The following is a 69502-nucleotide window of genomic DNA, read 5'->3' on the forward strand; positions in this document are numbered from 1 at the left end:
AAGGAGGTGAGAAAGATCCCACTCCTGTCTTTTTGCCTTGGCAAAGAAGTTCTTCGAAAAAAACATAAAGACTTCACATAAGAAGTGCACAGTGTTCAGTTACACTTACCACTGGTGGCTTGTTCTTGTCACAGTAGGCCGGGCTCCGAGCACAGGGGAGACGCCCACACCACAACACGCCACTCCCTCGCTCACAATCACCTACGTACTGACACGCCCATCGTTAGTGTTGTACAGCTGCCGCCCGTTATCCTTCTTCTGGAGTGGAGTAACACACATTTAAGTGCCAGCTGTGCAGTAGCGTCCTGGATCAGCTGCCAGAACTATTAGTCCAGCTCGAATGATTAAAAACCTGAGCTGTCTCTGAGTCTTAACTCACCTTTGCGTCTCACATCTAGTCAGTCACTAAAGCTGGATTCTATCACCTGCCCAACATCGCAGGTCTTCGCCACACTGATCCAAAACAAAGAACACGACAACAACAGGAACAACAACAACAACAGGAGGAGGTGAGACACACACACGCCACCAACTAAGAAGACTTAGGAACTAATATGAACTTGCAGCAAAACTTCACGAGATGAAATTGAAACCCGGGGCTCAAGTACACAGGGAGAGGTGAGTAGATTGAGAAGAGGTGCGATCGATAAGCAGGGTGGTTAGGTGCGGTGAAAGTGTGTGGAAGAGCGTGGGAGTCGTGTGGTTTCTGATGGGTGAAGCGGCTGAGATGGAAGGATCAGATGTGACACTGTTAATGCCACATTGCTTTCACACAAACACATCTCGCTGTGTTATGGTTCATTCTGAAGGTTTGACACCGTGATGTCGGAGACACTGGATCACCGGTAGAAGCTTCAAGCTCCTCTAGGAACATGCAGAAATACAGGAGGTGGTCATAGGTACTGCTAAAAGGAATAATATTAATATTTATTTGTAGACTTTTATAACAGTCCATATGCTGTTTGTACCCGCTGTACTAATCTCTTACATTCGTTTGTTTAGTTCATAAACAAATCATTACTGTGTTTGTCCATTTTTACAGAAATGAATCGATTATGGCAATGATTCCTTACTTTAGAATTAACGGAACATTTCTGACAATAAAAACAAACACAAAAAACATTATTGATTATTAACATGATTATTTCATATCAACAATAATAATGAAATATCCATTGATGATCGCATAGCATTAGAGCATGTCCTCATTCTGCACAGGTAGGAAGGTCACCTGCAGAGTCCATTTGAGCCTCTGGTAATCACACATCCTCATGCACTCAGTGGAGCAAACTTGCACATGCAAAGCATAGTGGTTAATTAGTTTAAGAAACATGCACCTTCTTGTGGGTGTGAGCACAGGGGTTTACCCGGTGGGCTGTGGAGTGCAAGGTGAAGATGACCATGGCTAATGATGAACCAGGGACCAGCTGGGAGGGTAGGAGTCCTGGCAGCGGGGCACAGTGCCCTTTATGGGCAGCATGCGGCCGATGTAACAACAAAAACCAGGGATACCTGAGCGAGGGCTAGGAAAGTGTGAGGGGCGGCGAAGGAAAATACAAAGCATAAATAGACAGAAGGAAAATGAAGAAAGACCCACACCAGATATCACCACGGGGAAAACAGTGTAGAAAAGACAACAATGCAAATGTTTTGTCACTATGAGTAAACTCAGTGTGTTTAAGCAAATGACATTACAGTAAATACCTATAGCAGGGGTACTCAACTGGCGGACCGCGGTCCGGATCCGGACCCGAACGCAGTCCTGTCCGGACCCAATCACATTCCTGATTAACTGGATACGGACCAAAACAAAACCGTAACATTTATTTCAGGGCTATTGAAAAAACACTCCGTCACGAGTGTTACGTTTGCCACCCCCGCTCAACAACTTACGTTCGCCACCCCCGGGCTACAAGCCTGGTTGACGCTTCGCGAGCGGCGCGAGGGTCCGCGCGGCGAAAATGACGTAATCGCTGTGGCTCCGCGTGTGCGCGAGTGCCTCGCGCGCTGTCGGTTCGCGAGGTCGTGCACCTCTCGAATTTTGTAACTTCGCGCGCGCCGCGCTTCAGCGCAATGAACAAAGTCACGTTTTCAGGGTTCATACACCTTTACAAGGTGGAATTCAAGCACTTGTACGTCACTTTCAAGGTCCATTTCAATATTTCCCAGCATGTTAAACATTAAATATTTATACATATATTTATATTTATACATATAATATTTCCCAGCATGTTAAGTTAAATATTTATACATATACTCGAAATAATTCGCTTTTTATCACATTATTTAATGGTTGTTTATTTTAAAAACGCCCAATCTTCACGTCTTCACATTCTCATGTTTCGTCCTGGAATTACAAGAGGCTCGTATTTGTTAACCTAATACAAGAGAACTATTCAGTCAGACAGATATTTGTTGTGAAACCAAGTAGTTACAATTTAAAGCATTTTAAAGTACTTTAACCTAAATTCCAGCACTTTTCAAACCTGAAACACATAGCAACATTAAAATTGGTCAGGTAAATGTTCATTCCCCTGTTTTGAGGGGTGTTTCTACCACATATCGTTTCGGACAAAACACCACAACCCCCCCCCCGGACCTCAGGTCACAGGTATCTGCCAAAATTGGACCGCGGACAAATTTAGTTGAGTACGCCTGACCTATAGTATAACTAGACTGAACAGAAACATGACAAAATGCTATGATATAGCAGGAACAAAGGAAGACCCTCGCAGTAGCAGCATAAATATAAACATTCCCTGAGTGATTAATGTGGACAATTCAGTATAAAGGAAGGATGGGAGAGTGTTCCCACCTGTGTCTAGTTAGTCCTTGTTCGTATTGTTCATTTATAGTCTCCGTGTGTCCCTAGTCTGGTGTCTGGTGTATTCCTGTTCTCTGGTGTTCATTGTGTTTCTTGTACTCTGCCGTGTCTGTGCTTCCTGTTTTGTAAGGACTCCTCGTTTCGCTGCCCTATCGTTTGTGTCCCGTGTCCTTGCAATCTAGTTTTGTTCTGCGTTCTACCCGCGTTTGTTTTATGAGTATGTAGTATGCGTTATGTCTCTGCGTGTTGATTCTGTTTCTTGTTCGGACTGCGTCAATGATTTGACCTATACCACCCCGATTTTGGTAGCTATTTGGTTGCATTTGTGTCCGCCTTCTCGCTCCACAGCGCATGCTGCATTACAACAAAATAGATAGTAAAGTCATCCAAATATACGTTATGGGGGAATGAGAGAAGATATGAGAAACACTGATAAATATGAAAAGAAAAATAAGTCACAGAGACACGGAGGGCACTACACAGCAAATCCCCAGTGTTGAATTAATTTGTTCATTGTTGAAAGACTTCTACCATACAGTTTCTGCTGTGGAAGTATTTTTACTACTGTACAGTTTCTGCTGTGGAAGTATTTTTACTGATATATGTTCATGTGCCTAAACTGAAATACTGCTGCTTAGAGTTGGGGTAACTTAAAAATTGCATTGGCATGCTGGACCAAATGTACTCCCACTGCCCTGTGGGGAGACACAGATGCTGGCGTGACTGAGACACAGGCATGGAGAGAGCACCTGCAGACCTCAATATAGAGATACATCTCATCTCTCTGTTCACCCAACACCCACCCTCAGTTTGACCCCATGCACAGCAGTCTGTGGTCTAACACGACACCATTAGACCTCATCAAGGCGATTGAATATGCCCTTACTCTGCCTCCTACACTTGTCTTGATTTACACATCTGTCATTATTGTGAATATTTCAGCAGCAGTCCACTGATGAAATGCTGATAGTTTCTAGAGCTAAGCAGAACTCCACGGGCAGACTGGTTTCCTGAATAGGACAATGAGTTCAATGTACTCAAATGACCTCCACAGTCACCAGATCTCAATTCAATAGAGCACCTTTGGGATGTGGTGGAACGGGAGAGTCACATCATAAATGTGCGGCTGACAAAACCTGCAGTAACTGCGTGATGCAATCATGTCAATATGGACCAGACTCTCTGAGGAATGTTTCCAGCACCTTGTTGAATCTATGCCACGAATGATTAAGGCAGTTCTGAAGGCAAAAGCAGGTCCAACACAGTACTAGCAAGGTGTACCTAATAAAGTGGCCGGTGAGTGTAGAATGTGATGTAGGGCTACAAGGACTCATGAAGACTAAATAGGAAACATGCAATTTTGCAATTATGCAAAAATGCATTTATCTTAATTATGACGTTGATTTTGGTATTCACTAGATAGAAAAGCATTCTCTCAGTTTTGCTAGATAGTGAACTTCTGAGAAACCACCCATGTGAGGACATAGTAAAAGTCAGCATGTATTTTCTATTGTTCCTCTGACATCTAATTCTTTACAAGCTGTCTTGGCTGCTGACGCTTGGGCAGCTTTAATGTGTCACTCTGAGACACACACTTCCCTCATTCATCCTGATCACAGTATGTCTGTATCGATCCCAACTGTAATAATACATTAAACTTATATAGCACGTTTCACAAACCCAAGAAGGTTTTACCTTAAGGACAAAAAAGGGAAGAATATTGAACAGTGAAGACGAAGGTTTTCGAAGTTTTTAAGGTAAAGAGAAGAAGAGTTATGGGGAGACTGGGGCACTTTAGGAGCAGGAGTGCTAAACAATCTTCAAAACCTCAAATCGGTAGGAGCAAGAACATGAAGAGCTTTGAAGGTTAGAAGACCTGTGTGATGTGTACGCCATGCTTGGGCAATGTAAGGACTCTAGCTTCTGAGATGTGGATATAGTGAAGACAGTTGATAAATTTAGCAGGAAGATTATAAAAATGAGTTACAGTAATCAATGCAGGAGAAAATGAAACTGTTTATCAATATGCTTGAATAATTATCAGTGTGCATACAGGCGAAGACCCGCAATGTTGGGCAGATGATAAAATGCAGCTTTAGTGACTGACTAGATATGAGATGCAAACGTGAGTTAAGACTCAGGCAGCTAAGGTTTTTAATCATTCGAGCTGGACTAATAGTAACAAACTCAACATCAGCTGTGAGGTTTGAGAAACAGAAAAGTAGCCATTTAGGCCCTAGAATTTGGCATTGCGGTACTAGAATTAAGTTTAAAGTAGTTATTGTGTAGCCAGAGTTGTAGGGCTGTGAACTCAAAGCCTGGTCGAAAGCTGTTGGGGCAGCAGTGCTAATGTAAACCTGAATGTTATTAGCATAGCAGTAAAATTTAAAGCCATTAATACGTATGATCTGGCCTAGAGGATAAATATATAAAATTAAACGATTTCCAAGGACAAACTATGTGAACTTGAATTGAATTGTCAAAATGTATTGTCTATTAGTAAGATATTACAGCAACCAATGAAGAGCTAAGCCAATAATATCAGTAGATGACCATCAACGCTGCTGCAAGAACCTAAGGAACCAGAAGAGTGTTGAGAAAACCAACATCAGCTGAAAACAATAGATCACTGGTAACATTTCAGCTGCCAGTCTCAGTACTGTGCGACGTATGAAACCTAACGCTGTCAAGCGATTTAAAAAATGGATTTAATTACATGCTCTGTGATTAATTAATCTAAACTAATCACATTCATCACTTTGTGCTATGAATATAATTAAAAAATTACAGTTCAAATGAATTTCCGCAGTTGTGTAACGGTGAGCGATAGCGAGGTGGACACAAAGAGAGGAACGAGATGATCGGGGACATTTAGAAAGTTCTGAGTGAGGGTACAGAGACGAGCAGATCCAGGAGACATAATAAACAGAAAGCCAACCACAAAATGTAAAAAAATAAATGAACAAGCTAGCACAAAACAGAACAGACTATAAACATGAAATCAACAAACACGGCAGAATGGCTAAAAGCCGACAGTGGCATAATGACCGGGGGCACAAGGAATAGGTGAAACCAACAATGAAAGTCAGAGAACTAAATGTGGGGCGTGACTACCAAAATATAAACAGTAAGCACATGGAGAAAACCAGGAAGAAAATAAAGTCAGGAAAGGAAATAAAGGAGACAGAGAAGCCGGGGGTGGTACTGACTGTGACAAGATGAGTCAGTCCAAGAATGAATAACTGTCATAGTTACATATCCCTTTATTTCAGATGCATAACATGACAGTCGGAGGCAGATAAGCTGTGTCCCAAGATGCTGTCTGTAAAACCTCGGATAGACCTCTGTCCTCTTCTACCAACGAAAATGGTCTACAGGCCACAGCTATCCATACAGTCCATATTCTAAGTTGGTCACTGGTAGACTTGTTAGTGTGCATTTGAATGCTTGATCCACTGTAGCTGTGGAGATATCTCAAGCTTGAAGTACTCTGGTGGTATGAACATTCCTTGTTGCAGAGCACAGTGCTTCTTTTCACAGTTCCGTCTGGATTTTTTTAAAAGGTTAATCTGCCATTAAGTGGACAAGGAGTGCAGTTTCATTTGTCTTCGTCATGTTACAGGGACCACAACTGTCAATGATGCACCGGTCAAAGGACACAGAAGAAGGCCAATAATTAATGTTGAATTTTTCCTGTGATCAAATCATCGTAACACGTTAATTTGACAGTCCTTGAGAAAACCAGACTAAGAGGACTTGTACAAATTATATCTCGATAGAAATGTTGAAGCTGTGATGCTGCAACCCCTTCAATTACTTTGACGTTTTAGGTAAGAAAGATTGGAGATGGGTCTGATCATTTAATCCATGTTTCTTTAATATATCTGCAGCGGTCCTGAGAGAGGGAGGGACAGTACTTAATGAAAAACACATTAATCAGATGAGCAATATGAATGGAAACAAAAGAAGAAAAGGACGTAAGAAGAGCAGCTGGAGCTTGGTCAAGCTGACACGAACAGGGAGATGATTTAGTAATGTGAGACACGGTGGAATAATTGGCAGTGGGAAAGACACAAAGACAACTATCAGGATTCTGAGGGAGAGTATCTATGAAAAAGAAGAATGAGTTACCACACAACAGTGCTTGAACTTTTTGATCACTTTATCATGAAATTTAAAACCAAAAAGCCCTGACAAGGAACAAGATTAATTGGGAATGAATGGGGAATGAGGTCAAATAAGTTTTTTTATGGTATTAAAGAGAATTTGGGGCCCGCGACGACCACCATTTATGATGTTAGGATATTAGGAGTGGGCAGTATTTAGAGCAACCTTGTATTTGGAGACTCGCTCAGTGAAGATGAACACTCAGGCTGGTTTCTTTGTACAGGCACTCGAGACACCTAGCTTTGGTTTTCATAGCTCTGAGCTCTGTGGTGAACCATGCAGAACAGTGATTTATGGGACTAGTCTATTCCTGACAGGAGTGAGAGTACTGAGTGTTTCAGAAAGTGTGGCTGTAGAGTGTGTCCAAGTCATCGGGTGAGGACAGCGTGGAACTATCTGACTGAGAAGAACTCTGAAGAGAGCTAGAAAAAGTATGTGCTCACATTTTCACAGCCTCTTAGCATTCAGACAGCCTCCATGTTCCATAGTAAGGACATATTTTGGGAGCCATGAAGTAAACCAAGATTCCATTTACCTGCCACAGGCTTTGCTGGTTAACCGTTTCTAAGAAGACGGCAACATGCAAATCCTCAGATTAAAATGAAAGATAACGATGTTTGTGAGGACTTAAGCCACAACTGTTTTAAGTGACAGCACCTTCTGTGCACAATAAAGACATGCACGTGTGAGAGTGTGAGCACATACTGAGCACGATAACATCAGCACGCCGTCTTCTAAAGGAAGGCCAACATGGTCCGGGGTGACGGGGACTTAATGTGAATACAGAGTGCCAGGAGTGTGAGGCAGGCAGGGAACGCGGTGTCTTAGGAGAACACAGGCAGCGGGTTGACTGTAATGCAGACCCAGTCATCAGTCAGCTAGCACAGCGTGGCCGTACCGATGCACTCAAAGGTTTTAGCGGTGCATTGTGTGGCTGTAGAGCAGCCAGAGCAGCACCTTGCTAAGGACACTCTAATTCTGTCTGTCACACAGGGCCAGCGGGCATATGGAGACTCTTCATGATGAGCCGCAAATAGATTTCTGATTTGAAGGTGCCGAGGGCTGTGTGTGGATAGGATAGAGGTGTGAATTTGGATGCCTGCAAGAATGTTCTCTGTGTATGGCATGTAGTATGTGGAGGGGTGGGTGGCCGATGTGAGGTGGAAATCAGGAAGGTAATAAAATACAAGCAAAACATTGTTGAGTAGTGACTCACAATGTGTGTGATCCCAGAACCTGCCCCGTCTCTTTAATCTGGGCTTTAATGCCCTTCTGTAGTGTAAGAGGCAGGACACCTGCCACACCTGTTCTCCCAGGCCAAAGCACAGGGCACTTTAGCAGAACCCTGGCACTGATCAGTGGACATGATTGGAAAACGTGCTAATTGAAGTACGAACTCAGAAAAAGATACCCGAGATTGACAAGTCCATTTGAAATGATAAGACCATGTCAGCTCACTTAAGAGAGAGAGGGGGGGATATGTACATCTAATTCAGGGCATTTAGGAAACTACTCCTATATGATAATTCTCACTTCTTAGCTTAAGCTTTAGGGGTCCAAGCAGGGTTGCTCTGGTTTCCACAATGCACCTATAAAGCCACTGCTGGGAATAATTTGGTTTTCACATTTCAGTCTTTGATTCATTCGAAAAGGGAACCATAACATATTGCCTGATTCATTACAGCATTTTAGAGTCAAACACTAGATCTGCTTACTAGATATAGTGACATGCATAGCAACACATAGCAACACATTATACTTCTGGCATTGCGATACGTAAACATGTGTTTCTCACACTCACAGATGAAATTCAGATAATTTTTTACTTCCAAAGGCCCTAACTATTTACACTCTTTTCACATTACTACAAATTTTGCACTACTTAAGTCTTTCTTTGGTGGTTTCTGTTGAGAAATTATAACTTTATTGGGTAGGGTTAGTTTCTGATAACTGACAACTTGAACATTAAGTTAAATATCATGTTGCAAATGTTCAGTTAATTATTACAACCACTTGGCTTGTTTGTGCCTATTTGATCAAAGAATAAGAGGTTAGGTCACACGACAAATGGATCTTTTATTTTTAAGGTCATATGAGTTACATGACAGTTTCAATCTATGTTGCTGCAAATAAGGCTACAGGCAAGTGTAGAAATTGTGGATTCTGAATTTGTTTTGAACAGGGTGATGATAATGGAGGATAATTAATTTAGCGTTAATTTAGTGTTGAAAACCATTGTACATCCATGCAGTCACACAATTATTACACAATAATTTTCTGAAGTAGAGAAGCAGGCTTGAAATTTCCCATATTCTTTACACCAATTAAAACACAATTGAGCTGTGTTTGCAGGCACTGCCTGAGTAACATCTACAGGAGAGTAATCCTTGTAGCTACAGGCCACTTAGAAGAAGAGGGACCGCTTCAAGGGTCTTATACAAAATCAATAACAAGGCATTCAATTAGCATCAAGCATGCTTAATTAATTAAGATTCTGAAACTATAAGTGCTACTTAAAGAGTATATCTGATTGCTTAAAATAGCAGATATTTGTGTCCCAGAATAAATCTTTATGGAGAAAAAAGTGGCTAAGAAGAGTGAGAGCACAAACACTGTCAATGTGTGAAGTGTTAGAAGTTTTAAATGTCTATAAAAAATCCTAGATGGATCACTTAGACTGACAAAATCAGCTTGTTGGAGGCACATTTATATTTCTATAAATAAATCAAAATTGTGGATTTTATCCTATTGTGACCTGTTCCATCTGTAATGCTGTTACCTAAATATCTCTACAGTAGAACATCAAGGGTGATTGTACATTCAAGCTCGAAAGCAGAGACATTAAAATACCTTTTTTAGACACTGTGTCTTGTCTTTTTGTAGCTTTTGCATGCCAGAAAACACAAGGGAATGGAGAGCTGGTGTGGGGAATTTGATTAAGATGTTTTGTGTGTAGTGACAAATCAGTGGAAACCAAAGGCAGCACTTAAACACGGGAAAGGAAAGCAGCCTGTCAACTTAAAAGCGGCAAAATGTTGTGCACCAAAATTGAAATTATTCACTGAAATAGTGAGGGCTGTGTGTGCCCACCTCAACCTGCCTGCATGCGTTCACATGGTAAGACAGCAAGCTCTGCCTATGTACTCTGTCTCATTTATTAGGAAGGAAGAACAGTCCTCTTACTGAAACACTCCGCTGGGAAATATAAGAAGCGTTTCATGTTCTGGATTGGAAGAATATTCGATTAGTTTTACCATTCTCAAGGTGCTCAGCATAAAGTAACAACAATAAAAATGACAGAAGTGCAGGCAGAAAGGGAAGAAAGGAGAGAGGGAGAGAGAGAGCAACGTAAAAGACTTCAGGGATGAAGGAAAATGCTTTCAGTCAGCAGTGCCTTGAAATGAGCTTCCAGCTCTGCCGTGTGTTGTTTTAGCTCTAAAAGGAAGTTCAGGCACAGGAGAGGACGCACACCAGAGCATGACGGTGAGACAGAGACACACATGGCTGTAATACTCAGATGAGCTTAGACTCATCTGCACCACAAGGGGAGGAAACCGAATCAAAGACATGTAATAGCACGTGGACGAGCTCAGTCCACAAGTGCCTCCACATACATCTGCTCACGTCACATTTGGTGGTGTAGCTGTTATTCTACAGGTCATTTTACAGGAATTCAGTTAACATAGTCTCAGTGGGAGAACTGAAAGAGTCTGACATGTCTGATGCAGGTTCGAATACACAGGGAGCAGCCAAGGCATAAATCACAGAATGGTGTTGAAACAATAGTCACGCACATTGTGCCCATGGACTCGTTCCTGAATGACCTGCTGGAGCAACATCTCTCAACATGTGGGAAAGTGTAGAAGAGACATTATATCATATGTGTTTACTGTTAATACTTAAACATGTAAGTTTTAGTATGCATGACAATCTAGCAGTAAACATATTTGTAAATATATTTTTGTATTATATATTCAGTACTATTTAAAAATTGCCTATTTGATAGGGAAATCAGGTCAGGCTCTGCTTCTGTGCTGCAGTACAATAATATGGACTTTTCCTCAAGGCAAAGGAGGACAACACATTTATGAAATTCTAATTAAAGTCTCCAGGAAAGCCTACAAAATAGGATCCATCTGCTTGCAGTGAATGTAATGCACACTGATACACTGGAATGATTATTACAAGCAGGCTATACTGTGATGGAGTCATTACAACAGCACCCACACACACACAAAACAAAGATGGCAAGTTCAATCTCCAGAGGGGTGATTTATTTAGTGCTAGGGAAAGATACTATCTGAAGGTACTCTGGGTTCTGCACAGGCAGGCAACCACACTTTTGATTAATATAACAGGCTGGAAAGCGAACATGAGTGAGAGATTCACTCTTTCTGTGTCCCATCAATCCTCACCTCAACCACTACTGCCGCCCCGCCCCGCCCCGCCCTGCCCCCAACCCAAATAAAAATATATGCGCAGCAGCCTGACTGTTGGATATAATTTTAGTAATATGATTTAACACTGCTCATATTCCCTTATCAATATTTTTATTTTATTTTATTTTATTTATTTTGGATTTTTCTGTTTTAGAAGTTTGGAGTTTACATCACATTATTCTGTCATATTACTGGCTGGTTTCAGAGTAGAAATTTGATTATTGTCTGACTCATGTAAACCCAGAGTTTTCCATTATCGGAATACTCAAGTGCATGTAAACGCACATTGGTCAGATTACTGACAAAATCAGATTTTCTGCAGTTATCGGATAATTTCATCACGGTCGCATGTCTTTTAGGAAACGTCGTTAAAGTTAACACTGTAAATGATCGTGATGTTGTGTTTTCTACTGTGTTGTTTCCCAGATGGTTTTTATTGGCCCATTTCCAAGAGACGTCGTGATCAAAGCTTTACAATCACGAACCCGGCAGCAAACATCAAGCCAAACCAATTACGTGATCGTTAAGAAGGAAGTACCACAACGGAGATAAGGCAGGAATAACAGCAATGAAACGTCTTTGTAGTGACATAGCAAACAGCTGTCTGGAGTTAAGTTTCATTTGAGTTTCAGGAGTATGGTCACAGTCATTGTCAACTATTCCTAAAATTTTTCTTGACATCATAAACTCATATTTACAGCCTATTCAAAATTAAAAATATATACAAATTTCCAGATTTTGTTTTAATTCTAGATGACAATTCAAGTATAAATAGATTTATATAGACTACATTATATAGCCTAGGTACATTTTACGTTGCTGTGGTAAAGAAATACCACGTTGTTAATCTTCATCAGTGAAAACATATAGCCTCATCTCTCATAGAAAATGTAACAGAAAACGAGGCTGGTGTGTATCCGTGATGAGTTACTTTATATCGTTAAGTACATGCCGCTCTGGGAGGACCAGAGGGCTGGACACACATTAACAGAGCGCGTTATCAGCAGCGTCTCAGCCTGCGTGCCAGATGAGTGAAGTGAGCTGCAGGCTGGTTCGTGTTTGTCAGCGGGCAACTCCGACTCACCCACTACACAGCGGTGACGAGCAGCCAATAACTCCACGTGACGAATGACGACTGAATCAATCATTTCTATGACACTCTGAACTAAAATCCCACCACCCTGTGCTCAATTGCCCTAATTTCCCCTATAGGCGCTCGCGTGTACAACAGGGATCGAGGAGAAGACGTAAATGGAAGAGCAGCGCGCGCCAAATACCCGCGCGCCGTCACCACGAACGAAGCCCCGGTCCGCGCGCCGTCCGCGCGCTCAGGCTCATCAGGATGCTGCAAGTTAAGCTCGCGCAATGAATTCTTTTAATGAAAGTCGGACGCAGACAAACGCGGAGCATTATATTTTCGCCACTGGGACGTACAAACTTCTCGCCTTTACCATCGGAACGATAGGGGTGTTGGGTTTTTGCAACAATGTTGTCGTGGTTATACTTTGCTATAAATTTAAGAGACTGCGCACGCCCACTAATTTGCTGCTTTTAAACATAAGCGCCAGTGACCTGCTCGTGTCCGTTATTGGGACCGGCTTCACCTTGGTCTCGTGCGTTAAGCAGGAATGGGTTTGGAACACCGCAACATGTGTTTGGGACGGATTCAGCAACAGTTTATTTGGTCAGTTCTCTGTTTTACTAACACGCGACTTAAGTGTTATCTAAAACTGTTAATGTGGGGTGTTTTGTGAAGTTAGTACATCATTCTCTGTCAAAAAATCGTGTTGTTTTATTTTATGTTTTCAGAATCATTGCGTGGCATGGTTGGGCGCAATGTTTAACGGCCCTAGTGTCATTTGGCTGATTGCTTAAACAGTAGCAGTGCAATGTATCTGTCTTTGGTTGCGCACTATATTTAATTGAAATTTAAAGCCGCATCAGATATTAGGTTAACACACATTGATGGAAGTGCGTGATACTTGGCTTCTTGCCTCTTGCTTCTTGTTGACGCTTCATCGGTGCGCACCGAACTTAATGCGCGCGTAACGCCATCCGCCACTGCCGAGTGCGCTTAGCAAGGCTCGCAATCGGCTTCTCTAGTCCAGATTGACACATTGTTTCTCAAAACGACATTATACAGCGTCCATTAAATGTAGGTCCATTCCTACGTTTGTAGAATTTGCAGTGACACTGTTCAGAATAACTGAAAGGTACTAAGAATATTAAATACAATAGGCTACTTTTAATTAAATGTTTCCGATAGATCTCGCTCTTGTTTTCTGGAATGATAAATCACCCCTAACAAAGACGTGCTTGTGTGTCTTTTGGAATTTAAACCAATTTTATTCTGTAGTAGGCCTAATACAATTTGGATATGAAACAAATATTCCAGAGTTTACAGAGAAGGGGCTTCTGATGATTGAAAGCGACAGTGACATACGCGCTCTGACCTTTGATAAGGTTACTGTGTGTCTTTCAGTGACAGCAATCCTCCCATTTTATCATTCCTTTGTGACTATGCCATACAACCAATAACAGTTCACGACTAACCAATAACTATCATCTCAGTTTCTCATTGTAATAAGGCTACAGAGAGGTTATTTTTTTTTGTCTGAGTAGTATATGAAACAGGTAGTATCAAAATTAGGCAGCGCTTGAAACAAACCCAGTGCTTGATTCCATAATGGAAACAATGACTTTCAGTACAGCCAACATGGCATTATAAAGCACAATCAATATAGTAAGGAGTATTAAAAGTTGCTCTGTTGTCAGCACAGACAGGTACGTTTATAAACATTCATTAATGCTGAGGACTGATGAAATATTCTGTACTGCTCAAACTCAACTTTAACATACATCTGTTCGATGTTAGAGTACTACAACAATAGCACGATTATGGTAAAACTGTTATATGAACACAGCAGTTATAATACAATAGTAAACAATTTTACTGTTATCCATCCATATACACTGAAAAAAATAAAGCATTGGCTCAATGTAATAAAATTGAATGAATCAATCACATGAATTTTTTTTCATTGAATCAATCCAAAAAACTAAATTCATTTAGTCATGAATTAAGTTTTTTGGATTGAGTCAATGAAAAAAAAATTGTGTGATTGATTAATTCAATTTTATTACATTGAGCCAATGCTTTATTTTTTTCAGTGTACGAAGATGTGGTGTTGTCATTTAATTTGTGTATTCTGGATACTGATACAAAAACAGAATGAAGTGTGTAGTGGTGTCCTCCATGGACTACAAGATGCATTCCCGTGCACAATAAACATTAGCTTCACACCTGTCCACACAAAATGGCACAACAGTCACTTGTGTGGAATAAGCCAACACTGGGGGGTGAGAGAACGGGGAAAGCAGCCACAGCAGGTCAAGGGTTAACGGGCCCGGGACGGCTCAGGTACTCGCGAGGAGGTTCTGTCTCTGCTCTTCAGGACAAATATCTGGCAACACCAGCAAGTGCTGGTTGTGCTTATTAGTTGGATTTTTTATTTTGTTTGACAGTGCAGCTGCATTGAAAACAACTGAGAAGACCATGGTGATAAGAACAGGGAGAACGTAAGAGACACAGAGACAGAGACACCCTTGTCTGCTCTAAATAAGGGTATCCATTATGTTAATGGGTGGCAGGTGTTTATTATCTCGGCAAGCAGTGGGACTAGTAAATATGGCATCACTTGATCCCAATCGAGAATTCTAGTCTTTTTAATTTACTTTCAGTATTATATGTCCCGGCATTGGGGACTGAAAACTTTATACATGCATCTTGTTAAACATGCAACACGTTTCTCAATGCCATCCACCTTGTCTTCTCTGTCATGCGTAGGTATTGTGTCCATCATGACACTTGCTTCCCTGGCATATGAGCGCTACATTCGAGTGGTGCACGCCAAGGTTGTGGACTTTCCCTGGGCTTGGCGTGCCATCACGCACATCTGGCTCTACTCGCTGGCCTGGGTTGGGGCTCCGCTGCTCGGCTGGAACAGGTACACCCTTGAGATCCACCAACTGGGCTGTTCCCTGGACTGGGCATCTAAAGACCCCAACGATGCCTCCTTCATCATCTTCTTCCTCCTTGGCTGCTTCTTTGTCCCTACAGGGATCATGGCTTACTGCTATGGGAATATTTTGTACGCAGTACACATGGTGAGATAAAGCTCAAGGGTTTTATTGCCCTACTTTTTGCCTGTTTCTATAGCTCATACCCCACACATTTAGCCCCATCAAAGTTATAATAAGATTATTTTGCCTTTGCCTGCACTTTTGCCTTTTCCAATGCTCAACCATTTACCCATTTTTGTAATGTCACGTTTAATCACACTGTACTGCCATTCTAATTCACTTTGCATCTTTATGAGGATTATCATTGGAACATTGTCCTGTAGCTAGAAGCATATTGCCTGGAAATGTCTGGTGTAAGCAATGATGATGTCTATGACTAATCTGCACTTCCTGTCATCGCAACCCCATAACTTTGTCTGATAACTGCTTTTATCGGTACTATCGGATTTCATTTATGAGTACTCAAAATAGCCCAGATAAGCATAAACAAGTGCACACCGGTAGGCTAAAGCAAGCTGTTTTGACCAGCTGTTTTGGTCAGCTGTTTGTAAATTATTCATGGCTCATAGGAAGCAAGTCATTACTTCTGCTAAGTCTGAACTCAGTACCAGCTTGTGTGAACTCAGTGGAGACCGCTTTCCTAAACACACCCACCCACCCACACAGACATGAACTGCCTTTAACCTACACATGCAACTGCACAGAACACTCCTGGACCACAGGTGTGCTCCTCTAATTCACCACTCTCTTCACTACTTCACTTGCTCTGATTTATGGCTCTCTTGCCCATAGTGTCAGAGTAGCATTTTTTAAAAAGTGCACTAACACTTTTGCTTTGAGTGCACTTTTAGAAAGTCTTGATAGTAATGGAACACGTCATGTGTGCACCACGGCCAGACGTGATGTTAGGAGGGAGTGGCAGCAGTGCTGTATTTCCATGAACGTCCTCCTGAACGGAAGGCAAAACTATGTGCATGCAACCCATGAACTCTTTACTGCATCACTAGAATTAAAACCACTTTGATTGTACACGCCTGTACTCCATGGCCAGTGCAAATAGGTGCAAGATCACCATTACACTTTGACCTATTCTTCACAGTAGTAGCACCATGCCCCCTACTGGTGACCTAGTTCATTGCCCACAACTGTCCCATCACATGGTATGTAGGTCTCTGTGGTGATTAGCTCCATGCATCTAATTTTCACCTGATGTGATGTTGACTGCAGTTCATGAAACAGAAAGACTTAATTGAAAAAGGTCTTCTCAGGTCTTCTCTTTTTCACACTTCTGTGCCCTTATTAGTGTGGACTTTACCATTACTTTATTCTTCAGGGTGAATATACAATTTATAACTAAATTTTAAAACAGATTTAAATATAGACTTAGGAAACCTATAGCAGTGTTAGATGTACAAGGAAATGTTGCTTCATTTAATGTGCAAATCTGGCAGTGTAATTTCAAAACCTTTACTTGCTTTGCTAACTCCACTGTTGAAGCTGCGCTCCATTGAAGACCTCCAGACAATGCAGATCATTAAAGCCCTGCGCTATGAGAAGAAGGTGGCGGCCATGTTCCTGCTAATGATCCTCTGCTACCTGCTGTGCTGGACACCTTACACAGTGGTCTCCATGCTGGAGGCTTTCGGAAAGCGGAAAGTGGTCTCCCCTGCTGCGGCCATCATCTCATCCTTCTTCGCCAAGTCCAGCATGATGTACAACCCGGTTATATATGCCCTCATGAGCAGGAAGGTGAGTGCTACCCTCCAGGTTCCCATCACGTGGGGGATGGGTTTAACAACACAGCACTCTACACTAACTTTATTAGAACCACCTACCATGCATCTATTACATTCGTGAGTTATTAGGTACACACCCCGTTTTATGACACATCTGTGAATCTGTTGTCATGCACGGCGCATCAGCCAACCATTCATCCCATTCATTATTGGTCAGGTTCTGATCATCTTCAACACCTGCATGCTGACCGTACTGGATACAGCAGAGTTGCTGGAGTTTTCAGATGTGGGTGTCACTGACACACCAGCCTTGTGATCAATGATGAGCCATGATGAAGAGTTTGGAGGATGAATAACACAAATTGTGGAAGGCAACAAGTGTGCTCTAGTGTCTTACTGTGGACCTATGAGCTGTTTCTAATAAAAGTGGATTGTGGACATTTATAATTGTGCCTCAAAAACTACAAATCAAAATGTGAAGACTGCAATGCCTACACAAAACCCACTCGTGGCAGGTCAAAACAAACATCAAACAGAAATGGAAAGGCCAGATTTTCAAGGTGTCAGGTACCCATGAAACTTCCCAGGGAGCCTTCAAACAGCAGATCAAAACAAAGTGTTATCTTGTGTTGTGACTCATAAAGAAAAGGTTATTTTTTTTCTTTCCTATCTGAGATGTGCAGAGCAACCTTTAGCAGTTACTCTTTCCAACAGCCCCAGTTGCAAACACCAATTGAGAAATTCAGAAAGTATTGGCAAAGAAGGGGTTTAAGAATGGTTGATTAAACAACCCTGTCCATGGTTAGCTTGATGAAGGTGCATAGGACAGTGTGTCTTCCTTTGCTTAATTGGCGCTTCTGTCTGCACGTGTGTGTGTGTGTGTGTGTGTGTGTGTGTGTGTGTGTGTGTGTGTGTGTGTGTGTGTGTGTGTGTGTGTATGTGGTGTGTGCACTGGTTAGTTTCGACGTTGCATGATGCAGCTGTTGTGTTCTCGTCCGGGCCACCTGCAGCGTAGCATTAAGGACCGCCCTCTGACCTGCAGCGACCAGCCCATACGCCCCATTGTGATGTCACAGAGCCGCGACAACCGGCCCAAGAAGAGGGTGACCTTCAGCTCTTCCTCTATCGTCTTCATCATCACCAGCAATGACACAGACAATCAGGATGTCAGTAAATGTAACCCCACACCAGAAATCAACATCATCCAGGTCCGACCCCTCTGACAGTGGCATGGTTGGTGACACCCAAGGGCGTCCGCTGCCATGCAGAAGAAACATCTTCTCTGAAGTTCTTCTCTGCTGTGGAGATCTTTTTGTGAAGTCAAACACATCAGTTTGAACTGAATGGTCTTGAACTACTGCAAAAGCCCACTGGTCACACCCAATGATTGTGTTTTTATTCAAAACCATTTGTACAGCAGCATTTTTTGTTTGATTTTTACAAATTTTGTGTGGAAACTGCATTACTTATTGATTTAAATAAAGTAATTATATATGGTCCTTTTTTATTTCTTTATTTATAAAACTACAATACTAATTTTATTATTTATTTGGTGAAAACAAAGCAGCATAAAGATAATACACTAAAGCCCTTCCTATATAAGATAATACACTAAAGCCCTTCCTATATAAGATAATACACTAAAGCCCTTCCTATATAAGATAATACACTAAAGCCCTTCCTATATAAGATAATACACTAAAGCCCTTCCTATATAAGGACCCTTTTGATGTGCAGAACTTCAGAAGAGTCCATTGACAAATGTTAAGTGTTATATAATACAATAGCTTATATATATATACTATTTCCCTAAAATGATTATCTTTATAAAAGCCTCAATCATTCACACGTATCATATTGGTAAATAATAGGAAATTAGGAAATATAAGTTAGCATGCAACTCACAACCGTGCCTATCCCTGCTAAACTGCATGAGTGGCCTAAGTGTTCAAAACAATCGAAAGTACGAGTAGCTTCTAGCACTCCTTATCCAGTGTGTCCCATAGATGATGCAAATAGATGGTTGCTAGGCTTACGAACATGAAAGTCAATAGCTCCTTCACTGCAATCAAAATGAGTCTGGAATGGTGAGAAGGGCTTTGTAAATAGCACATGTGCATTTGTAATGGGATGCATTCTCAGTCACAAACAGAACCAATAAGTAGACCTTTTATTTAGATACATAAGGTTTCCTCCATTTAACTGGACCGCTCTCATCACTAGGTTCAGAAGATGTGCAGTCACTGTGAAATGACCTTCTACTTGGCTTTCAATAAATAACAGCAGAAAGTGGTGGTGAGCTCAGAGGTAAATAAGCTGTATATTGAGAATAAGCAAGACAGGCTCACTGCGTCTGGCCGCCCGTATGGCCCTGTTATGAATGGTGCTGATTACAGCTGGAGTTGGAGCAGGGGGCTTCAACACTGCTGCCACACAAGCACGTGTGCAGAGGGTGCTGGGGTTATGCAGGTCTGTTATTTAAAACATTAGTGTAATGGGAGTTGCCTGGCTCCAACCCAGAAGGTCCCTTTAACACTGCCCGATTTGACAGCACAGACAGCAGGAGCAACCATGGGTACGGTGGCCTGCAGTTGGAGAATAACAACCTGTGGAGACTAGTCAGGTGTAATGTTGGTGGAAGATGTTCTAACTGCAACATGTTCTAAACACCATTTTCCTCAAACTCACACACGATTTTATTCTGGAAAGGTTTATCACAAACATGGAAAATGATCGTGTTTTATAATGACAAAAGCTTGATATTAAAAAGCATAAAAGCCGGGCCACTCCTTGTCCAAATTATAATGATCTAAATAACTTGTAATGAATGGCAATTGTAATGAACTAGAATATCTCATTACTGCCAATACCTAATGCTATTGCTTAGAGTTACGGCTGCAAAGTACTGCCCAATACAGCTAGAGTCTTATCTAGCCTTCCGGCCACTGTTTAATCAAAAGCTTATTAAACAACATCATTTCCCTGAATACAATTACCCTCACTGACCTCATTATCTGCCCAAAGTGATTTGCTGTAATTCAAGTTCAAGAAGAGTTATTAATGTCTCCAAATTTGAAATCACAGACTGAACCTAGGTGAAGGAAACATCAAGGGAGCTCACACTGTGACCAAAGAAAGCTGTAGAATCAATCAACGACCACCACTTCCTGTAGAGTGTCAGAGCTTTTCCCCACAACCGCTGCGGCGCTCCTGGTTTCAGAAGACCTTCAGGGCAAGAGCCCGGTGCCACAGTTGCTGCACGGCAATGCTGGGATTTTTGGGACCGATTCTGAGGAACAGGTAGACCCCGCCCATTACTGACACGATCCCGAAGAGCCACAGCCCCCGAGTGATCACCTGCAGAGCACAAGGGTGAGGGTTAGCCCACAGGCAAAGAACATGAAGAAAATGTGCTTTTAAAATTTTACCTACTGCAGCTGTGGACCACCCAGAAAAGAAAACGTTTATGCAGACTGTAACTGGGCTTACATTGGTGAGAGTAGTTGTGGGATATTACAATGGGTAATAGCCAAGGTAGATATCATCCAATCTGAGTAAAATGGCACACTGACCTTTTGTGCTACCCCCATCCCCCTTCAAGCTTAGCGACTGCCTCTCCACTTACTGAGAAACCCCTGTAAGCTTCACATCAGCTTGTGCTCAGGAAGGGCATTAAAGAATTCCACAGCAGTAAATGAAAATGAGGCTTTGTGATGGCAACAAGGAAAATCAAGGGTGATGTCGTGCCTCTTAGCGTGCACGCATGCATGCACACACACACACACACACACACACACACACACGCACGGATATTTTTTGAGATCACCTTGTTCTGCCATCGCCAGCGGATCACTGCTTCGTGATAGCGTGTTCTGGTGAAGGTGACCTAAAAGAAAACCGAACAAAAAACCTCTATGGAACCCTGAACCTTTTCATTGAAGAGCAGATGGAAAGGGAAAAGAACCCAGACCATGACTTACCATGGTGTACAATGGGACAATCGTCCTTGGCATGATAAAGTGGAGAATGTTGTCCAAATATTTGCGGAATATGAAATATCTTGAATTAACGTGCGCTCTCATCTGACACATAAAAACAAAGTCAAATTGTTACCCGATCAAAGTGTTCACCCAAACATACTAAAAATCAGTAGGCAGTAATAATTCTGCAGTCATGTCTGTGAACTTTATTAGCACTTCTGGCCATATGTAAATGACATAATACAGTAACATATACAGTACCACAGACACCAGGCTCCCTTTGTACAGTGCACCATTAAGTTAAGAAGCGATATTACCTCAACATAGTTGTACATGGCCAGGTCAGCGATGGCGTGATCATCTGGTACACGGACTCTCGAGTATTCAGGGAGAACAGCAGCTGAAAGCCACACAGAAGTTAGACAAACATCACGATTCAGCCCAACACATGACTTTCCTGTAGGACCAGATTATTCAACAAATGACTCCAACAAATAAACGATTCCCCACTCCACCTCCTCTGGGTGGTTTCTGTTCCCCTTTCTAGAACATGTTCCCAGTTTGATTTCAGCACGTTCTCCCTTGGTTGCCATGGATTTCAGAGCACTAGGGACTGTGACCACCAAACTGGGAGAATGAACCCAGATGGCAGTAGAGTCCAGTCCTGGGAACAGCCCAGACGTATGTAATATGTAAGTCATATATGTAAATCCCCTTTTATATAGGCCTCAACCAGATTTGTTGTTTTAGCAATGGTAAAATGGCAATATATTATTTTTTTCTCTTTACAAAGATATAAACAGAACACATAGGAAGTATGTACACAAACCTTTACAAAACACAATTTCAAAACTTCTACAGGAAAAATTCAGTATTTAGTGTGACCTCTCTTAGAATATATCTTGCCATCTTGGGGACACTGTCCTGATGTTTTCTGAACCAGAAAACTCGCCCCTGTAGCCTTGTGTTAGGCTTTTTACACCAAATAAGGATTTTTCACAGAGTAAAGCCTTACACACTAAACTACAACGGGGAGTGTTAACGTGGGAATGTTAAAAGAGGGGAGGACGATTAAAAAATGCATATTAGCTTGTGTAGCGCTTACTGAAGCAGACTTACCGAAGTCTTCATTTAACTCATCCATGAGCTCATCGAACACCAGGCAGTCCTCGAAGCCCTGAGCAGAGGAGGACAGACACATCAAGGGTGGGGAGGCTGCAGGGTCTCAGGTCAGGCCTCAGGTCAGGCCTCAGGTCAGGCCTCAGGTCAGGCCTCAGTTAAGGCCTCAGGTCAGGCCTCAGGTCAGGCCTCAGGTCAGGCCTGCCTCGTCTGCCCTTTACTCACCGCGTTCATACCCTGGCCGTAAAACGGCACCACGGCGTGGGCCGCGTCCCCCATCAGCACGCACTTGTCCAGCAGGTGGTGAGGAGAGCACTTGACGGACACCATGGCCTGGGCAGGCAGACGGAAGAAGTCCCTCTTCAGAGCATCCCTGCATGGGAGCACACCACCATGATCAGGGCCTGAGAAGACAAGCCTTGCTCCTTGTGTCTGGGGCTTTTAGTTGTAGTGGAATAAGACCATGTTATACAAGGAAAGAATCATGGCAAATCAACCCTTCTTATGTGATGTTCTTCAAGGACATCATCTCTTTCCGATAGTATGCTCTATGAAAGGCAATGACTCAGCGCTAAGTCTTGTACGGTGTGTAATATTTATTAAGGGAAATGGAGTCTTATTAGTCTCAGAATTTCAAATGTGCCTTGAATAAAGAGAATAATAACTTTCACACTCAAAGCCTCTTTACTGAAATAATCTGATCAGTCCAGTCTTTCTGATGGTAATGCAGTGTGCTCTCTTGAACAATGAGCCAATAATTCACATCCTAAAATACGCCACTGATGTAGAAGCACAAATAAATTCTCCATTGCTGTGACTGTTCTAATGTCACCATTCACTGGAACAGCAAGAAAGGCGTATTATCACAATTTGCAAATACATGATTTTTGGACTGAAAATTGTAATACAAATAGTAAGAGTGCTTTCATCCAGGGCCAAATCAAATGAGAACAGATGTTTTTATTCCAGGTTTCAAAATTAAACAGATTACCTCATCAGTCATTTTAATGGATCTAGAAAAACATGCAGAGATGGCAACAAAGAGGATAATGAAAATTGTCTTACACAAAAAAAAACTGAACAACCTTCCCGGTGTTGTACAGACCTTCAAACACTGAACACTACACTCAGCTGTTTTCAGAGCCAAATGAACTTTAATTCCCAGGAATATTTAAATGACTTGCAGAGCTCTGGGGTTTGTGGAGGCTCTACTCCTCACCTGTGGCACCTGGGGTGCATCGCAATGAAAAACTCATATCTGAGGTCAGTGTATGTGCCGGCCTGCAATTTCACACTTCACAGACAGCAGGTTCAGAGGGCCCCACGGGACCCCCATGACCCAGCAACGCAACACACAGAGCAGGAGGTAGGTGGCGGGGACGGGACTCCTTACACTCCTATAAGAGGGATGGAATCAGGAAAGTATTTGTGAAAGAAGCTGATCAGTTCATCCCCCGTGGTGATCTTCTCGTAATTTTCAAAGGGCATGAAGAGTGTGCAGGTGAACGTCTTGTCCTTTAAAACACACAAAAAAGCACATTTTAAGACTGGAATGGGATGAAGAAGACCCTGCATTTAAGCCCTATGTACAAGAGTAGCCTCTTGTTTTCTCTGACTCTATTTCTGTCATAGTCTTTCTATGCCTGTATCTCCCTCACTCTTTCACACTTATGCTTTTTCTCTCTCACACTCTCACACACACACACTCTCTTTCACCATGTCTCTCACTTTTTCCTCTCACTTTTTCACTCACTCATTCTTTCTCTCTTCTACTCTCTCTCCTAATGCTCTACTTTATTAGAAACCTTGTACAGTCTTATAGACTGCAGTCTACCTGCTGCCATGCAGATTCTGTGTTAACTGATGTTCTTTGATCACATAACTGAACAAAGTGGATTTTTAGAGATTCACACTTACCAAGTTGGGCAGAGCAATCATCATGAATGTGTTCCTAGGCCAGATGTGGAGAAAATTGGGCTTCATTGCAAACTGATCACAAAGAAAGATGTGACTATGACCATCCGAGTAAGACGCATGAACATCAGAGAACACTCACCGGTTTGGCAAGCAACACTCTGACGAACACAGAAGAAATGCAAAATCATGTGTGTTTCCACTAACTGACTTACAGCCAGACAGCTGGATGCCAAATTTACAGAGGAAGATGAAGATGAAGAGGAGACGTGAGTGGGCGGCACTTACATCCCCGTTCCTCGGGGGCATGGTGAGCTCGAGGTAGCCATGAGGGATGTAGGTCTGGCTGTAATTGTAGCGACTGCGGCGTAAAAATTGCTTCCTGGTGGCAGAGAAGGCGCCATCACAGCCCACGATGAGATCAGCCTGTATGTCCCTCTCAGTGCCATCAGGTCTACAAAACAACCAGAACACAACTATGTCCAAGATCCTGTGGAACAATACTAAATACATTTATCATGGTGCATTTAGTGGACTATCTATTGTACATGGCATTTTATCTGATACAGACCATTTTAAATAATCGACTTTGAATAGTATATCCCATGGAATACCTTTAAACACTAAGATCCAGTGAAACCATTAGCAGTTGTTTAGATGTCATTGTGTATACTATGAGAACATTAAGAACATTTTTGCATGAGAGCAACATCGCTGAGTTATGTGTAGTATGTACACATTTTATAGTACAACAGCCTCAGTTCTGTTTGTAAATGATAAAAGTTGGAAGAAAAAGTAATGCCAAAAAAAAAAAACAAATCAAAAATTAAACAAGCCGAGACTGTTTACCCGAGAAAGGTCATGGTTCCTGTTTCTGGGCTCCAGTCGAGCAGTTTGTGACTGAAGTTCAGCTCTGTGTTTGGATAAGCCTCAGCCGCTACAGGGGGGTGACAGAAACAGCTGACCCCAAAAAACACTCAACACAGCTCAGACTAAACAGCTTCCAGGTTCAAATTCACAAGGAAGACACTCTCACTCACAGCATTGTGCATGTGCAGGACACAGAGTAATGTTTACAGAAGCTTAAAATAGCAGTAATGTAATACAGGGCTGTCTATAAGTCCATAAGTCAAGATTTTTGAGTGAATGTATCTGAACATGGTTATCTCCAGAAGTAACTATGGTTTTTAAGAGTAGAGTTTTGTTTTCAAAATGGACACATTTCAGATAATTCCCTAGTTATTAGCACTGTATATTTCAGCATAATTAAATGGGTTTGAGTGAGGAATATATTTGACTACCTGTCAGAAGCTCCTTGTTGAGATTGGCTCTGCCCACTGATAGGATATACTGGAAGGAAAAGATTTGACTTTCCTCATCAATTCTATCAGTCCATTTTAATATTACAGACAATCCACATTTCTTTCCAGAAATCAACATCGCTGATATGTTTGAAGGCCCGCTGTTCTGATGCAGACACCTGTCCATGTGTTAATGACAAACCAAGGTGAAACAGGTCTCCACTGGAATTATCCTGTTGTACACCTGTACCTTTTACATAGGGTAAATCCAGTGATTAAGCACCTGCATTTAGCAGCAACACAGGAGTGGCCCATCTCAGTGTTCGTTCCATTGCATTTCATAATCAGAGTGTGATTTCCAGTCACACTATGATTACAAATTAATTTAGTCTTTATATGCCAGTCTGTCTCTTTCTCTCTCATTCGCTCAGTCACTCCATCACACTCACTTTCTCACAGTCTCTCACACACTCCGCCTTATCACTCTTCCTCACGCTCTCTCACACACGCACACACACACACGCGCGCGTGCGCACACACACACACACACACACACACCCACACACACACACACTCAGTGAGACAATTAGTAAAGAGTCCCACTAAGGTGATTTAAATTCAACGTTGTGTGCTGGAGAAGGTCCAGGGTGCGGAGCAGCCCCATCTGTTGCATGCTTGTGTAATTATACTCACTACTAGCCAATTAACCACAAGTGAGCCTGCTCACCGCTGAACCCAAACCCAACCATGTGAAAGCCGTTTTATGAGCAAACTGGGCCTGGTTTTATACTGGCAATATAAATAAGCTGCAAATGTATACATAATGTATCTCAGTATATAACTATACAGTTCATGTGGAAAAATCTCTGGCTTCAGTGGAAATGTGAGTGCATTCAAACTCCAAATCCATGAATTTGGGTTGATTATTAAATTAGTAATAATGCCTAATGCTAAGTAGAATGTAATGCATTCAATAGGTATTTAAGATAATGTCGTGCACAAATTCGGGCTTCAAAGTCATAATCCTGAAGGCAACTATTTTGCTTTGACAATGATTAACACTTGAAATGATGAAATAAGGCAGTTGTATTGACTCAACGGGGTGAGCAGAGGTCAGTGATCATGGTTTTGCTGTCACTCAAGAGCGCTTAGTGGAGCATGTGCACATATGCATTTCATCTGTCACAGAACCTGTGTGTCATTCTGTAGAAATCATATCACAACAAACCAAACTTATATGAGGAATAAAGTGCATTAATTTAGCCAAAAGATGAATTCTTAAATAAGTTATATTTTTATAGATCCAAATTACGTACCAATGTAAAAAACACATTAGTTCATGCTATTATAGACCAATACCACAGTCTAATGATATCACATCTGCCCATTAAAAAATACTGTTAGAAACCAGAGTGTTCTGATGACCATCTGAACTGTATGGAAGAGGATTAATTACCTTGTTTATGTTTGGAATGAGACTTCTTTTCAGATTGTATTACTTTAAATTGTTTTATTTCAAATTAACGTGTTCACACTCTGATCTAAATCTTGCAGACTTAGAGAAAAGTGCAGAGAGTTACCTGGTTCTTCCTTCCATAAGGAATAGAGGAGCGTTTGCCGCTCAGACTGTGGATCATACGGCCATGCATTGGGATGCCATTGGAGATGATCTGTAATTGATAGACAAGATCAGTAAAGCACAGATTAAGGACAATTACTAATGCAACTAAATCAACTAAATAAAAAACTATACAATTCAATGGTGAATCTCTATTAATTAGGAATAACATGACCGTATGCAACAACAGTAACACAGGGCGAGTGTACCTTCAATGGTATCTGCTACGTTTCAGTTGCTGCCTTTCACACTAAGTGCATTTAAATAAAAAATAGATGTTTGAGTTGGACTTGTATAATATCATGTTACTAAATTGTTTATGTTTCGTGACGTAACCACTGTATTCTGGATTTCCATTGGCTAACTGTACTAACTGTCTGACAAACAGCATTTATAGATAGCGGCTTATGTTTCTACAGCATAGCTAAAATGAGAGTTCTAATAGGAACGTCGGCACAATGAAGACTTTCATAAATATAATAAGATCATTATAGAAAGAAAAAACAATAAATTATGATATCCTGTCTCAAGCCAATTGACATAGGAGAAAACTGAGCTTTGAAAACTGTAATTTGGGATAATTTCATTAATCTGAGTTTGTTATGGCTGGTGTTACGCACACAAATATGGAGTTCATGCATACCTTCTGTTCCATCCCAATGTGGTTCAAAGCTTGGCGCCCCCTATAGGAAAGGGCTAGATTAATGCTCCTGCCCTGCACTATCTTGGCATAGCGAATATCTGAAAAGAGAAAAAGGTTAGTCATAGACTACAACTATCAAATGTAAATGTACACGTCATTAAACCGAATCAGTCCTGACGAGGAAGCAACATGTCCTTACCTTCTCGAGATTCAAAAAGTGCAACATCAAAACCTCTTTTTGCAAAGAAGCATGCATTTAAGGCACCAACCTGAAGAGTGCAGGGAAAAACATGATAGAGGAAAGGGTTTAAGACCTGCTCGAAAGAACACTCTACTGTCATGTTTTAAAGCAAATAAATAAACCGCAGTCTAGTGTAGACTTTTATTAATATGATTTGACCATGACATCAAACATTTGCAAAGTATTATCATCTAAATGTATATTATTAATTACCTAGTCCATTGTATTTGACTCGAGATTCAAGATGCTATCGATTTGTTTATTATTTTCAAGAATATTAAATCCACATTTAAGTGTCCAAGTTGATCACAGTTTACAGTTGATCATCCTGATTCAATCCCCTTTTGAATGATCAGATTCAGATGTTTATTTTTAATGACAATGGCAGTCATATATTTTAACTGAGTAATGGCTGCAGAAAGCAGTGGTTGAGACTGGAGTGAAGGTGCAGCTGTCCAATATCAAGAGAAGTACAGGTGGATAGTGAAAAATACAGGGAGATACTGCAAGACAATCTGCTTTGGTCTGATAAAAAAGACTAAAACTTGGGAGAAATATCACCCGTCAGCAGGACAGTGAACCCAAGCACAAGGCCAAAGCTACACAGGAGAGGATGAACAACTAAAAGCTGAAAGTCCTAAAATGGGCAAGTTAACATCCAGATCTAAATTTAATTAGTAATCTAAATCATCATCTAACCAGGACAAATATCAGGAAGAAACATAAAGGTGTTTCTTTAGCACACTTCATAGACGAGACAATTCAAAATGTTATACAATGAATGAACGATACAAAAGACAACAAATGTAAAAGAAGAATTATTCACAAGAATAATTCTGAGTGCATAAAACTGGTAGAAACATGGCTGAACTGAGTTAAAGCTGTTACTGCAGCTAAGGGTGATAATACTCTGAAGGGGTTGAATACCCATGCAAGCAGAAATTTTCCCCAACATTAATTTTTTTGAAAATATTTAAAGATAATGTTTGTCTTTGAAATTTTACTTAAAAAACATTTTGGTTTCCAATTAAACCTACTGTCTGGAACAATCTAAGTGTTATTTGTATGCCTGATCAATCTAATTACTTTTATAGAATTTAAATACTTTTGCGAGGCATTACAATAATTCTCATATCTATTAATCATATAAAAGATATTAGACAACACCATCTTACCAAACCACCTCCAACTACAGCCACCTTTTTCTTGTTGTTTGATCTGTTCTTAGTGTGGATATCCATGGTAGCCTGTAAATAGCACAGAAATAAGGACCTGTAAGAGTAAATTAACGTGCATTAACATTAAATATTACAAATACAGACAAATTCACTAAAAGCTTTCACCATTCCTGTAGATCAGATAGGAAAAAATGGAATGTGAATGTTCTAAAACAACAAGTTCAAAGCCCACACCTGCAGCATGAGGGTCTCAAAGATTAGACTGTTTGGATGACCTTTAACACATGGAGATGAATACCTCTCTTCAAATGAAATCTCTCATAACGAGAGAAATATCTTTTAAATACAGGCCATTAATACTGTCTCTATTTTAATAAATTAAACAAAGTACTTTTAAATTAGACCTAACATCTCTGGGATCTTTTAAAAAAGAATACTTAAAAGATCAAAGAAGGATATAAATATTTCTAATAAATGCAAAGTGTGCAGTTCTACACAACCCAAATCTGAATGACAATTCAGTTGTCCCAAGTAGTATGTAGAGCAGAGTCAACAAATATCCCATGCTTTATGAACAGTATTTCACAAGTAAGGAGCAATCCAACCCTGTACCTACAACCAGTGGCGGAGCCAAACAAAGCCCTTGCCACCGCTAGTGCCACCCCACTGGAAATGGTAATTTTAAGAGAAAATATGTGTTTCCTTTCGTTCATCATCTGTATATGGACCCCTCTGATAAAGCCTTGGTCACCCTTTGGCCACCGCTTGAAAAAGTCTAGCTCCGCCACTGCCTACAACTAAATAAAGACTGGTGCCAGCCAGGAAACCAGGAGGTCAGTTGGGTTGCCAACATGGCTGACCTTTCAGGGGCGGAGCTTGGTGGCGTCAGCCATAGTCTCAGGCTGTAAACCAATGAGAGAATGGAGAGGAAAATGGCAAAGGACTACCAGGATACTGTACACATCTCCCACGACCTTATTTAGTTTTATTCAATCTTTAAATGTAAAATTTAAATCTGTTAAACATCAGTTAAAATGTTAAATTTGTGTAGTATATGTGCATTTAATTTGGTCTTTTCATTTTGTTATATTAGCATGTGCAGATGATTGTAAACCTTCCCCTTTCCTCACTCAGCCCCTTTCCTGCTGTTGATTACTTACGCAATAATACACGAGAGGGTCGTGCCTACGACCGCAGCACGGCAGTGCCAATATTACACGTTATAGCACTCCCTCTCGTGTATTATTACGTAAATAATTTTTTTTTTCACTGGAATTGAAGATACTGTTTCCTTTTTTTCCTCTGCTGACGTAGCACTAAGGTCACATTCGAGTGATTTTTTTTTTTACGAAACTTTAACATTTAAAAATGTTATTGATATAAGCTACAATTGTAAAGTTTTAATATAGATTTTTACAGACTTATCTGTTTCCATCACATAGGCATATATCGACTATTTTAAGTGTTAAAGCAAATTAAGTAAAAAAATAAAATAAAATTAGAAAAGTGAATAGCCAAGTTACAAATTGGATACCATTTCTTAAAATGTAGACTAATGATAGCACTTGGAAACAGTAAACCAACGGCCACTACATTGCCATCTACACCTCTTTCTATAAAAGCTGATGAAATGTTCACTAATATTCACTAATATCCAAATCATTCACTAATATCCACACATGATCAGTCCTGATGTGAGCAACACCGCACACAAACCAATACAAAATGAATACCACACTATAGATAAGGCACACATAAGGCAAAGTTCTGCCCACAATGCACCACCTCTCTACCTTGTTAGTTGCAACACGTGCCACAATTCACAAAAAAGCAACATGTAGGATGAAAAAAAAACAATGATTTGCTCCAATGTGTAGTACGCTCGATCCTGCAAAACACCACAATTAACAATCTAACAAGCAGGATTCAATTCCCTTGAAGCCTGGAGCAATAACCTACCTGTCCATGACTGTACCAACAGTACCTACCCCACTAGTCTGCCAATCGTCAGTCTCCTGAAGCTGCATAGACAGGCACATAAACTAAATAACATTCCAAAACCATGTACAAGTACAACAAACATGTACATGTACAACATGTCTGTGCATGCACTTACTCCATATTGTGTACTCAACAAAATCTTTTACACTTTTACACCTAAATCACCTACGATTTACATCTACCGTGGTACGGAGTTTGCTACTGAATGACAATGTCCATAGCTGTACTGACTGGATGTCAATACCACTTCTGAAGAAATAAAAACCTTCTTTGGAGTGTGCACACACATTGCTTACCTTGAATTCACCAGAATGTGAAAGTATGTGGCGGCAAAGACAAGGGTCCCTATCATTACGATCTATAACGAGAAAAACTCCTTAGGATTAGGAATGCACATAGACACAAATGATCTCAATGTGTCTGAGGAACACAAAAGGAACGATGGCCTGTGAAAAGTGAGACCTCTCCTGAATTTAGAGATGCAAAGCTGGGAACTGGAGGATATTGGGAGGATATTCGCACTAATAACCTTTAAAGTAGAATAGTCTTTAGGTAAAAACTGAGCCCTCCATAATTATTGGCACTCCTAGATAAAATGTGTTTTAAAATAAATTTTTATTGCAGAAGCATAATGTCACTCTGAAAAAATGTTAAAAGAAGAACCTTAAACTCAAGTGGGGAAAAAATCTGATTAAGAAATAATTATTTCCCATAAAATTACCTGTTCCACAATTATTGGCACCATTAACAATTTCTTGGAAATAGTCAATTCCAGGTGCCGCGAGTCCTCACCAGGATTTTGCTCAGGCTTCCTGGAATGTGTTGATTCCACTAATTTTACCTGGATTGCTAATTAGAAAATCTAGCAAGATTGAGCAAAATCCTGGTGAGGACTTTTAATCGTGGCACCTGGAATTAACAGCGCTGCTTGGAAATAAATGTATTTGAACCATTTATATAATTTCTAATGTAGTTTATAAATTGGATCAAAGAATCTAGGAACCTTTAGTAATTCATCACTTCCTGTTTTCCTGGGGTATAAATATGGCGTTACACAGAGGCCTATTTCTCTTACTCACTCTTAAACATGGGAAAGACAAGAGAACACACTACTCAAGTAAGGCAAGTGTGTGTGTCGACCTTCATAAATCAGGCAATGGCTACAAGAAAATAGCCACTCACCGGCAGATGCCCTTATTTACAGTCAGAGCAATCACCAAAAAGTTCAAAACTTTTTGCCAAGTGGTATTGTGTTTGGGATTTTAATTGGGCCTGTGTGCTTTGGTCAGATGAGACCAAGATAGGGTTTTTTGGCAACAAACACTCTAAGTGGGTCTGTCCAAACTGGCCAAAGGATGAGTACACAGAAAAGCAGAATCTCGTGGCCTCTGCCTGAAAGCTGAAGATGGGTCGTCACTGGGTATTTTAGCAGGATAATGATCCTAAACATGTGGACAAATCTACTCAAAAATGGTTCACAAGGCACAAAATCGAGCTCCTCTCATGGTCATCTTAGTCCCCAGACCTAAACCCAGTAGAAAACCTGTGGGGTGATCTGAAGAGGAGAGTGTCGTACTGCAACACAGTGATGTGTTCTTTTTTTTTTTTTTTTTTTACAAAACTTGCTTTAGCAATTAAAACTCTTTAAGCTACTTTTGTAACATTTAAGATTTTAGACATTTCTGTTTCCATTACATTGGCCTATGTTGACATTTTAAGTGCTACACATCAACAAAAGGTACTGATTAATAAACCCAAAGTGATCCACTTGATATTTTATCTCTATTACAATTAAATAAATTGATACATTTTCTAGCTAGCTTATTTTTCTAGCTAGCTTATTTGCCTAGCCTTGGTAGTCACATGGCCGTAAGGAAGTTACACCATAAGCACCATATGCTAATTTCATACTAAGCCTTAACTTATTCAATGTAGTATACTTATTTTCGCAGAAATGGAAATTTTAATCACATGAATATTTATACACCAGTTCACATGCCTCTGTTGCTACCACAATGGAAGGTTTCATCTGCCTTTTTTATTTTGAGGTGTCAACACCATATTCAAAAATTTCTTCCCCAGAATTTCTTCTCCTTGTGCAAATGATTTTTCACAACAAAAATGCAGTGTTGCCACCTAGTGATGACATCCTTCTTCCTTTAGCTCCATGCTGAAAAATGCACAGGGGAGGAATAAGGGATGAAAGAAGCGATTCATCAGCTCATTAAAAAGCAAGGTTCAGTTACTGTTATTAAAAGACTTTTTGTGACATCATAAATTTTCAAAATAAAAGTCTGCAGAGACAGATTGAAAGAGATGTAGAATAACTCAAGATAAAATGATCAAAAATGTGATTTGATGTAAGCTGCAGTGTATGTTTTCTGGTTTTACTGATTTTATGTTTCATTTATAGGGAAGCAATGTGGAAAATGAAATTATTGAAAATTCTCACTTTCCCTTTTAATCAGTAATATGTTATTCTTATGGTCCTTTCGATACAAGTTGTTGTCTTAATATTGTGCTTATACTTTTTATATATTTACCTTAAAGCTTAGCATGTAAAAAAAAAAGTTCTGATTTTCATATAGACAAACACTTTTTTTACATATGGGCAGATCAGGAACTCATAGCACAACTGTCCTAAATCATGTTGGTTTAGAGGCAAGAAAAAAAGAGGTATGAGGTAATCAGCAGCTAGCATGAGGTGTACTATCCACAAACACCAGTTAGGTGTTTAGAAGGAGATATGAATAGAAAAATGTTCTACCTTTAACAGTATTGGTTAAAGACAGTGTCCCTTTAAAATGGAACAGCTCTACTAGGTCAAAGTCTGAGTTGGCTGCAAGGACTTGTTACATGTGCAAAGTCTGCATTCTGCAGGACAGCAACACAGAACACAAATTTTTTATTGAACACAGAACCTGGCAAGGTCATTAATGGAGATTCCAGTATTTACAGTTGATGCCTTTACTAATGTACCCTTCAAAGGCAATCCTGCAGCCGTTTGTCTTATGGAGAATGTAAGTAATTTTCCTCAACATAATGAGCACGTTTCATTCTTTGCCTTGCAGGGTATATAACATTTAATGCATTGATGAATTAATGAATATATTATTTCTAAATGAAATTTACTATTTGTAACAAACTAGGAACTAGAAGATGAGCTTTATCAGAACATTGCAGCTGAAATGAACTTATCAGAGACTGCATTTGTCACAAAACTAAAATCAACAGATGACTTTTGCTCAGGTACTTTGCACAAGACCAATTTACTCTATTTTGTACATATTTATTACCTTTACAATGACTTCCATCTTCTGTTACTAAAAATCAACAAATCTCAAGATCACACAATCCACTGTTAAAGAAACCCTAGTGTCAAGAAGGCTCGTATATGCTCTTTTTGAAGGAGGAAGATTCAGCTTGCGCTGGTTCACCCCCACAAATGAGATTGCTCTCTGTGGCCACGCCACACTGGCTTCAGCAGCCGTGCTCTTTTACAAGAAAGGTGAGGAACATCACAGTAGCCAGCCCTGAACAACGTGGTAGCTCAAACGTGCTAGTTTCTTTTTTATAGAGAATACCAACCCCGTTGTGGTGTTTGAGACGCTGAGTGGAGAGTTGCAGGTCCGTCAGCGTGGTGAATCTTTAGTGATGGACTTTCCCCTCAACAAACCGCAGCTTCAGGTAGATTGCCTGACTACTAACATTTCCTTCTGAAAATCTTTATGTACAATCTGTAGGTCTGGGCTTGCAGCTCATAATCTGTATTTTATCTGCAGGACTACAGTGAATTCAAAGACCTCCTTAAGGTATGTTTACTAATTCATCATATTTAATACTGCCCCAGTCTTAGAGACCACACCCCTTTCCCCACCCCTTTTCTTTCCCTTTTGTTATAATCTCAAAGGAAAAAATGGTCTGCAGAATCACTAACCTGACCATACTTTACCCTAATCCTCTAGCCACATGCAAGTTTCCTAATATTTCACAGGCTGCCGTGGGGGACATGCCTGTTCAGGAGGTGTGCTACTGTAAGACCACCAAGAAGCTGTTGGTGCGTCTGGCTGACACGTGTGATAGGTACTGTTCCAGTACAGGTACTGTGATGTGCAGCTCATGGCTAATGTGCTTATGAATAGATGACTTTTTTTAAGCTTCATTTTTTAAAGCTCTGGCAATATGGCTCTAGGACTCTGCTCTGGAACATACTGTTTGATTGATCATGTTCAATTCGCCATTTGAAATGTTTGGAAAGTGCTTGTCCAGCTTTCAGAACAGAATTTTGAATGAAAGCGATAACTGCTTTTTGGTTTTAGGTCAGATCTTGCATCTTTGAATCCAGTGGCGGAGACCCTGCTGAAAAGTGAACACAGTGGGAAGGTAAAAAGCCTCGTCATCACAATCAAAGGGAGCCCCACTTCTCCCCAGGGGTACGACTTCTTCTCCCGCAACTTTGCCCCATGGAACGGAATCCCAGAAGATCCAGTCACAGGTAAACTCCAGACACAAATGTGGAATATAGGCCCTTGAGTTCAGTGTAACTGCTCCAGATTATATTGTACATAAATATAGCGCTGGCTCATTTTTACTTGAAGATAGATATAAAGTTCTTCTTTCTCAAAGGTTCTGCTCATACGGTCCTCGCTGCCTACTGGTCTGAGAAACTAGGGAAGAAGAAAATGTTGGGTAGGTAATGAGGGCTGATCTTAATCAAAATGGGGGGGGAGAGACTGAATAGCAGTGGATTATTTTCAATGCCAAAGTGAAGTGATTTATAATAATTTAAAACTACTAGTTATATAGTTTGAGAGTTGTAGATCAATTTGATGAATGACTAAATGAAGGCGAATGTCCCACTCTTCTCCATGTTCACATCTCCAGCATTCCAGTGCTCCAAACGTGGTGGAGAACTGGAGCTGGATCTGAGAGACAACCGTGTGGACATCGCTGGGCGAGCTGTGGTGGTCCTTCAGGGAACCCTCAACCTGTAGAGAACCAGCTTGTTTTGGCAGAGAAAGCTGGGTTTCTGTAAGGACCGTCACTTTAGCCAGGAACTAATTCCTAATTAGCCAGGAATGCATCATTTTGGGCCTCCAGTTAGTTTGTCTTTCTGGGAGCGGTCCAGCTATGCAAATCATAGAAACTTTTGTTGCATGCTTGACAGAGACTAATTATTCTTCACAAAGTGTAGTTTCTCATTACCTCTTCAGTGAGAAAACGTTGACTAGTAATCCTTTAAGCTTTATTACAAAAATCCATATTAAAATGTACAAAAATTATAACTAGATACACCATCTGTTAAAAAGCAAACAAACAAACAAAAAAACCTTCCTTTAAAAAGCTTCATGTCATTAATAAGGTAAAAACTACATACCACAAAATTCAGTCATTGGCTCAACTTTTCTGAAGCATTAAATCTTTCACTGGCACTGAGGAAATTTCTAGCCACGTATGAAGGAAAGATGAAAAACACACAGACACACACAGACAGACAGACAGACACAGACACACACACACACAGACACACACACACACAGACACACACACACACAGACACGGGAATGGTAGTTTTCACATGACTTGCAGGGTTTGAGAGTTTATACAGTGGGCAGTAGACATTTTGTTTGAGATGTTCCTCACTCTCCCAGGTAGAGTCTTGGCAGTGCCTCAGGGGCAGCAGGTGGCAGCTGGAAGATGTACCACAAGTTAAGGAGAACACATCCACAAAGCCCACCAGGCGGCTCAGTGAAACACACTATGGAGCATTTCACCCTCACACACCAACTATTTACAGTCCTCTACAGCCAACAGTTAACCTGTGCACTGAGGATTCCCAGCCTTCCTCTGTAGGTCCATCTCCCTGCTGACTATATTAACTCATTAACCAGGTGGGTTGCTCTGCAGGGGCAGGGCTAATGTTCTCTGGCCTCCAGGGACAGTGCAGTGTTGGTGGGCGTAAAGGATATCATGTTGTGCTGCTGCATGTGCGTGAGCAGCTTCTCCAGCGGGGCGTAGAGACGCAGCGTGGGGGCGGAGCCCAGCATCAGCAGCTTGTGTTTGGCTCTGGTGATGGCCACGTTCAGCCTGCGCCAGTCCTTCAGCAGCTCACCTAGCTACACACACACACACGGAGTGTAAGATGGAGTGTCATTAAAGCCATAATTTGCATGCTATCCACCAAGCATGCCCGGCCGCTCTCAGTGAACGCCACTTGCACAATGACATTTGCAAAATTATTTCCTCTGCCACATTCACTTACGTTGCCCTCCGAGTGGCTCCGGACAAAAGAGACGATGACGACGCTCTTGTCCCGGCCCTGGTACCGGTCCACCGTGTTGACCTCCACGGCCCTGAAGGCCTCTCCCTCCAGGAGAGCCCAGATGGCCTTCAGCTGCTGCCGGTAGGGAGCGATGATGCCAATGTCTCCCGCACTACAGCCCGCCTGAAAGACCAGCACAAAGCTCGTTTTTGGAACGCCAAAACAAATCAAAAGGCCACCTTCACAATTGCGTAATGTCGTGTGGATGTCGTGTTTTCTGGGCTAAAAGAACAAGTGTACAGGTAAAACAGAGCAGTGGTCATCCACTGTCTTGGTCACGTGCATTGCTGTATTTTAGACATACATTATGGTTCACACAAGTTCAAATTATACACCTATCAGCAAAACGAACAATCCACCTAATAGAAAGTCCCAACGTACTGATGGTGCCAAAAATAAACAAATTAGCATAAATAAATAAAAACAAATTCAACAATTCATCATTCAAGAGACAGCTGGGTAACTGTCAGGCCGTAAACCACGTGAACATCATGAAGTGTTTACTGCACATTAAAGCATGGCTTGACTGAACATGAACCCTGAACATGTCAACCTTGATCAGCAGGCTGACGACAGCGTGCACCAGCACGGCCTCCGTGTGGTTACTGATTCCACCCTTTTCCACCGTCTCCACCGCAGGAACCTGACGTGAACACCAGAAGAAACATTGGAAGCATTCAGTTCACTGAAGGGTGTGAAGGGTAAAAAAGTGAGTGAAAACGTAAAAAAATCTCAGCTGTTTAAATGATCATGGCAAACATACAGATTCTTACAGCATTCATAAATAAATAATTATCTAGATTTTTTGTTCTGAATAATAGAAAAGGTATACTACTTCAGGGCACACTATACATTAATAAGAAAAAAAAACATTTCAAATAGGAAGCCGCTGTCAGCTGGTCTGAGTCTAAACCTCGACAGAAACTTCAAAATACAGAATAAACGTTGTAGAGAGCGGAGCTCTAGGCTGAACGAGGCTGACCTGTGAAGTGTCCAGGAAACACACTGGCTTCTGGGGATCCAGCGCTGTGTGGACCCAAGTTCTGTACTGGGGCTGACACACATACTGCTCCAGCTCCCTCTCTACTGCCACCCGGTGGGGCAGCTGGAGCAATGCACTGGCCGTGCGCTGGGAGCCACACTCCAGCCTGCCCTCGTACATCAGGGCATTACTGAGGGACATGATGGCACTGCAGCAGAGCACACAGCAAAGTGTTTACAGCCAGTCACACACACACACACACACACACACACACACACCTACGAGACGCCCACCTGTTCATCCTGTACTGCACGGTCAGCTGGACCACAGCTTCACTGTGGTGCTCCAGACGCTTGAAGAGACTCTCGTCCATCCCCAGAGACCTGAGACACAGACCCATAACGTCCTCGTTACATCTGTGTACAGCTGTGACTACACGACGGAACATCTCACAGCAAAGCAGGGACCCCCAAGGCAAGGCGGCCGCCTACTTGTGGACAGGTCGACGTCTTAAATGATTTATAGATCTTTAATCCACAGCTGCCGTAGTGCCGTTCACTTACTGTGATTGGACACGTTCCACACTACATCATACATCATTGTTTCCAACCTTCCACAGTCATGTGACCAAATATGCAAATGAGAACTGAAGTGTAAACAACACGGAGGAACGTGGGGTTGAGCGGGGAGGGCGGGGCAGAGGGCGGGGCGCTGAGGCTCTGGCACCTGGCTTCAGCGTTCTGGACGATGGGGGGCAGCTGTTGATGGTCCCCCACGAGCACGAAGCGCTGGGCGTAGAAGAGGGGCCCCAGACACACGGGCTGGCTGATCTGAGACGCCTCGTCCACGATGCAGAAGTCAAAGCGGCGGCGGCTGAAAATCGGGTGCTTGACGCCCATGCACGTGGTCGCCACGACGAGCTGAGGGCACAATGGGACGAGCGTTTAGGTGATGAGCTGCCCCGTGTCACACTCCCTCCCCCTTTACTAGTGAGGCACAGGACCACACACACACTCACACACACGTTCACACACACGTTCACACACACACGTTCACACTACAAATTCACAACCATTTTACATCCCTGCTCAGTGAAAAAACAAGTTTCCATAGAGACAACAGTACTTGAGAATCTGACATTAGCTGTTTGGTGTAATATGGGACATAAAAGTGAATTTGGTACTGTGGAGTAAAGTGTGAGATCTCCCCCAGACGCCATGCCCACTAGCACAGACACAGGCCATCCCAGAATGCCGAGCAAGTTCACGTCTACCTCTTTGCTATAGAGGTCTTCTAGCTGCTGGAGGGTGTGTAGCCCTCGTGCCCGGGCGTGTTCCTCCGTGAACGGCAGGACGTCCCGGTGCACTTTGTGGGTGCGACCCAGCCGCAGGAAGCCGATCTTGAACTTCCTCAGCTTCAGCAGGATGTTGTCGACGGCAGAGTGGGTGTAGCTGGTGAGGAGCACGCTGAAGCCACACGCATGGAGAATACGCACCTGAGGACACAGAGGTGTGTGTGAGGAGGGGACACGCCTGAGGACACAGAGGTGTGTGAGGAGGAGGGGACACGCCTGAGGACACAGAGGTGTGTGAGGAGGAGGGGACACGCCTGAGGACACAGAGGTGTGTGAGGAGGAGGGGACACGCCTGAGGACACAGAGGTGTGTGAGGAGGAGGGGACACGCCTGAGGACACAGAGGTGTGTGAGGAGGAGGGGACACGCCTGAGGACACAGAAGTGTGTGAGGAGGAGGGGACACGCCTGAGGACACAGAAGTGTGTGAGGAGGAGCGGACATGCCTGAGGAGACAGAGGTGTGTGAGGAGGAGGGGACAAGCCTGAGGACACAGAGGTGTGTGAGGAGGAGGGGACACGACTGAGGACACAGAAGTGTGTGAGGAGGAGGGGACACGCCTGAGGACACAGAGGTGTGTAAGGAGGAGCGGACACGCCTGAGGAGACAGAGGTGTGTGAGGAGGAGGGGACACGCCTGAGGACACAGAAGTGTGTGAGGAGGAGGGGACACGCCTGAGGAGACAGAGGTGTGTGAGGAGGAGGAGGGGACACGCCTGAGGAGACAGAGGTGTGTGTGAGGAGGGGACACGTCTGAGGACACAGAAGTGTGTGAGGAGGAGCGGACACGCCTGAGGACACAGAAGTGTGTGAGGAGGAGCGGACATGCCTGAGGAGACAGAGGTGTGTGAGGAGGAGGGGACAAGCCTGAGGAGACAGAGGTGTGTGAGGAGGAGGGGACACGCCTGAGGACACAGAGGTGTGTGAGGAGGAGGGGACACGCCTGAGGACACAGAGGTGTGTGAGGAGGAGGGGACACGCCTGAGGACACAGAAGTGTGTGAGGAGGAGGGGACACGCCTGAGGACACAGAAGTGTGTGAGGAGGAGGGGACACGCCTGAGGACACAGAAGTGTGTGAGGAGGAGCGGACACGCCTGAGGACACAGAAGTGTGTGAGGAGGAGCGGACACGCCTGAGGACACAGAAGTGTGTGAGGAGGAGCGGACACGCCTGAGGAGACAGAGGTGTGTGAGGAGGAGGGGACACGCCTGAGGACACAGAGGTGTGTGTGAGGAGGAGGGGACACGCCTGAGGAGACAGAGGTGTGTGAGGAGGAGGGGACACGCCTGAGGAGACAGAGGTGTGTGAGGAGGAGGGGACAAGCCTGAGGAGACAGAGGTGTGTGAGGAGGAGGGGACAAGCCTGAGGAGACAGAGGTGTGTGAGGAGGAGGGGACACGCCTGAGGAGACAGAGGTGTGTGACGAAGAGCGGGGAGAAGACACACACCTGAGGTCATAGAGGAGAGGGGAAAGACCACTGCTCCCAGATATGTTCCTCAAATGAGGACCTCATCATCATCATCACCACCACCACCATCCAAACATACAGACCCAGACTACTGATGACAGTGGCAGCATGTGTTCTGTAGGTACTATTCACTTCTAAAGGAATGATTAACGGGCACTGAACCCACTCCATGGGCTACGACGCCCGTCCTCACCAGGGTACAGATGGTGGTGGTCTTCCCAGTACCAGGCATGCCCACAATCAGCGTGTAGTCTTTGGACAGCAGCACCCTCTTCATGGCCTGCTTCTGAGGCTTGTTGAGCCCTGAGGTCCAGAAAAACGATACCGTCACAAACCACTACAACATCATATCATAACTCAGCTTGGTTAGACGGTGCAGAGTAAATGTGAAGATCAAAACAGGCACTCAGAATCATTTTAAGGGACGTCTCTCACGACTACGCGAGCCATCATAAGGGGGCACTCTAGAGACCTTTGAGAATGTTGGCTACTGTGTCCTTGGCATCTCGAGGCAGGACACTGCTGAGACTGTCGATGAACTGGGGAGACCTGTAGTCAACGATCAGCTGCCTGAGCCGCTCACTGCCCCACACACACACACACACACACACACACACACACATCAGCACAGCTTAACGGGCCCTAAATAAGCACAAGAGCCCAGGCAGGGGACCACGACACAGACCTGGTTGGCGTGTTCTCCATCAGCATGGAGATGTTTCCCAGATGTGTGCTCAATCCTCCCGCACCCTCGTCCTGGTCCAGCCGGAACACCATGTCAGAGGAATACCTGGACAGGTCCCTAAAGCAGTGATCAATTAAACTGAGTTAGAGGTCACCGTGTAAATGATTCATTACACAATTATCCATTAGCCTCAGTAACAAACTAGAAAGTGACAAACAAAACACAACAAAAAGAAAAGAAAGATGAAGAGGGGAGACGACCTGTGATTGGCCGCCTCATTTCAGCCAGCACCAGTGGGAAAACAGCACGACTCGCAGCGCCACTTACTTGTCCAAAGAGCAGGTCACTGTTGTGTTGGTCACCTCTGTCACGTATCCTGTGGCTAGGCCAATGAAGCGAGAGCCCTGGTCGCTGACCAGCACTCTGTCCCCGACCAGCAGTGCGATGGGAGCGTGCTGTCCCAGCCGGCGCTGGAACCGGTGTGTGTACGCGTCATCCGACAGCGGCGCGGCCCGCTCCGCCAGCACCAGGCCCCCCACGCAGCCGCCGCTCCTCTCCCTGTGGGACGGCAGCGACGTTTGGCCGTTTAAGCTCAAAAGATCTCAAAAGATCTCGGTTCGCAGCGGTGTAAAAGCAGGTCGGGGCTCGATCTGAACTCAGGAGAGCAAGGTCAGCGAGGACCCGCCCCCGTCTGAGGACCCGCCCCCGTCCAAACACCCACCTCTCCTCGGCCGACTGCAGCCAGATGTGACGTCGGCCGCTCTTGCGCTCCATGGTGAGGCTCTCCAGGCTACAGAGGAGCAGCCAGTGGCTGAAGTAGAGCAGGTGGGGCTGGCTCAGGTGCTCACTCTCCTGCTCCAGGAGGCCCTCAGGGGCCTCCGCTGGCCCCTCACCTGGGGCCCTCTCCACAGCCCTGAACACAGAGGAGGAGACGGCCATTCAGAAAGCGGCACAGAGGGAAAAGAAAAATGTCACGAGGGAATATCCCTCGTGGATAATGATCCGTAAATATGCATGATGTGTTTTAAGTCTGACAGGATGCTTCTATTTCTGTCCATGAAGTGATGCGAGTTACAGAGTTACAGAAGTCGTTTTGATTCAAAGGCACTTTGTGCTGTACAAGTGGCCGCGTGTGCAGTATGGGGAGGTAGAGGGAGATGGTACCTATTGTAAAGGGCACAGTTCCTCCTCTGTGGGCAGTACTTGCAGGCCTGCCGGTCAGAGATCATGGCAGGTATGGGTGCCATGTAGCTTCTGCCGTCCAGTCCGACGAGGTTCTTGGCAACGTGATGAGCCAGAACATTCCTCAGTTTGAGCAGTTCTACAATGAACAGCAGCACCAGGGAGTTGAGGAGACGTGCCAAGAAAATGATCACACCAATTTATAAACTAAACAAGACTGTACAAGAGTCCTTATGTACGGTTGGGGGGGGGGGGGGGGGGGGGGGGGTTAAATAACCAATCACTTGAATTCTAATTAAAATGCACCATCAGGAGGCATGCTGGTAGAGGCCATTTTGACTCATGCCACTTTCTCTGTCCAACTATTTCAACAATACTCTGTAAACTTTTAAAAGTGTTTTGTCCTTCTCCAGGAGGTCTGATTAATTTCGACTTCAAATAACATACATGAATGGAGACTATAGCTGCTAGTGAGATGTATTCAGTATGGCTGCTTTATGGTCTTCATATTGGAAGGACGAAGATGAATTTAAAATAACCTCTCTGTAGCCAAAATGTGCAGTAAATGTACCAAGTTTTAAGTGTAAAGTATTTGAGACTAACCTCTTTTGTCCATGCGGTTGGCCACTACAGGGTGCAGGCTGCCTGTCTTGAGGTAGATGAGAAAGCCAGCCTGAGAATCTTCCCGCCTCTCAGAGCTCATGAGAGTGTACAAAATAACCTGCAGAATAAAGAATGTGGAGGTCAGCCTATAGGACTAAACTGGAATGGAATAACCAGTTTAATCTACTGCACAACACAATCGCTCCTACAGCTAGACATGGTCTCGGAGCTCTGAGCGGAGGTGGCTGTCCGGCGAGGTCCCAATCACTCCTCACCTGGCTGCGATGCTCTATGGAGTTGCTCTCCTTGCCGGTCTTCAGCTCCAGGGGCACGACCCTGTCCAGATGCCTCCTGCCTCGCCGGTGGATCCTCACGCCCGCCGTCACGTCCACCTTCCCCTTCATGCCGAAGCGCGGACACCAGATGTTCTCCTCGATGTCCACGAAGTCGGTGACGGTCACGGTGCAGAGAGACTCGTTACTGCTCAGGGCTCCATCGCCAGGCCTGAGAGCAGAGGCAAACACAGGGAGAGAGCTGACCTCGTCTAGACGAGCACGATCAACAGCCACCGTGACAAACGGCCATCCTGCCCAAAACAATCTATGACCGGTCTTGAAAGTGAAAGTTTTGAAGAGTACTGAATACCAGTACTGAATACAGGACACACACAAGACACTGATGTGCGAGGTAAAGGAGTGAAAGGGGCTCACAGTGTAAGAGACAGCTGCTTCCGTCCCGCCTGTGGAGACGTGTGGAGGTAGTCCTTAGCCCACTCAGCCAGAGCAGGTAGGTATTCTTCAACCTCCTGCTTCATGTCTGCTTCAGTCAGTTTCAGACTGTACCTGGTCACATAAAACAAGAGAACACGCTCCCTCGCACTGACCGTCTCAAAGAACACAAAGTGGAGATGATTACAGTGGCACTTACATTTGTCCAAGGTAGTTAGGAGAGAGCAGTGCTTTACTGGCCAGTTCCTCTAGCTTCTCTGGAGAGAAGTCCAAAGACATGGCAGCTTTCTGGAAGACGTCGTGAACTATGGTCCCATTGAGCATTTGCTTGCTTCCACCATCAAATGTCTGTGGGAACAATGTACATTTTCAAAAGGTCCTGTGCAGTTAACCTCAAACTTTTTCACAATTTCCTTTATGGGAGTTTTATCATTCAGTCTCAACTCTTTCAATCTGTTCTGTTTATAGTCACAAACATATGGCATCACCTACATGTTTGACTCCTAATGTCTCATTTTCTTTGCAACACAGAACGTTGCCCTCTTGTTCATAATACCTTAAACATCTCTCCAAGTACAGCCCGCCTCATGCAGCGGATGCTGTTAGCGATACTGGTCCCAGATATCAGCAGGTCAGGCAGGAGCACCAGGTAGCCAGAGTCCCTGTCAATCACCCAGGAGCCAGAAACACACTCTCCTTCCAAATGAATGACGTCCCCCACAGCAACTGGAGTAGTCTCCCTAAGCAAGAGATGACACAAACGTCATATCCAATAGATAAAGAGTAGGAAGTATAGTCACTTGTATTTATAACTAAGAGAGAACATTCCTAACCAGTCATCCTTTAGGACACAGTTCTCAGTGGGCTGCATGGTCTTCGAACAAGTGATTGTTAAATGCTTTTCAGCATAGCCTCGAGATCCAAAGGTTTCTCGCACACCCAACACCCAGTACCGGTTATGGAGTCCAGCAGCCAATATAACGTGTTCTGGAATCTTCTTTCTGCAGGTGAAACAAAGGAAGGATCCATCAAACAAAGGATTCAAATTGTTCAGTGAAACTGTGTTTTTTTTTTTCAGAGCAAGCTAACCAGAACAGTGAGCACTGTTCAAATGTTCAAGCACAATCAAAAACAAAAATGGCAGACGTACTCAGAGTTGGTGTTCTGATGTTTCGGCTCTGCCACACTTTGTTCCATCTCGTCATCAAACCAGCTGTCCTCCAAATTAGCGACATTCTCCTCAGGGCCTGTGAAATCTTTTTCTTGGGCACCAAACACTTCAGGAAATTCCTTCAAAGATTTGTTCTTGTTTTCTGGACCATTTGGAACACACTCCTGTTTTTCATTATTACATATCCAAGAGTCGTACGACACTACAAGGTCAGACTGGTTGTCACTAGACATTTCTGCCATATTCGTCTTGGGCTCTGTAACGAGAGCAAATGTATTTTCTTTGTCACGTTCATTTGACCTACCGGTATGCTTTTTAAAATCATTAGCTTCTGAACGTTTAGAAACAGTAGCACCATATATATTCTCTGAAACGGGTTTTCCCGTTTTCACTTCTGACAAGGTTGAAAACAAGCCATTTTTCTCAGAAAGAATCTTGCCAACTCTGCCACAATTCCTGCCAGCACTCTTTGAGACACCTCTATGTGATGCTTCATGTTTCAAATCAGGAGAGTCACGAATTATCTGAAGAAAATTCTCTAGATCTTCTCCCGCTGAGCTTGATTCATTTTCAGCGCCTCCGTGAACCTGTCTGACTCTAGGGCGTTTGGCTCTGTGGAGGTTCTCAGGACCACGCATCAGCCTTTTCACAGAGCCAAAGCGACCAACGCCATCGGCCCCGTCCAGAGTGTCGCCTGCTGTGGGGCTCCTCTTGTCCTGCGGCAGCCGTGACCTGCTGCCCATCAGGTTGGTCTTACAGCTCAAGCTCCTGGAGCCCGGGCTACGGGAGACGGGCGAACAGGCGCGCCCGCCGCTGGGTGGATTCGACCGCCGTGGCTTTGTCTCGCTCTCCGGTGTCTCTGGGATGGTGCAGGGAGACACGGGGAGTCCTGGGCTTTCCTTGTCCAATGGTTCCAACTTATCAGAGACTTTTACATTTGCAAACGAACACATGGTCGTACCTCTTATGGGGGATTTTGCCACCTATAGAAACATTGTAGAAACAAGTAGAGTTTAAATGTTGTTTAAATGCTCCACCACCACCCCCCCCCAACTCAACGTTAGCGTTCATGTTTTATTAATACAATAAACTAGTTACCAGCATAGTCATCCACCCAATGATAAATTCAAAAAAGCGGCCGACTGATCACATATTTGTACACCACACAAATCTTGTATATATACCAGACGTCCTCTAGCGCTGTACTGACAGTGTCCTTTAACACCAAGGTTTTGGGTAACATCACGTACATTTTGTCAGTGTTTTCTAAGGTAATTAACCCAGTGTTTTATCTAACTGCTTGAAGGCCTCAGGTATCTGGGACACATTGCTAAGGTCCCACAACAACATGAGGCTGGGCTGACCTGCTCGGTCCAGTGACCGTGTCAACCCTGTACCAGTCAGACTAACTGGTAATGTATTCACCTAAACCTCCAACGTCTCTTAACGTTTCCACTCGCTTTTAAGAGTCCATTAACCGTGTTTATGCATTATTACAGATAACATAGTGATATCTACTTACCTTTGAGGGAAAGAACCTAGAAATGCTGGATTGCAGTCCACAGCTCGCCTGCAACATAAGAGTTTAATGTAAGAAACAACGGAATAACTAGTAGGATCTAATGCATTTCCCCTTCATAGTTAACGCCACGTAACTCCGTCTCGCAAAGAAATAAGGTTAACTTGGGATTAACCAACCAGTCAGTAATACTTACAGAGCTTTTCTTAGTCTTGATCTTTACCATCGCTGGCATTTTAATTAAAAACACCCTGCGATCCAATCAATTCCTTATGTGGTTTACAGGATGAGTAGGTTATCTAGTCAACATGGGACTGATGATCCAGTGGGTCAGTTATCCAGACCCAACTCTGTGTTCGCCTTCAAACTAAACCTCATCTCGGTCAGTTTGGGCTCAGTGTAACCTAACTAGCAGTATCATTATTAATATGCTGAAGCCGTTACTCAACAAAACAATCAATAATAACTCAATAAATCGATCTTTATTAAGGAGAAAAAATGTGTTTCTAGGTAGTAATCCTCAACCAGTAACTGTGCACGGCTCCGTTTACTCCGTTCACAAATTCGCGGGAACGGATGTTGTGTATCTGCAGCTTTCATGGTAGGCACAGAAGTCATCGCCACCTAGTGGTGACAGTGAAAGTTTCACTCGTGTTTATGTCATTAATTTCTGCACATTTTAACAAACTCAAGACCAATAAATACACCATAGCTGTTGTTCAAACAGGCGTGTTTATACATATTATATTTACCATATTATGGTAAATATGGAAAAGTGATACATAACAATAGCATTGAAACTAGAGCTCAAGTTGTAAATAATTTATGGAAATCCAGCACAGTCCAGTCAGCGGAGAGGGTCTCCTGCAGGAGCTGATATGGAGCCTGCAGAACTAGCACTAAAATGTCCTGTCTGCGGAGACCCCTTCATAGACCCTGTAACGCTTTCCTGCGGACACAACTTCTGCCACACCTGCATCCTTATCGTCTGGAACATGGACGGATCCAACGCAGGTTCAGGAGGACCTCTGTTCTGTCCAGAATGTCAGATCTTTATTTCATCTGATCTAAAACTTGAAATCAACACAGATCTTCAGCGAAAGGTGCAGCACGCAAGTTCTTATGAGCCCAGGAACGAAGACGCACCACCAGCATTGCCATCGTCTGTCATGTGTGATCACTGTATTGACAGATCGTCTTTGGCTGTGAAAAGCTGCTTAAGCTGTGATGCTTCCCTGTGTTCAGCTCACACTCTTCTTCATCAGCAGAGGGTGCTCTTGAGGGCTCATACACTAATTGAAGTAACTGAGGACCTCCTGTCCTACAAATGCCGAGATCACGGTGAAGAACTGAAGTTGTTTTGCCAGGAGGACCAGGCTGCGGTGTGCTCTCTCTGTGTGGTGATGGGGACCCATCATACCCACCAGGTTGTGCAGCTGCAAGACGCCTGCTCAGACTTCAAGGTAAGAGGTGGTTAACGATACTACCTCCATTGGTTCCGGCCTAGATATTGTTACCATGTTGTCAGTATATTCAGATGCTGTAATTAATGTGTTATTGAAATGATTTTTTGATCTTTGGTGGAATGTGGGTTCTTATAATATGGTATAGAAGAGACTGATTGCGTGTTGTCCTTCATTCTCCTCCTCCGCGAGTACGTTCAGAAAGTATTACTAGACAGAGAAGCCCAGCTTCTACAGAGGAGACACATGGCTGAAGGTGCAGTGGAGGATGTGGACATGCTCCGTGTTCAAGCTTCGGTGAATGTTCACTTATTTATCACTACAATAATGGCAACAGATGTGTAACTTTACACACTGGAATTCAACTTATAAATAGAAAAGACTGTCAGTACCTTCCAAAGTAAAGTTTTTTTTTTTCTTCAAACATACATTTTTTTTCCAGTGTTCTGCAGAGGCGTTCAAAGTCAGAATAACAGAAAAATATAATCAAATGAAAGCTGTGATTGATAAGGATCAGAAGCTAATGATGGACATTGTAGACATGGAAGTGCTTCATACCAACAAGTGGCTGAATTCTAAAAGAGAGTCTCTGAAGTGTCACATTGAAGACATTAACACCATCATGAGTGCAGAACAATCTCTCCTCCAAGAACGGAATCCCCTGAAGTTCTTGAAGGTGAAAAGCAGATGTGATCTGAATGTGTCCTTCATATGGATATGAATTTATCTGAGCTTTTCATTTTATGTACATAAAATAATTTCATCCACATGATCCTTTTTCAGCATTTCAGAATGCACAGACATGGGTGGGTATGGCATGTTTACCCAATATTCAACAAATATATAATATAACCAACCAAAAATATATATGATTTTACTGTCAAGATGACAGGGTTACTACAGAAGTGTTTAGGAGTTTAAGTGACTGATCTCAGAATTATATATAAAAAAATTGTCATCACAGGAAAAGACTGGAATTAGCAGCATTCTGGTCAGAGGAGTGGAACTGTTGCGCTACCCAAAGGATGGAGACAGAGGAACAACTGGCTGACGGCCTGTCTCAAGCCGTGCTCCAAAAGTGCTCCACCACGCAAGCATGGGCAAGTACGCACGACTTCCTAAATATGAAAATATAGCACAAAGAATATTCCTTAAAAGTACACAACACCGTGTGCTTCCTTATGGTGATGGGTGCTATTGTGGACGCCTTTCCAGACCTCAGGGCAATACATTTTGACGCAAAGACGGCGCACCCCAAGCTGGAGGTCTCATCAGACATGCTGGAGGTCTGGTGGAGCAAGCAGAGCAGCCAGGAGAAAAGAGACGGGGAGCGTGTCTCTGCTGAGTACAGTGTCCTGGCCAGGGAGTCCTTCTCCAGTGGCGCCCCCTACTGGGAGGTACTTGTCTGGGAAAAGCCATACTGGGTTATTGGACTCTCGTATGGGCCCGATGCCAAGTCATGCCAAGTCACGGCCAGCGCCAATGTCAACACGGCTTTCTGCTTTATCTATCATGGAAATGGAAAATATCTCGTAGGCAATGGCTCCGAGGAGACACTGTTGCCAGTGAGAAGGCTGATTAAAAAACTTGGGCTGTGGGTGGATTTCCAGAGGGGAACGGTGTCTTTCTATGATGCAGACACACTAACATTGCTGCACTTGTTCTCAGTAGAATTCCTCGGGCCCGTCTATCCCTTCTTCAGCCCCTGCATGGGTGTGGAAGATCAGAACACACAGCCTCTTGTCTTATTCAACCTCAGAGACCAAAAGCCACTCTAGCTCTGTGTCTCACAATGCTTCCTATCTTCCAGACAGCTGTGTTTTGCTGTATTTATTTTGCGGTAGTAAAGGGCAAAGGTTGTATGAAGTGGTGAAGTAGATCCTTCATTTACTGTCCTGTATTTTGTAATATTTGTTCCAATATGGCACATTTGCTTCCACAGAACAATGAAAGGAGATTTTTATGATTTTCAAAATAAACATCAGGGCAGCAATTTTATATTATGTTTATTGTATGCATGTATATGTACACAGCTTGGTGAGCTTAAAATAAATGATAATAAAAATAAAAGTGCTGTGCTTTACTGACCTTAACGTGTGTATAGCAGCGCTTTGATCCCAAAGAGAGTTTCCACAGGTGCTTAAGGTTTCTTTTATTTTAGTTCGTAGCAGCACCAACTTTAATCCATTTTGTTCCACCTTATAGCACAATGAAAACTGTATAAGGCACACACACATCTCACAATACAATCCCACAGATACAGGACTTCTCATATGAATAAATACCAAATAAGTCATTCATACATTTTATACAAATCATAATTTAAATAAATATACGTACCTCACTGCAATCACCAAAGAATGCAAAATGTATGCCACAGTAATACTTTCCTCTGTTAAAACAGGGGTCAAAGTTTACTTTAAGGTGTGTAAACGAAATGCAAAACCTGATTTAAAAATCTATGTATCTTAGCCTCATATATAGCAGCATTAATCATTCACACCTGTAGGCTACCTTTATAAAGACCTTTTCTCCGTTCGAAATGCCACACTTACCTCCTATTCAGTACGCCAAAGCAGTACGAGATAACAGGTAGTATGTACGAGGTTATGACATAGTCGCCTACTAAAACAACGCGCTGCTTTAACGGTCGAGCAGTACGTACTGCACTGAAATCTAGTGCCTACTGCGGCATTTCGGATTCAGCCCTTGTGCAAACTAGGGTGTCACCAACAGGACAAAATTCAGTAATACACACTATATTCAGTTACAAATTCACACACAAACGACATTAAAACACATACAAAAATATTTATGAATAAATTGGAAAATAAATTAGACATATTTATGTTTTATCCAGACAAACACACCCAAGGACAGTTGTGGTCCTTCACAGTGTGTGTACTTTTAGACTTTCAGTGCATACGAACAGTTGTCAGGCTTTAGTTGTTTGTGTTAGATGAGTGACAGATAATCTGGGTTTACATTAAACCTCAAGACATAAATAAAACCCCGCCGGTAAGGAGTGACATGATGCTGATGCGTGTCTTTATAAAGGGCGTTATGCAGTGCCCTAATTGTACACGATAACAGTTACCGCATCATTCAAAAGACGAGCATTCCGCGAGAGTCAGTCGCTCTATTTGGAATGGAGCCAACGCCGGGGTCACGCGAGAGCGCGCGAGAGCACGCTCACGTGTAAATACTACAGTTACAGAATCAGAACGGCAGGTGGCGGTAATTCACCTTAAATCCAAAGAGCGACTGTAAGGGGAATAAAAGAAGAAGATTCAAGTATAACAGCAAAGGACGTCAGCTACTTGTCAGTTCTCATGTCTTGTTAGCTATGTCGCTAGTTTATCAACATTCCTGTTTGTTGTGTTGCCCTAGAACATTATGATAACGGTAAAATCACATGTTCTTAGATGATGAACTGAACAAGCTCGTTGAACCCTAGTTGTTAGTGCGCGGTAAGGGCTTGAGCAGCTAAGATGAGGATCCCTCACACTTCACTTGGTGCGGCCACGTTCAGGACGGTGTTTGAGTTCGGAGAGAGGGAGGTCGCACACTGGTTCCCGGGACACATGGCCAAAGGTTTGTGTCCCATCTTCAACCACACTGGGGAGGCGTTTGTCACCTTCATGCCTGTACTTTGCTGGAATTCCAGCCAGTTGGACTTTACAACGTGGACCTAAGTTTCATGTTGCGATTGTTCAACTTGGGGTAAATAAACTAGCTACATAACATTTCCAAATCGTTAAATGTTTTTTAATGGTGGGTATTTTGATATTGTTTTGTCCTTCTGCCTTAGTGATTGGTCACTGAATGAATTATTGGCAAATTTGATACTTTAATATTTATGATAATGAAACACAATAGGTTTCCTAAACTCAGGACCTACTGCACTTGCTGTTTCTGGATGTCATTGTAAAACTAGTGGTTTTCATTAGGACTCAGGCAAATGCGGGCCAGTCTGAAGAACACTGACTGCATCGTTGAAATCCATGATGCAAGAATATCCTTTTTCTGCTTTCTCCTTTTTCATGACTCTTACATAACACAAGGCTCTGTTTTGTTGAGTTTTTCACCCATGTAGTTACTTAGCTTTTTTTTAACTGGAATACATACCATTTTCTGGAAGAAATCCTTTGTTTCAAGAAAATCTTGATGTCCGACCACATTTACTTGTGCTGAATAAGATGGACCTGGCAGACACATCAAAGAAATCGGTATTGTAATATTCGGACAAATTTGGAAAAACAAACATAAGATACAAAAAAGTTACCAAAAATGTAGTAACTAATGCTATTTTCCTCTTAGAGTATTCTAAAGCAGCTGGAGAGAGAGGGTGTTAAGAATGTCCTTTTCACAGACTGTCTGAAGCAGAGAGATGAAAGCGTTAAAAAGGTGAGCAGGGCGGCACGCGGAGGGGACACAGGGACGCAACCCAGTCTAGAGACAAACGTCCCATATTTGTGAAGGTTTGCTGTGTCCTGATGTCACTTTGTGTTGTTGCAGATTATCCCTTTTGTGACCAGGCTGATCGAGAGTGCACCCCGTTTCCACAGAGAAGAGGCAAGCTGTGCTAGATCACTGATCCTTAGACATGTCCTGCAGTAGTGCAAAATGTGTGTGCAATTCTTGTGTAAAACTATTCATTTGAGCAGGCTATTATTGTTTACATAATTTTGGGGGGGGGGGGGGGGTTGATTACTTTGAGATTCAATATTTCCAAGGCCCAGTTCTGGCATGAAGGCATGAATGTAGCTAAGCTAATTGGATTTGTTTATCCACTTGCAGACTAGAAGCTACTGCCTAATGGTCATTGGAGTCCCGAATGTGGGCAAATCTTCACTAATTAATGCGTTACGGAGAACATATCTGAAAAAGGGTAATTTTTATAAACATTGCTCTTTGACGGTGATATACTGTGGTTTCTTCTGCTATTTATTCATTAGGTTTTAAGTAACATAAAAAATATATTTTTTTGAATGAAGGAAAAGCGTCAAAGGTTGGTGGTGAACCAGGAATAACCAAAGCTGTATTGACCAAAATTCAGGTACAATGGCTGACTGATGGTTGCTTTGCTCTAGAGTCTAGAGCCTATAGAAAAGGCTACCCTGAGGCCTTTATGATACGCTAACTGTAGTCATAGTGGAAGCTATTTCAGTGCATGTCTGAGACCAACTGCACTGACTTTCACAAGCCTTACCCAGTCCTGCCCATGGAGAGGGTTGTGACTGTGGCCGACTCCCTCAGTCTGTGACCGCACTTTGTCTGTTAACAGGTTTGTGAAAGACCCATCATCCATTTGTTGGACACGCCAGGAGTGTTGCCTCCTAGAATTGAGAATGTAGAAACGGGGATGAAGCTTGCTTTATGCGGTAAGACTTTATTTAGTGGGTCATTAACAACAACAGGTCATTAACAACATCAGTATCAGAACATATCTGTATAGGTTCTGAACATATCAGAACATATCTGAATAGGTTCTTTATGCGGTAAGACTTTATTTAGTGGGTCATTAACAACAACAGGTCATTAACAACATCAGTATCAGAACATATCTGTATAGGTTCTGAACATATCAGAACATATCTGAATAGGTTCTTTATGCGGTAAGACTTTATTTAGTGGGTCATTAACAACAACAGGTCATTAACAACATCAGTATCAGAACATATCTGAATAGGTTCTGAACATATCAGAACATATCTGAATAGGTTCTTTATGCGGTAAGACTTTATTTAGTGGGTCATTAACAACAACAGGTCATTAACAACATCAGTATCAGAACATATCTGTATAGGTTCTGAACATATCAGAACATATCTGTATAGGTTCTGAACATATCAGAACATATCTGTATAGGTTCTGAACATATCAGAACATATCTGTATAGGTTCTGCTGCTTTGTTGTCACCAAGAGTCAGTATGAAGTTATTCTGAAGGTCATTTTTCCACCAACAGGCACCATCTTGGATCATTTAGTTGGTGAGGATATCATGGCCGATTATCTGCTGTTTTCACTGAACAGGCTCCAGCAGTTCGGGTTAGTTAAGTGGTGATACTTAACAGTTATTTGCATGAGCAGACACCTGGAAAATCACTGTTTTGCACAAGAATAAAGAAAATTTGACTCCTAATATCCAGTATCAGATCAGTCCGTGCACTTCGTTCACCACAAGTTGATAGTCATGACCTTTTTAATATTAATAATTAATTACTTATTAATGTATTAAACATTATTTCTTATGTGACAATAATGTTGTGCCTTCAGGTATGTGGAGAAGTATAGCCTGGAAGCACCTTGTGATGATATTCAGCACGTACTGAAGCATATCGCCGTGAACTTGGGCAAGACGCAGCGTGTGAAAGCACTGACTGGAGTAGGTGAGTGGGTGTGTCTAGTAACATCATTACTGTAACATAACTATTTCTTACATATTTCTGATAAATATATGCATACAGCACTTGAATAAAAGCTCATAACTTATTCCAAACAGTAAGTCCATATTTTGTGGTACACCATCATGAAATGTATCTTGAGCAAAAACGTCAGCATCTGAAGGTCCTTTTCAGCATTCAATTGAGGAAAACTGTGTGGCTATAGGCTGCTAAGTTAATTCTGCTCTGACCTCCGTAGGTGACATCACCATAAAAATTCCGAACTACACTGCAGCAGCGTATGACTTCATCAGAGCCTTCCGCAAAGGGGAGCTGGGTAAGGTCATGATGGACCTGTAAACCAAGACCGTGGTCTCTTCTCAAAACAAGCAGTTCAGCTCCTCTCAAGGTTTTCTGTGTTCTTGTATGACCTTAATTCTATTGCAAAAAGAGTTACTTTGGTGCTGTTTTGTCAATTGTACAGTCGATTTACAAAACTGTCATATTTAAAACCATTCAAATACATTTAAAATATATATGTATTTACACAAAATGGGTTGATCTATAAAGTACTAAAACTAAAACAGCACCTTTTAAAAGGGCAAAAAAGTTATAGAATAAACATTTTCATTTAAACAGATTTACTTATCTCTATCTTCTTTTACATAATGATCTTGTTCTGTTATAACCAGACTGTTAATTTCAATCATCAATACTCATGCTATCTAAATATTCTAGGCAGTCACACTGAAAGGCAGTGCTATAGAACATGATCCAGTAGTCCCAATGTGAGTATTAATTTTCAAGAATAATAAAATAAAATAAAACTGTCAATGCCTATAAACAAAGCTGCTGGCAACATTTACAGCTGGCATACATATCATTCAGCCTTGATTCTTATTGGTAAGATGATACTACAGAGGATTATCAACAGTCATGTATTGTCCAAAGTGTTTGGTGTGAACTGTAATGACCATTGGAAGGATGGTCTGATGAACACGTGTATCATCTAGCAGCTGGGTTGCATGTTCCTATTACTGTTTACCTTCAGTCATAAAACATCATTAACTAAATGTTATATATGTGATTTTAAATGTTACTAAAAGTCTTAATATAAATTTTCAATTAAAATGTAAAAAATATTACAAACTACTGAGATTTCAACTCTATACAATGTACAAAACACACACACCAAACCCAAATACAAGTTTTCTCATTGAATGTGCTATCTGTCGATCTAAAGGAATTGTGTGTGTGTGTGTGTGTGTGTGTGTGTGTGTGGGTCATAGAACTGAATCTGTTATCATCTATTACATAGTCAAAGTGGTGTTCTCGCATCCTGTGCACACTGTACACAAACATCACTATACCAAAACATTACACACACTTTTAACAGCTTTGTTTTGGGAATGTGGTGTGCATGTGTCTGTGATGATTGAGTTTTTTGCTACTGCTTCTATTGAAGCATAATATGCACAAAATTAGTTTGGTTTATTGACTGATACTATATGCCTGTTTGGAGCTGGAGTTGTGATCCTGTGGCTGCTGTCACCACGTATAAGTGCAGTTGCAGTGGTGGAGTGCACCAGGGTATATTGTATTAAACATGTTACGAAGACACGTTGCACAGTTGTACACAGGACGAACCTCATCAAGCTTCTACAACAGTGTATCATACTTTCTTAAGGAATCAGAAGGTTTATTGGCAGTAGTAGTGAGAACAGTTCACTATAAGTGAAGTCACGGGTCACCGCGGCGGACGTCCTGGCAAAGTAAAGCTCCCATCCTGTTCTGTTGCTGTAGTAATCGTCCCCGCGCTCCGAGCTGTCGTCCGGGCGCCGCTGGGCCGACGCGTACCAGCCCCCGGTGCCCAGCGCTACGGCGGCGCCGGCCGCGGCTGCACCGGCCACGCGCACCGAAGAGGAGCCGCGGACGCGGGACGTGCGGCCGCCTCGCGCGCTCCCCCGTGCCGAACCCCTGGCACCTCCCCTGCCCCCTTTGGACATCACCTGGTCACACAGGAAGGCCGAGAGGAGAAGGAATATCCAGCAGGTGGCCACGGTGCGGTTCATTCTGGAACGTCCTGTTAATGGAAGGCAGGAGATCGGTTATCCAGATGTGTGGCCCGTAATTGCTAATGTAAAAGGTTTTAATGCCTAAGCATGTTTCCTGCAGCACTGAGATTCCAACCAGAACATCTGTGTGTTCTTGCCTTCTTTCCGTATTCTCGGATTCTCTGCACATTCTGAGGACTAGACACAAAATGTCAAACTCAACAAACAAAAGGAATTCCAGCCAAAAACTATGAACAAATGGCTTGGGGGGGGGGTGCCCCTTTAAAAAGTGAGGAGGTTATTTGTGGTTTTTCTATCCAGAACCAATCAAACATTAATCCATGCAAGGTGTAGTTTTACACTGTCACTTGTATGCGTGTACGTCTTGCGTCTTAAATCTGTACGGACAGGCTCTTGGCTTCTAAAAGTAGAATAAGGTCAAGACAACCTGGGACCCAGTTTCCCAGGAGTGTCATGTTAAAATTGTAAATGATGGAAAGAGTGAATGCACAACTGTATTTAACTGCAGCTATTCCTAATTTAATCATCCATTGGTGCAATTACATGTAAGTAGGCTAGACTTTTGCTCAATATTGTTGCAGTTGGTATAGCTCAAATATGACATTCAGTAGCTACTGCAATTCTGAATAATGTTCAGTATTAATAGTAGAAAAAACTATAGATGGTTTTGTTAATAACCACCTTGACAATACCAGATTTACAATGGGGACGCACCCGTATATCCTCCAGCCCGTCGGTCCTCGGTTAGGTTACATGAGACTATTTCAAATAATGCCCATTATGCCTTCATTAATCATGGTTTCCTTTCATGGCGGTAATGACAACGGCGATGATTACGCTGATGAACATTAATCATAAAGCATTCAGATGCTGCTCTTTGTCGGGTTTGCCTCCGTGCGTGACTCCGAGCACACAATTCGTAAAAATAGGTCAAAGCCCAATGCAGAGCTTTTTTTATTCTTGCACGAAGTATCAGAAAATATAATACAGGTAGTTGATTTTTACTGCACGAGTAAGGCCAACACCAGCGCGACTGGGTATCTAGGGTGTAAAAACAAACACAACATCCCAATAGGTTTTCACGTCGTGGATCTGAATAAGGGAATTTTTATCTATAATCTAACCATTACAGATACATGCAAAAACGAACGTTAAAAGTAACGTTTCTCTTCGCCTAATGAGGTAGTGTAACAGAAGTGCCATCGATACCCTCCAGCGTCCAAACCGTTTAGATGATGGTTAGAGGCGCGCGCCTGTCTCCCGTTTATTAGCTCGGGAGACACGAGCCCACGCGCCACGTCTTCTACATCCTTGGCGCAAACCGCAGCCTATATACCAAACCTCATGATAAGGTTTACGTACTTACCTCAGCTTTTTTTTGCTGGTCTCCAGGATCGGAAGACTTAATCTCTCGATGTGTCGTTGTCATATAATAGATGTACTCTGCTGAAGAAAACAGAATGTCTTCTGTAAAGGAAATGCCACTACAGGCAGTGCGGTAGTAAAATAAACCGTGGTGTGGTTGTGATGGCGGTACAGTTAAGCGGTCTCGGTCTTACGCGAACAAATACATAAATAAATAAATAAATAAATAAATTATTCTTCCTGGTTTAGTATGCAAAAGCAAATTAATTACGTAATTACCACTTTGATTGAATTTTTAATAAGGGAGTATAAGAGCAGGGCTCAATAGGGTGATACCTACTAATATGATCTAACAAGGTTAACTTTAGGACTCCATGTACAAAAATATTGCATGCATAAGGGCTTCTGTTAGTGATGTGCTGAAATGTGTTTTGTTTGTATCAGTGTATTCTAGCTTCTCAATGATGAAATTATTTTTTTTTTCATTTACTGGCCCAATTACCTACAGTCATGGCCAAACGTTTTGAGAATGACACAAATATTATATTTTCACATGATCTGCTGCCCTCTGGTTTTTATGTGTGTTTGTCAGATGTTTTTATCACATACAGAAATATAATTGCAATCATATGAGTAACAAAAGCTTTTATTGACAGTTAGAATGAGTTAATGCAGCAAGTCAATATTTGCAGTGTTGACCCTTCTTCAGGACCTCTGCAATTCTCCGTGGCATGCTCTCAACTTCTGGACCAAATCCTGACCGATAGCAGTCCATTCTTGCACAATCAATGCTTGCATTTTGTCAGAATGTGTAGGTTTTTGTTTGTCCACCCGTCTCTTGATGCTTGACCACAAGTTCTCAATGGGATTAAGATCTGGGGAGTTTCCAGGCCATGGACCCAAAATCTCTATGTTTTGTTCCCTGAGCCATTTAGTTATCACCTTTGCTTTATGGCAAGTTGCTCCATCATGCTGGAAAAGGCATTGTTGATCACCAAACTGCTCTTGGATGGTTGGGAGAAGTTGCTCTCGGAGGACATTCTGGTACCATTCTTTATTCATGGCTGTGTTTTTAGGCAAGACTGTGAGAGAGCCGATTCCCTTGGCTGGGAAGCAACCCCACACACACGAGTGGTTTCAGGATGCTTTACAGTTGGCATGAGACAAGACTGGTGGTAGCGCTCACCACGTCTTCTCCGAGCTGTTTTCCAGATGTCCCAAACAATCGGAAAGGGGATTCATCAGAGAAAATGACTTTACCCCAGTCCTCAGCAGTCCACTCCCTGTACCTTTTGCAGAATATCAGTCTGTCCCTGATGTTTTTTCTGGAGAGAAGTAACTTCTTTGCTGCCCTCCTTGAGACCAGGCCTTGTTCCAAGAGTCTCTGCCTCACAGTGCGTGCAGATGCACTCACACCTGCCTGCTGCCATTCCTGAGCAAGCTCTGCACTGTTGGTAGCCCGATCCCGCAGCTGAAACACTTTTAAGAGACGGACCTGGTGCTTGCTGGTCTTTCTTGGGTGCCCTGGAGCTTTTTTGGCAACAATGGAACCTCTCTCCTTGAAGTTCTTGATGATGCAATAGATTGTTGACTGAGGTGCAATCTTTCTAGCTGCGATACTCTTCCCTGTTAGGCCATTTTTGTGCAGTGCAATGATGACTGCACATGTTTCTTTAGCAATAACCATGGTTAACAGAAGAGAAACAGTGATGCCAAGCACCAGCCTCCTTTTCAATCAATCAAAGTTTATTTGTATAGCGCTTTTAACAACTCAAGTTGTCGCAAAGCAGCTTTACAGGATTTACAAGTTTAACAATACTATGGGTCCAGAACCCTAATGAGCAAGCCAAGGGCGACAGTGGCGAGGAAAAACTCCCTATGATGGTGGGGAATAGGAAGAAACCTCGGGAGAACCAAGACTCAAAAGGGAACCCATCCTCCATTGGGCGGCCCGTTAACACACAAATACACAAGTCACACACAATTCACACAATCAGACTAGGTAAAAGGTAGAATTGAAAGTTCTGGGTTTTGATATTGTCACTGTAAATGTTTGTTGATGAACGCCAGGCTTTCATTCCGTGTCGGAGCAGTGATGCTGGTATTGTAACACTTTTAAAGTGTGCAGTGGTGTCATTCTTACTTAATCATGACAGATTGATCTCCAGCCCTGTCCTCATCAACATCCACACCTGTGTTAATGGAGTAATCACTGAAATGATGTTAGCTGGTCCTTTTAAGGCAGGGCTGCAATGAAATTGAAATGTGTTTTGGGGGATAATTTTCTAGGCAAATATTGACTTTGCAATTAATTGCTGTTAAGCTGATGACTCTAAAACATTCTGGAGTATATGTAAATTGCCATTATAAAAACTGAAGCAGTAGACTTTGTAAAAATGTATATTTGTATTATTCTCAAAACTTTTGGCCATGACTGTAGGTCCTCTCTGACCTCCAAACAGTTATTCCTGTCCTGGACAGGTATTCCCTTTTGCAATGCTTTGCCATCCAGAATTAATTATACCCTATGATCACTTAAATTGTTAACAAATAATACATCACAAACATGACAAACAGGTATAGTTAGGTTGGTGTATGGTTATGGCTTCTAGAAGAAATGAAAGCATAAGTTCATAAAATGGAAGCGAATTGAGGAGAGGAAGACCCTTATGTGCATGACACAAATCAGAGAGTTTAGGGGCTTTTGACAGTCTGGTGCTTTTTGGGCTCTTGTTAACTCATGTAACGAGTGAATAGGTCAGGGTATTCCTGGGAATGAGAATGAGTCTGTGTGTTCTTGGGAATGAGAATGAGTCTATGTGTTATTGGGAATGAGAATGAGTTTGTGTGTTCTTGGGAATGAGAATGAGTTTGTGTGTTCTTGGGAATGAGAATGAGTGTATTGGGAATGGGAGTCAAGATATTCTTAAATTTGCATGCGACAGCCATTCTTCATGACGTGCTGTAGTGACTGTATCTCTGGTGAGACTGACCATCAGCTCCTGTGTGTATGTAGAAGATCTAGGTCTGCTTTCTTCTTTTGCCTCTCATTAATTACACTGAACTCATATAATCCCCCATATTAACTGAACCCATATAATCCCTCATATTAAATGAACCCATGTAATCCCCCACATTAACTGAACCCATGTAATCCCTCATATTAACTGACACGCAGCCCCTGTAAGAAGCTGATTCCGGCTTTGGAGTAACTATTCACTGTGTCCCACAGAACATTCCTGCTTGGTTTTATTTGCTAAATGTTTATCTGGTAGAGATATTTGCTAAATCTTCCCATGCCGGTAAGTATGAAACTTGATCCTTGGCAGTAATTTGCAATTTCCACGAATCAAGAGGCCATCCACAGAATTTACCTGACTGACAGTCCTCTGCTAAGCAATGTTTTATACTCCCCTTTTCACCTTCCCTCTGCTCTGAGAATCTCGTCATTTAGTTCTGTGGATCATGTTAAGCTACACAGAGCAGAGCATGTTGATATGGCATCACGCTAGAACCTTCCATGAACTTCTGGCTTTGTGACCTAATTTAAGTGGGGGATTAAAACTCCAAAAAATCAAAGTAATTTTAATGTTTGGGCAGTAGCCTTATACATTACATTCCATCTTTCACAAATTTCCTTCTCACTGTGCTTTTGCACCACATTGGTAATATTAGGTTCTGACATTTTAAATTGCCACCTTAAAATTCTGCCTGTTCTGCACTGTAACTGATAAAATCACATGAATAGCTGCACAATATTTGTGGAGTTCCATTGTTCCATTAATCCTTCTTCTTGGTCTTTGAGCTGATTTGCTGTTGGTTTCCATAAGACTTTTTTTTTACATGAGTGCATAATGTGCCTTGGAAAATGTGACCAGGGAAAATGTGGAATGAAATATACATACGGACAGTTTGTGTTGTTTTGTTTGTTTTCAATGTAATATTTTTGCTTGTTTTGTTTGTCTATATTCTCACTCTATACAGCTCTTTTTATCAACATGAATATGGACAAAATCATCTCCGTACTATTGACTCACCACTAGTCTAGCACATATACTGTGAATTTAAAATGATCTTGCTTCTTCAATTGACAGCCACAACAATGCAAGTGCAGTGCTCAGTGACACCCAGTTAACATGGGCAGCTAGGTAAACCAAGCCTCGTTACTAGTGCGAGACGAGTACAGTTTGTTAATGTGCTTGCATATATTAACTAATCAAAAATGTTGTATTGCTCTTTTTGTCCTTATAGGTCTCAGACTTGAATCACTTAATCTTTCAACACACACTGTGAAAATAGCACTGCATAATTCATCGCACTGGGATATTACATCCTGTCACAGTTTTCAATAGTGTAAATGAAAAATCTCATGTAGTTGCTCATTACTTCATCAAGATTCACATTAATCTTGGACTCAGTGCTTTACTGTGGAATTAAATTAAATACACAAAACACACTTTAAAATGAATTTATTGATATATACACATTACATGTTATATTCAATATAATCATCTTTTCATTTTGAATAAATATGTTGCTTTATCTGAATGTGTATGTGTTCAGTTCATAAAAAAAGACCTGCGTTCATCTGCTAGAAAAAAAAAGCTATATTGACACATGGACAAATGGATACATTTCCAACATGATGAGTTATTGTCTTAGGTCAAAGGTTTTCCCAATATTCATACAATAACTGTAATGTGAATATAAGCAAGCATAATATCTTTATTATTTCTATGAGCAGTGGCTACAGTCTCTGCTCTAGTTGTGTCACCTTTTGCTTTACCAACTACATCTGTGCACTGTGCCTCACTAGTCCCTTTTAAAAACATTGTGGACTTACTTAAACATTCTTCTACCGTATATACAACATTTATGTTGCCTGATTTACAATTCAGCCTCAAACTTATCATTTAACCTGATTTACCATCCATCCATCCATCCATCCATCCATCCATCCATCCATCCATCCATCCATCTCTCAATTTGCATCCGGGTCTGGGTTGCGGGAGAAGTAGCCTAAGCAAGGAGGCCAGCTGAGAGATATAATCTGTCCCTCATGTCCTGGGTCTTCCCCGGGTCTCCTCCCAGTTGGACATGCCCAGAATGCCTCACCAGGGAGGTGCCCAGGGGCATCTGGAGCAGATACCCAAACCACCTCAACTTGCTCCTCTCTACATGGAGGAGCAGCGGCTCTACTCCGAGTCTCTCCCGGATGACCGATCTCCTCACCTTCATCTCTAAGGCATTTTCCTCTGCATGGCTGATTTAGTATATGCATCAACATCTCAAACCAATAACTGTAAATAAAGAAATGCTATGAGTATTTCTAGATAAATTGTGGTCATATTAGGCAGAAACCTATGTTGGCCCATGTGTAGCACTCAGTAATGAACTTGAACACTTAAATGATTAGCTGACATTTGAACACATGAAAAGGATGAAAGCTGTCAATACAACAAAATAATGAAAGCTGTCCTGTAATAAACAGACGGGTTATTGTTAGCAGGTTCAATACTGCACCAGTGTTTCCTGAGGCCCTGTGCTTATATTAATATGTGTGTGTATGTACAATCCATCCCTAATGGGTCCTAAATAATTAAATACCCTATATACATCTTATTCCAGAAGTGAAAGGTTTGTCCTGTGACTTTGGCTTGTCCTGTGGGAAGAGGCTGTGAGAATGGCAGCTCATGACTGTATTTCACGGTTCTTGTGAGGAATGTGTCAGGATTCTCTTGTATTCATCACTATGTAAATGTAACACATAGGTGTTCTGGGTTTGATTTGGTGGTGCCAAACCCAGTTTCGACTGCTTCTTTCATATTAAAAATAAATCTTTTTCCAAAGACCAGCTCAGGACTGTATTATACTGTTGCGGTTTGTCATATAAACTATAATGTTTCTTGATTTCTATCACTCTTGAAAATATATGGTATACATTCTAAACTTGACTGGTATGTTTCAGTTCACACCTTCACAATAATATAAGCCAACATTTGTCCATCAAAGTCTTAAAATGAAACAGCAAAATATTTTCAGACTACATTCTAACAAGATTAAAGAGCCATGCTCTACTGATCTGGCATTTCTGTTTTGGGAGATTATTTCTGCTCTAGTCTAATCTCAGTATCCTATTACACACCTCCTCTCTCATACACATACAGGGTCAAAGAGATCTGCTGAAAAATTTAGCACTAGTACTACATGCTAGATTAGCATATGCTATCTACAGAACATTTGTTGTATTTTCAACACTTTGAATTGAACATTCTTGAGTTGTATGTTATTGGAAGAAACTCCTTTGAAGAAAAGCAACAAAGATTTTTTTCACATTTTAAAACCTGCAGATTTGTCTTTGCTCTGTGGTAGTCAATTACATCATTTTACCATTTTAACCTATTTGTCTTTCATACTGATTCTGGGTTTTATCAGTTTATGTCAATTAATTAAAAGGATTATTTTAAAAGCAAGATTGGACCTGGAAGGTAGCATCAAAACTGATAATCACAGCTCAGGGACCCTTATTCAAATTGCTGCAAAGCCATAATCACACACCAGTAGATGGTGCAACAGTTCAGCCCATGTAGACTGCTTACAGCCACATGACTGGTGCAGTCATGAAAAATTTCACATTGCAAAAACAAAGCAGGGAATTGACATGCAAATATGCTTGGAATTGAGTTTAGATTTAATAATCTCATAAACAGTGAGATTCAGAATCCCACCTTTCTCTGCTAGGCCCACTACAACATCTAATAATTTTTTGTGTTCGTCTTTGTGTTAGGGCTAAAATTTTGTTGACAGGACCATAATGATTGACCACAATTTATTGTTATTATTTACTTTTTACAAAAGTGAAATCAGACAGAGAGTGACAATCCAGAGTGACAAATGTCTGCATGGTTTGAAGGTTTAGAACAAGCACAGAGGATTGGTCATGCCGAGCAGACAACCCGTCAGGTCCACCTGACGTTTTTACCTGCACTACATGCCTGGAACTCTAAAGGAAGACTTAGGCACATGGTCCTTCCCCAAAACAGCTGTCCAGCTAATCCAGGACAGACATTACACATAACACATCCTTTTTGTTTCTAAGTAACTCTAAATAATTTGAACATATGTTTTTATCTGCTTTTCTATCTGCATCCTGGTATGCTGCGTGTCCGTTTGAGGCTTGGAAATACGGTTGTGTTTGGCAGTCAGTCAGTCTGCTGCAGTCGTTGTGCGGGTACAGCACCCTGGAGGACGCAAGGATGGGATTAGGCTCCGCCTCCTGTGCCGCCCCTTCCCTGCGCTTGCGTGCGACGTGACTGTACTCTGCCGCGAGAGTCTTGCGGTTCTCCCCGCCGTCTCCTTGATCTGCAGCTCCAGGTGCTTCTGAATAGCCAGGCCCAGCTCCTCGGGGTCCACGGAGGCCCCGTACACCTCCCACGTCATGCCCTCCGCGTCCCAGCTCACCTCTCGCACCGGGGACTTCCTGTGTGCCCCCTCGTCCAGCAGACACACCTCGGGGAAGACGTGCTGAGCCTGCGTCTCGGGACGCTCCTGTCCCACCTGCACACCTGCGTCCCTCAGCTCCATGCGCGAGGTCATGGTGGCCGCGTCCCTGGTGGCCCCGGCCTGGTGCCCCGCCCGCTGCTGGCGCCGCAGGGGCCCGGGCCAATCACAGTCCAGGCTGCAGCAGTGGAGCAGATGCTTACCATCCAACCCCGTCTCGCTGACGGAGGAAACGAGCGGGGGGAGTGTCAGCAGGGTGGGCCCGACTCCCTGCCCCCTGCAGTTCCCCTCTGGGCCCTCGGGTGGCGCTCTCTGCAGTGGCAGCCGGGCGGGGCTGGGGGCGGGGATGGGGGCGGGGATGGGGGCGGGGATGGGGGCGAGGATGGAGGCGGGGCTGGGGGCGGGGATGGGGGCGAGGATGGAGGCGGGGCTGGGGGCGGGGATGGGCTGGGGGTGACAGTAGGCGGCGAACGTGCCCTCGACAGCCACGCGGGGGTACGAGCTGCAGCAGACGGCCTCTTCCAGCCTGGAGTGTTTCATGTCCCCGCTCGGCTCTCCTGCAGCCTGGGAGCCAGCGCCGGCAGAGTGAGAGCAGCCCCGTTGGGCCGAACTCCCCGAACACATGCCCTCCCTGCAGAACACACTGCTCGTGCTGCTCTGGTGCAGCTGCATGGCTTGCATACAAGCTAACGGCTGGTTGGATGTTTCCAGGCTCCTCCCCAGGCACACAGGCCCTCTGGTTTCGCAGGGCAGCACTGAAGCAGGGCCCCCTTTCCGTGTTTGAAGGTTGTCGGAGAGGCTCCTCTGATCAGGCAGCCTGGCTGGGCCTGGGCTCCGCTCTCCCAGGTCTCTGTGCACGGAGGAGACATTGGCTCCAAAGCCCTTTTCGTTCTGATGGGTCACACTGTCTCTGTCTCCTCTCAGCGCTCCTGCTCCATCAGGTCTGTGAACCTCTGCGATACTGTGGGGACAAATTGCACGAACAGCCATGCAGTCGCCCGCACAGACCATCATGTGCGCGGCGGTGTTTGGTTTTACATTGCTGCTGTCTTCCAGAACTTTCTCAGAGCGTGGCGCGTTACTGGCGTGCTTCTGAAACTCCTTGGGCTGGAGGGGGGTCTTTGCCATCTCTGCTGGGCTCTTTGAAACTGGGAGAGCAGGGACATTAGGGAGTACAGAATCACATGGGATGCCCCCCCCTGCTGGGAACATCTCTAACAAAGGACGTCCAGGCTCCGCCATCAAAAACTAGAAAATCAGATTGAAAGATTGGTTATAGCATTTCTTTACTTTTTACTGCCTTAATTTGCAGATTTTAAATAAACAAACCTTTACAACAGTCTAGGAAAGACTAACAGGCAAAACATTATCATTGCAATGCAGTGTGAAACTCAGTTCTGAGAAGAATCCAGAGTATGGTTCTGTTGACATATTTTACCTTCATGTAAATATCCTTTAATCAAAGCTCAACTATTATGGTATATACATGCTTAATTGTATACAGGTTTAATTAAATGTTTCTGAAATTACGGTTCACCAAGACAAAAATCAAAAGACACTAAAGATAAAACAATCGTCTGAATCTACTGAATCATGCTGCCAGCCAGGAAGAAATTACTTCTAGATCCTGGCGAACATGTCCTATGTATATAGGTCGCGATATATGCTTCAACTTCAAGGTCAGTAGAGGTGGCACCAGATACCTTTACAAGCAGACAGTGAGGGTACAAACCAAACCAGTATAAGCAGCCCCTAAACAGTGGTCCAAGATGAAGGAAATAAGGTTATTCCTAGATTCGTTTGCTTCTGGTGATCTATCAGATCATAATACACAGGAGGACACAGAACAGATGCATACATAGGCAGATTCGGAGAGAGATTAGCACATGCTAATCTACGGTAAGAATCCCACACAGGAATACTCCTGCCCTTTGTGGTGAGTCTGACACAGCAGTGTTACGTCTCTTCCCAGGTGGAGCTGAGCCCCCATGTTCTAATCAGTATTGCCAAAATATGAAAGGTGAGAAGTCACACCATAATATGCCATATAAAAATGAAGAATAATGACCCAGTAATACAGGAATTAAGGACTTTTAACACATGCCTCTAAGGTAAAATAATCTGTCCACAGGATGTGTAAGAAATGCATGGAATATGAAAATACAGTTGGGTAAACTAAACAATCCCAGAATATCTCTCAAAATGTAAAATGGTAGACTTGAGCAATTTTAAGGTGCATTTAAACTAGAATGCTAGAATTATCTATTTGGAAATGAGTTTAAAAATACAAATGGAAAAGGGAGAATTTATGCTCTGAACACATCACATGCTGAACAAAGCACAGTGAGGACAAAGAGGGGGAAATATTTTGTAGTACAGTAGAGAAAAAAATTAAGAAAGGAATTATAATATGTTGATACTGAACAGAAGACTGAAGTTATTTTAAAACCTGGATTAACCAGCAGCCTTAATAAAGTACTGTTTCATGGTTTCAACAGATTTTGTTTGTATTTCTTTTAGATTCTGAAACTGTACTCTTACACCAGGAAAAACCATGGAATGAAGTTCTATCGGCTTCACCCCTCCATGTGATTACTGGATACATATTTATTTAGGGGTGTTTTCTTGGCATTCATAGACTAAATATAGAGCTATCTAATACCTCTGGTCTCTCACATGCTAGCGGTAAGAGAAGTCTCCAACTGCACACACAGCCCCTGGTGCTATTGTGATTCAATAAGAATCAACTGACTTGTTGACCAAGCTTGTTTCTGAGGTCAGTGAACTTCAATTTAGTCAATTTGTGCAGACATGTCAGTGTACTGGTCTTCACAATGTCCTTTTGGACAAAACCTGTCAATGTCCATTTGCAGCCTAAGATCTAGATTCGGACATATAATGAGCTATTTGAAGGTCTGTGTCCTGAAATACAGCAGCGAGTGAGACCAAGTGCTGTGTGCTGTGTGCTGTGTGCTCTTTCTCCAGGTCTGCTCGCACTGCTATTCCATTAGGGCTAAAAATACCCGACAGGGGAAGGACGGTCCTTCCGTGTGCATCCAAACGCGCGTGGGCACACACACGCAGACACCGACACGTGCACATACACACACACGTGCACACACACACACACACCCACACACACACACATTCACACACACATATATTTACAGTCTTTCTGATTAACTGTGCTACTGCACTACATGGAGCACTTATTAAACAGCGCCCTTACCCTGTGCTGGTGCGAGTCGTCGCTGAGACCTATGCCCTCCTCTTTGGGGTCTTTACCGTGCTGCAGCTGTCTGTCTGCCCAGGCGTCTCCCTGCCCAGACGTCTGTCTGCCCTCTCTGGCTGTCTTCTTGTCTTCCCTCCCTCTAACGCATCTGTGCAGTCATTCCAGCATCGGTGAAGGACCTTGAGAAGGGACAGGCAGGATATGCGACGCTGTCTCCTCCTCGC

General features: G+C 42.8%; 8 protein-coding genes across 15 annotated transcripts in view; 4 read left to right on the plus strand and 4 right to left on the minus strand.

Annotated features, from left to right (window-relative positions):
* Nucleotides 1–12505: 12505 nt before the first annotated feature.
* opn3 (opsin 3) lies at nucleotides 12506–18748 on the plus strand. Of its 3 annotated transcripts, none has more exons than XM_076975436.1 (4): nucleotides 12506–13114; nucleotides 15278–15597; nucleotides 17011–17262; nucleotides 17467–18169. In XM_076975436.1, the coding sequence occupies exons 1-4, from the start codon at nucleotides 12796–12798 to the stop codon at nucleotides 17563–17565; spliced, it is 990 nt and encodes a 329-aa protein (XP_076831551.1). In that variant the 5' UTR covers nucleotides 12506–12795; the 3' UTR covers nucleotides 17566–18169. The 3 variants fall into 3 exon arrangements, with proteins under 3 accessions (XP_076831551.1, XP_076831550.1, XP_076831549.1); XM_076975435.1 differs by lacking the exon at nucleotides 17467–18169 and adding an exon at nucleotides 18260–18748 and having other exon boundaries at nucleotides 12509–13114; XM_076975434.1 differs by lacking the exon at nucleotides 17467–18169 and adding an exon at nucleotides 18209–18748 and having other exon boundaries at nucleotides 12513–13114.
* A 393-nt stretch (nucleotides 18749–19141) lies between these two features.
* kmo (kynurenine 3-monooxygenase) lies at nucleotides 19142–35033 on the minus strand. Of its 6 annotated transcripts, none has more exons than XM_076974975.1 (16): nucleotides 31232–31462; nucleotides 29241–29312; nucleotides 28024–28093; nucleotides 27825–27922; nucleotides 27144–27233; nucleotides 25564–25612; nucleotides 25112–25199; nucleotides 24551–24716; nucleotides 24266–24337; nucleotides 23742–23863; nucleotides 22574–22721; nucleotides 22349–22406; nucleotides 21547–21629; nucleotides 21230–21331; nucleotides 21076–21135; nucleotides 19142–20606 (listed from the first exon to the last, which is right to left on the minus strand). In XM_076974975.1, exons 1-16 carry the CDS (start codon nucleotides 31280–31282, stop codon nucleotides 20466–20468), a joined length of 1470 nt encoding a protein of 489 aa, XP_076831090.1. In that variant the 5' UTR covers nucleotides 31283–31462; the 3' UTR covers nucleotides 19142–20465. The 6 variants fall into 6 exon arrangements, with proteins under 6 accessions (XP_076831090.1, XP_076831093.1, XP_076831091.1 ...); XM_076974978.1 differs by lacking the exon at nucleotides 19142–20606 and having other exon boundaries at nucleotides 20613–21135; nucleotides 31232–31264; nucleotides 31427–31469; XM_076974976.1 differs by lacking the exons at nucleotides 19142–20606; nucleotides 31232–31462 and adding an exon at nucleotides 34833–35033 and having other exon boundaries at nucleotides 20613–21135.
* Nucleotides 34089–36632, plus strand: pbld (phenazine biosynthesis like protein domain containing). Its single transcript, XM_076974980.1, has 9 exons — nucleotides 34089–34264; nucleotides 34394–34493; nucleotides 34654–34752; nucleotides 34822–34931; nucleotides 35027–35056; nucleotides 35239–35327; nucleotides 35564–35739; nucleotides 35871–35933; nucleotides 36129–36632. The coding sequence occupies exons 1-9, from the start codon at nucleotides 34181–34183 to the stop codon at nucleotides 36236–36238; spliced, it is 861 nt and encodes a 286-aa protein (XP_076831095.1). The 5' UTR covers nucleotides 34089–34180; the 3' UTR covers nucleotides 36239–36632.
* On the minus strand, nucleotides 36468–47797 carry dna2 (DNA replication helicase/nuclease 2). Its single transcript, XM_076974973.1, has 23 exons — nucleotides 47453–47797; nucleotides 47260–47307; nucleotides 45717–46720; nucleotides 45400–45567; nucleotides 45123–45306; nucleotides 44766–44914; nucleotides 44549–44680; nucleotides 44114–44342; nucleotides 43839–43956; nucleotides 43218–43374; nucleotides 42775–42966; nucleotides 42381–42611; nucleotides 42054–42170; nucleotides 41841–41950; nucleotides 41562–41671; nucleotides 39822–40043; nucleotides 39275–39468; nucleotides 38842–38931; nucleotides 38549–38756; nucleotides 38120–38209; nucleotides 37507–37689; nucleotides 37212–37360; nucleotides 36468–36941 (listed from the first exon to the last, which is right to left on the minus strand). The coding sequence occupies exons 1-23, from the start codon at nucleotides 47489–47491 to the stop codon at nucleotides 36884–36886; spliced, it is 4182 nt and encodes a 1393-aa protein (XP_076831088.1). The 5' UTR covers nucleotides 47492–47797; the 3' UTR covers nucleotides 36468–36883.
* Nucleotides 47798–47832: 35 nt separating this feature from the next.
* Nucleotides 47833–50666, plus strand: LOC143476805 (E3 ubiquitin-protein ligase TRIM62). Its single transcript, XM_076975163.1, has 7 exons — nucleotides 47833–47857; nucleotides 48094–48719; nucleotides 48921–49016; nucleotides 49162–49395; nucleotides 49503–49525; nucleotides 49684–49823; nucleotides 49935–50666. Exons 1-7 carry the CDS (start codon nucleotides 47833–47835, stop codon nucleotides 50495–50497), a joined length of 1707 nt encoding a protein of 568 aa, XP_076831278.1. The 3' UTR covers nucleotides 50498–50666.
* Nucleotides 50667–51991: 1325 nt separating this feature from the next.
* On the plus strand, nucleotides 51992–55746 carry mtg1 (mitochondrial ribosome-associated GTPase 1). The gene is made up of 11 exons (XM_076974790.1): nucleotides 51992–52313; nucleotides 52670–52734; nucleotides 52844–52948; nucleotides 53040–53126; nucleotides 53238–53294; nucleotides 53520–53610; nucleotides 53717–53778; nucleotides 54007–54103; nucleotides 54690–54771; nucleotides 55000–55112; nucleotides 55366–55746. The coding sequence occupies exons 1-11, from the start codon at nucleotides 52211–52213 to the stop codon at nucleotides 55464–55466; spliced, it is 963 nt and encodes a 320-aa protein (XP_076830905.1). The 5' UTR covers nucleotides 51992–52210; the 3' UTR covers nucleotides 55467–55746.
* A 1042-nt stretch (nucleotides 55747–56788) lies between these two features.
* Nucleotides 56789–57178, minus strand: sprn (shadow of prion protein). The gene has a single exon (XM_076975164.1). The coding sequence runs from the start codon at nucleotides 57176–57178 to the stop codon at nucleotides 56789–56791; it is 390 nt and encodes a 129-aa protein (XP_076831279.1).
* A 5893-nt stretch (nucleotides 57179–63071) lies between these two features.
* The window catches only part of LOC143476558 (uncharacterized), a 9479-nt gene continuing 3048 nt past the window's right edge, over nucleotides 63072–69502 (minus strand). Inside the window, exons 2-3 of the mRNA XM_076974789.1 lie at nucleotides 69276–69502; nucleotides 63072–67294 (exon numbers count right to left, since the gene is read on the minus strand). The exon at nucleotides 69276–69502 is cut by the window's right edge and continues 415 nt beyond it. Coding sequence (XP_076830904.1) covers nucleotides 65753–67288 — 1536 coding nt within the window. The 5' untranslated portion in view covers nucleotides 67289–67294; nucleotides 69276–69502 and the 3' untranslated portion in view covers nucleotides 63072–65752. The remainder of the gene's footprint in view (nucleotides 67295–69275) is intronic.

The sequence above is a fragment of the Brachyhypopomus gauderio genome, chromosome 15 (genome assembly GCF_052324685.1).
Source record: "Brachyhypopomus gauderio isolate BG-103 chromosome 15, BGAUD_0.2, whole genome shotgun sequence".
NCBI lineage: Eukaryota > Metazoa > Chordata > Actinopteri > Gymnotiformes > Hypopomidae > Brachyhypopomus > Brachyhypopomus gauderio.

Coding starts and splice junctions, on each gene's coding strand:
- opn3 (XM_076975434.1), top strand. CDS start 12,796: ATGAATTCTTTTAATGAAAGTCGGACGCAGACAAACGCGGAGCATTAT. Junction 13,115..15,277: donor ATTCAGCAACAGTTTATTTG/GTCAGTTCTCTG, acceptor TGTCATGCGTAG/GTATTGTGTCCATCATGACA. Junction 15,598..17,010: donor TTTTGTACGCAGTACACATG/GTGAGATAAAGC, acceptor CCACTGTTGAAG/CTGCGCTCCATTGAAGACCT.
- kmo (XM_076974974.1), bottom strand. CDS start 31,282: ATGTGCCTGTCTATGCAGCTTCAGGAGACTGACGATTGGCAGACTAGT. Junction 27,234..27,824: donor ACATTGGGATGGAACAGAAG/GTATGCATGAAC, acceptor TATCAATTACAG/ATCATCTCCAATGGCATCCC. Junction 25,200..25,563: donor CAACAAGGAGCTTCTGACAG/GTAGTCAAATAT, acceptor ACCCCCCTGTAG/CGGCTGAGGCTTATCCAAAC.
- pbld (XM_076974980.1), top strand. CDS start 34,181: ATGGAGATTCCAGTATTTACAGTTGATGCCTTTACTAATGTACCCTTC. Junction 34,494..34,653: donor AACAGATGACTTTTGCTCAG/GTACTTTGCACA, acceptor CTCTTTTTGAAG/GAGGAAGATTCAGCTTGCGC. Junction 35,057..35,238: donor AATTCAAAGACCTCCTTAAG/GTATGTTTACTA, acceptor AATATTTCACAG/GCTGCCGTGGGGGACATGCC.
- dna2 (XM_076974973.1), bottom strand. CDS start 47,491: ATGCCAGCGATGGTAAAGATCAAGACTAAGAAAAGCTCT. Junction 45,568..45,716: donor CATCAGAACACCAACTCTGA/GTACGTCTGCCA, acceptor TTTCACCTGCAG/AAAGAAGATTCCAGAACACG. Junction 38,210..38,548: donor GTTTCCTGGACACTTCACAG/GTCAGCCTCGTT, acceptor TGTTCACGTCAG/GTTCCTGCGGTGGAGACGGT.
- LOC143476805 (XM_076975163.1), top strand. CDS start 47,833: ATGTTGTGTATCTGCAGCTTTCATG. Junction 48,720..48,920: donor ACGCCTGCTCAGACTTCAAG/GTAAGAGGTGGT, acceptor GAGTACGTTCAG/AAAGTATTACTAGACAGAGA. Junction 49,824..49,934: donor CACCACGCAAGCATGGGCAA/GTACGCACGACT, acceptor ACGCCTTTCCAG/ACCTCAGGGCAATACATTTT.
- mtg1 (XM_076974790.1), top strand. CDS start 52,211: ATGAGGATCCCTCACACTTCACTTGGTGCGGCCACGTTCAGGACGGTG. Junction 52,949..53,039: donor CAGACACATCAAAGAAATCG/GTATTGTAATAT, acceptor TTTTCCTCTTAG/AGTATTCTAAAGCAGCTGGA. Junction 53,295..53,519: donor CCCGTTTCCACAGAGAAGAG/GCAAGCTGTGCT, acceptor ATCCACTTGCAG/ACTAGAAGCTACTGCCTAAT.
- sprn (XM_076975164.1), bottom strand. CDS start 57,178: ATGAACCGCACCGTGGCCACCTGCTGGATATTCCTTCTCCTCTCGGCC.